This window comes from Benincasa hispida, chromosome 9 (genome assembly GCF_027475165.1).
Source record: "Benincasa hispida cultivar pf3 chromosome 9, pf3_genome.v1.1, whole genome shotgun sequence".
NCBI classification, from domain to species: domain Eukaryota; kingdom Viridiplantae; phylum Streptophyta; class Magnoliopsida; order Cucurbitales; family Cucurbitaceae; genus Benincasa; species Benincasa hispida.
The window spans coordinates 92,592,888-92,664,976 of NC_143486.1; the positions used below are offsets into that span (position 1 = coordinate 92,592,888).

At 36.1% G+C, this 72,089-nt stretch overlaps 2 protein-coding genes and 2 long non-coding RNA genes across 9 annotated transcripts; all 4 read right to left on the reverse strand.

Annotated features, from left to right (window-relative positions):
- Window positions 1–25,221: 25,221 nt before the first annotated feature.
- Window positions 25,222–32,086, reverse strand: LOC150034199 (uncharacterized). The gene is made up of 2 exons (XR_016531842.1): window positions 30,687–32,086; window positions 25,222–25,445 (listed from the first exon to the last, which is right to left on the reverse strand). It is a non-coding gene; the product is annotated as an uncharacterized LOC150034199 (long non-coding RNA).
- A 355-nt stretch (window positions 32,087–32,441) lies between these two features.
- Window positions 32,442–33,956, reverse strand: LOC120086475 (uncharacterized). The gene is made up of 3 exons (XR_005484230.2): window positions 33,544–33,956; window positions 33,334–33,439; window positions 32,442–32,665 (listed from the first exon to the last, which is right to left on the reverse strand). It is a non-coding gene; the product is annotated as an uncharacterized LOC120086475 (long non-coding RNA).
- A 3,718-nt stretch (window positions 33,957–37,674) lies between these two features.
- On the reverse strand, window positions 37,675–40,213 carry LOC120085571 (BRI1 kinase inhibitor 1-like). Its single transcript, XM_039041617.2, has one exon. It carries the CDS (start codon window positions 38,803–38,805, stop codon window positions 37,894–37,896), a length of 912 nt encoding a protein of 303 aa, XP_038897545.1. The 5' UTR covers window positions 38,806–40,213; the 3' UTR covers window positions 37,675–37,893.
- A 1,471-nt stretch (window positions 40,214–41,684) lies between these two features.
- On the reverse strand, window positions 41,685–46,557 carry LOC120085570 (Protein phosphatase 2C family protein). Of its 6 annotated transcripts, none has more exons than XR_016532128.1 (10): window positions 46,268–46,557; window positions 45,519–45,806; window positions 45,196–45,367; window positions 44,606–44,759; window positions 44,453–44,516; window positions 44,239–44,346; window positions 43,135–43,260; window positions 42,794–43,029; window positions 42,429–42,578; window positions 41,685–42,339 (listed from the first exon to the last, which is right to left on the reverse strand). XR_016532128.1 is itself a non-coding variant. In XM_039041614.2 (10 exons), the coding sequence occupies exons 2-10, from the start codon at window positions 45,714–45,716 to the stop codon at window positions 42,112–42,114; spliced, it is 1,485 nt and encodes a 494-aa protein (XP_038897542.1). In that variant the 5' UTR covers window positions 45,717–45,806; window positions 46,268–46,557; the 3' UTR covers window positions 41,685–42,111. The 6 variants fall into 6 exon arrangements, 5 of the variants coding, with proteins under 5 accessions (XP_038897542.1, XP_038897544.1, XP_038897543.1 ...); XM_039041614.2 differs by having other exon boundaries at window positions 41,685–42,335; window positions 42,429–42,631; XM_039041616.2 differs by having other exon boundaries at window positions 42,429–42,631.
- Window positions 46,558–72,089: the final 25,532 nt, after the last annotated feature.

Below are 72,089 nucleotides of genomic sequence, written 5' to 3' on the forward strand. Positions count from 1 at the left end.
GATTCGTTTCATTTGGGAGCTGGGAAATCAGCTACAGAAGAGAGAATTCACTCCTTCCCCAAAGTAGGGGCAAGTAGATAGATAGCTCCCTTAAGGGCTGATTCCAGAGCTTGAATGATGTGGCACCACACACCTTTTTTTGGCCAGAGAAGTGTTCATGAAAGAATCTCTTACCGAAGAGTTCCATGGGCACGTTTGGGTCACTCCGATCTTATAGTGACCAAAATACAACATTATACATTCAGTGCACAGTTATGCAAACAAAACTTAATTAACGGCATTCTATGAATAAGAAAATAATAAGGGAATGGGTGACATACTAGTTGAAGACAGTCTTCACACTTTGGAACTCAACGTAGAAAAACCCTCCACCCGATCAGTAGTGACAACAGCAGCACGAACAACCGTACGAACACGAATGTTGCGGGGACGAAACCACCAGAAAAGAGCCCTGGGTATTCTCGGAGTGAGAACCCAAAGCGTGGTCTTTGGTGAATTTGGTAGAGGAAGGAGGAAGCACGAATCGTGTAGGCGATAAGCAAGTGGGAAGGAAAAAGATGCTATCGCATAGCACACTGTTTATCGTTTAGGAGTCACTACACGATTGTGTAGGTTTTACTGAACGATCGTTTAGCAAAATCGGCACACTATACGATTGTTTAGAGAAGCTATCCGATCGTGTAGGAAATAGCGTGCGATCTTTTATGCGCGAGGTGGACGATCGTTTAGGCGCGAGGAAACTATCATATAGGCTCTCGATTCTTTTAGCGACCGTTTACAATACTACCAACGCGCTCTCACTTTTTCTTTTAGGCGATCTGAACGACGGGCGATGAACGAACGATTCAAAAATGAAAAATCTTTTCATTTTAATTCATCGGTTACAATAACCGACTCATTCCCACTAAATCATGCCCAAACATGAATTTTTTGGATTAATTATCATATAGTTAACCAATTAATTAATTAATTAATATAATCATATTATATTTTTACCCTATAGTTTGATATCACATATCTACTATAGTATTTTCTTCTCAACTTGATATAAATCATATTTATATCTAATTTCCTCCAAAATAATATATCCCATAAATTATATCATATATAATTAACAAGTTCGATTATATCATATATAATCGAACTTCCTCTTGTCAAATTGAACATTTTAAATTAACTCAAACACTGGTTTTCGACTTTATCCAAGCTACCCAGAAGACCTAATGGACTTGTGGCTCAAAGCTTCAACAGTTCGTGAATAGCTGACTAAACTCTTTAGCCACGAGATCCGCCATCCGTTTACTGTCAGGCATTCCACTAAAGACCAACAGCTGAACTCCTCTTACCACAAATATATTTCTGTGTCGATCGGATATAACCAATCATGAGTATGATGACCCTTCACAGATGCTCGTAAGTACAACTGGGCCAAATTACCATTTTTTTCCTGTAGTTACATCTTAATCCTTAAGTATCACTGATTTCTCTAATGAACAATACAACATAGTCCAACTATGTGTGAACACCTCTTGGGCCAAGAAAAGGTGTGTAACACCACATCGTTCAAGCCCCGGAATCAGCCCTTAAGGGAGTTATCTATCTACTTACCCCTGCCTTGGGGAAGGAATGAATTTCATTTTGTGTAGCTAAGTTCCCAGCTCCCAAATTAGACGAATCCCCAAAATGGTAGGTTTGAATCGGCGACCTGACCACTTGCACCCATACAAATCAAATGATCGCCCTCAATGGCAGGAGTTCCTAACTCACTCAGAATCGAGGTCATGTTACCTATGGTCATCATAGTGAAGTGAAGTCTCTGTCAGGAACGGTGTTATACAAAGAGACGTTAACACTTCGTGGTCAGGTCTTATACAAACTCTTTGTATAGGACGCCCCCGCTCGCATGTCCCCAATACGAATGATTAGGATCAGACCATCTGTGACAAGTCACAACACTTGTGATCATTCCAGAAAGCGAGCCACATCCGTAGCGTTACCAGGATAAGGTTTTCCTCCTATATCCATATACTACAGACCATTTTGGTTATCACTCAAGACACGATCCACTTGTATGTTACCAGTCACATACAGATAACCAGGGATTTTATGTTTATTGGTTTGTGGTAAAGCAAATAAAACAAGTAACCGAGCAAAAATACAAGATGTGAAGTAAATGTCATATATTAACAACACAAGCGTTCGTACAAACTATTTACAAACTACAGAACACGAGACGTTAAGGCATCAACCCCAACAGTTCACACATAGTTGGACTATGTTGTATTGTCCATTAGAGGTATTAGTGGTACTTAAGCAGTGAGATGTAACTACAGGGGAAAAACAGTAAATTAGTCTAACTATACTTACGAGTATCTATGAAAGGTCATAGTATTCATGATTGCTTATATCCGATGGACACAGAAATATATCTGTGGTATGAAGAGCTCAGCTGTTGGTCTTTAGTGGAATGCCTGGTAGTTAATGGATGGCTGATCTCATGACTAAAGAGTTTAGTCAACTATTCACGTGCCGTTGGAGCTCGAGCCAAAGGTCTATTAGGTCCCCTAAGTAGCTTGGATAAAGTCGAGAACTATTGTTTGGGTCTATTTAAAATGTCAAATTGACAAGAGTGAGTTCAATTATATTGATATAATTGAACTTGTTAATTATATATGATATAATTGGCTAAATGTATAAGATACATTATTTTGGAGAAAATTAGATATAAATATAGTTTATATCAAGTGGAGGAGAAATTACTATAGTAGATATGTGATATCAAACTTTAGGGTAAGCATATAATATGATTATATTCATTCATTATTAAATTGGTTGATTATGAGATAATTGGCCATATTATTCTCCTCAATCGTGCGTTAGTGGGAGCAGCTGCATTCGGTTATGGTAACCGATGAATAAAATGAAAATTGGTTTCATTTTGTAGAAGTTCGAAAATTCGCAATCGGTGTGAAAACATAATGATTGCCTAGCTTGAAAGCCTATACGATAGAGTCTCATTGTCTAAACGATCGCACACCAGCGCCTAAAGGATCGCACGCCTATCCCTAAACGATCGCTTAGCTTTTCTAAACGATCGCATAGCGTGCCACATTTTCTAAATGATCGTCTATCTTTTATTAAATGATCTCTTAGTAAAACCTACACACTTTATCTAAACAATAAGCATCTCTATTATACGATACCTGTCTTCATCTCTCCTACTTGCTTATCGCCTACACGATCTGTCTTTTATCCTACCTCTACCAAATTCACCAAAGACCACACTTTGTATTCTCATTCCGAGAATACCATGGGCTCCAACTAGTGGTGTTGTCCCCATTGTTTACTTGTTCCTGCTTGTTCAAGTTGTTGTCGTTCGTGTAGACGATCGTGTTACCGCAGTCGACTATTTTGCTAGGCGATAGAGTTCGTGTAGAGGTTCTTCCGCTGCTTTTTGAGTTCGATGTTTGAAGAGAGTCTTCAACTGGTATGAGAACTCTTTCTCTTGTGTTTTATTGTTCGAAACATGTTGTTAATTAGTGTTTATTTGCATAACTATCTATTAGAATGTATGTGTTATTTTTCGGTCACAATGAAATCGGAAAGATCCGAATGCACTCATGGATGCTCTTCGTTAGGAGTTCCTTCAATTGATATCAGAGCCAGGTTCTGATATTCCAATTTCATTGTTACAATGAATTACATGTACGTTCTTGGTGGGTGCATGTCTACTCTGTTTAATCGTTAAATTGTTGTGGATGTGCGGATTAATGGACGTTTTTTGGGATGTATGCCTTGGTTTGATTTAATTCTTTTACATTTTCAATTGTTTGTAAAGGCCCCTATGTTTTTTGGGCATTAATAATCGTTATCAAGTCTGTAATTCAAAGTCAGTTTGAGTCTTGAGTCATTCGTGAAGAAGATCGGAGCAAGAGTTGCAGTTCTTCGAGGTAGGAGACGATCAAAGGTTGATCGAGTCGTGTAGACGATAAGGTATGCAATCGCTGAGTATCGGTCATGTAAACGATGGGATGCTCACATATCGTTTAACATGCGCGTACACTAGATGATCATTTAGCTCAGCAAGCTTTATCGCTTAGTAACTGACTAAACAATCGCTTAGCAATGCACGATAAATCGTTTACCTTTTGTCGCTTTAAGCAATCGCCTAGACGATTGGCTTTGCAGCCCTTTGTCGTCTAAGCAATCGTTTAGCTTATGCGTCTATCGTCTAGTGCGGGCTGGGCGATCGTCTACCTTCGACGTTTACTACACGATGGAGTTCTCCTAGTGGTTCAAGACCCGGTTCGCTCGATGGAAAGTGTAATAGATAGGGCTATTTCATCCTGAGTTTTTATATGTCATATGGTATGTACATATAGTAAAGCCCACCTTAGGTTATGCATTGGTCATGCATCATCTCTTTATTGTAAATGTTATAATTTAGAGAAGCATGATTTAATTATGTAAGAGCATGTTCATGCATCATATAATATAAGAGTTATATTTATGTATGCATAAAAAACATTGACATGCATCATCTTTATATTATAATTGTTATAGTATAAGGGTGAATGGAAAGCATGTTTTGCTTGGTTATTACGCGTATATATAAAAGTGATGTATAGTAATAACCGAACATTGTATGAAGCATGACACATAGGTTACTTTATAAATGTTATAAATGCCTTGTTGTGCGCAATGGTTTTTTTAGTTGTTTCTTTTTAAAAGCTAAAGAGAAATTAGAACTAAAAGAAATAAGAAAGACATGCATGCTCACTTAGGTTTAATTCATGGTTTTAAAATATTTAAAACTTGGATCACATAGACCTAAGATCACAGTTCTAATATGATTAGCAACCCTAAGGCTTTAATCTTTTTCATTAGTTTAATAGGATTAAATTGACTAATAAAAGGTTAAAGCGTAGCAAATCTATCTATAAGGAACCTTTTGTCTAAGGCAGGTTCTGTCTAGGCTGGGGTATTTAATTTAACAGAAACGTAACACCCCTACCTAGGAACTTACCTGAAAAGGTAAATTAGATAGATTTGATGCATGCATGCAAGTTAAGGATAGTCCATTAAAGTGTTTAAATGTGACTACTTGAACTTGTTCATATTTCATAGACAAATGTTGTTTATGAGCGGGATTTAAAAAGACAACTTAGACTAAAATTCGTAGTCGGATTTTTTAGGTTAATGAACCCCTAGATAGAACATTCATTGGGAGGTACTTGGGGCACGAGATGTTTCACTTAAACCTTTCACGTTTCTTCTAAATAGTTCACACCGTGAGATCTACCCTCGGCCTCGAGGCACCTTTAGCGTGTCCCTATAACGGATGGTGTTTGGGTAGGTCAATATCAAGGTGGATGGAGAGAGTGTTCATAGTAAGTGGGAGTGAGAAGTGCGATAGCATATCCCTCGGTCTCCCTCGTTGGGTTGAATAAATTTACTGCGCATCGCCTCGAGGCACCCTGTGAGTGTCCCCCTAAAGGATGGCAGTTTTGTGCGTTTCCTTATTTGATCTCCTATAAGAGAATAAGGTAACTTAGTCTCTTCTTCTAATCTACTTTTTCCCTACAGTGGGCTCATTAGGGCGGGACTTTGGCACCGAAAGCGAGGGGTCACACTTATGCGAAATTGTTAAAGGTTAACAGTTCTTGACCGAAAAATCATGGCTGTTAGGTTCAGTTCCAAGAGTTGGTTTTGCCTAATGGTTGAGATTATCTCATCCCAGTGAAGGGGCATCTGATCACCCCATCAGTGACTTTTGTCCTGCCTCACTGGGATATCATTGCAAAATAGAAGTCTTTCACTTAGGGTACTTGAAACTATTTTGCAAAACTAATTGGTTAAATGTGGTTTAGCAAAATCTAATAAAGTTTTGTTCATATTTTCAGCAACAACTTTTCAAAATGGCAACAGCCATGTTAGCTTTGCTAAGCACCGAAAAATTAACTGGCGACAATTTTTTAAATGGAAACACATGATCATGACGATCCTAATCATCGAGGATCTCATGTTCGCTCTTATGGAGGTCTGTCATTCTATTCCAGCTCCAAATGCCGCTTGAAATGTTCGGGAGGCATACGAGCGATGGACACGGGCGAATGAGAAGGCCCGAGGCTACATCTTGGCAAGTCTTTCTGAAGTTTTCGCCAAAAAACATGAGCCTATAGTCTCAGCGCGTGAGATCATGGAGTCCCTGCGGGGAATGTTTGGACAACCGTCTGAACAGCTTATGCATGAGGCTGTTAATTATATATTCAACTCCAAAATGGAATAAGGCACCTCTGTTCGTGAACATGTGCTTAACATGATGGTCCACTTCAATGTGGCGGAGTTAAATGGGTCTACCATCGATGCGGGCACCCAGGTTAGCATAATCCTGCATTCATTTCCGAAGTGCTTCCTGCACTTTGTTAATAATGATTCTTAATAAAGTGAAATATAACCTTATAACTCTCCTCAATGAGTTGTAGACCTACCAATCTTTACTAAAAAGTAAGGAGAGGAAGAATGGTGAGGCAAATGTTGCTTCATCCTCCAAGACGTTCCATAGAGGTTTGACTTTAGAGACGAAGTCTGCACCTTCTACTTCTAACTAAGCAAAGGGGAAGAAGAAGAAGAAGGGTGGTACGGGAAAAAGGAAAGCGCCTGCTAACCCACCACCTATTTCCCCAAGGAGGTGTCCACCGGTTGAAAAGGGAAAGTGTTTCCACTGAAATCACGATGGACACTGGAAGAGGAACTGTCGTCGCTATCTGAAAGAGAGGAAGGTTTCCAAGGCTAAGGCCAAGGCAGATAAAGGTAAATAAGATTTCTTTGTACTTGAAACTTGTTTAGTGGAGAATGGTGATTCTGCCTGGATAATTGATTCGTGCGCCCCTAACCACGTTTGTTCTTCTTTTCAGGGGATTAGATCCTGGCGATAGCTGGAGGCTGGTGAGATGACGATGCGAGTAGGCACCGGGCACGTTATCTCAGCTATGGTAGTGGGAGGGCTGCAGTTAGCTTTAGAGAATAGGTTTCTAGTTTTGAATGATGTATATATTGTTCCCGAACTTAAGAGGAAACTTATTTCTGTAAATTGTTTATTGCAATTTAAATACATTATTTCTTACAATGTGTATAAAGCGTTAATTCATAAAGATGGTGTTATTATTTGTACAGCAAATCTGGAATCTAATTTATATGTGCTAAGGTCGTTAGGGTCTTGTACTTGCATTAATCACAAACCAATAAATCTCGTAGGGTCTTGTAGTTTGTAAACACCTGTATGAACAAACTCTATGTGATGTAATAATATGAGATATTTTATTCACTACTGTCTATGAAATATAAGATATTTTAGTTGCATTAACCATAAACCAATAAACTAAGATCCATGGTTGTCGAAGCAACTTAAGCATGTATATGGAGACATATAAGTGGATTGTGCTTTAAGTGACAATCTAAATAGTCTGTAGTATATGGATAAAGGAGGAAAACCTTATCCTGGTGACGCTACGAGTGTGACCTACTTTGTAGATATTACAAGTGTTGTAAAGTGCTACAAATGGTCTAATCCTGACCATTTATGTATTAGACATGTAGCGAGGATGCTCTATACAAAGGAGTTTGTATAAGACCGGACCACGAAATGTTTAGTCTTGTTATATAACGTCGTTCATGATACAGACTTTCATTTCACTAGGATGACCATAGGTAACATGATTTTAATCCTGAATGAGTTGGGAATTCCTGCATATAAGGGCGGTCCTTCGATTTGCATGGGTGCGAGTGGCCGGATCACTGACTCAAACCTACCACTTTGGGGATTCATTTGATTAGGGAGCTGGGAACTTAGCTACATAAGACAGAATTCACTCCTTCCCCGAAGTAGGGGTTAGTAGATAAATTGCTCCCTTAAGGGCTGATTCTGAGGCTTGAACAATGTGGCGCCACACCTTCTCTTGGCCCGAGAAGTGTTTACTCATAATAGGACTATGATGTATTGTTCATTAGAGGAATTAGTGGTACTTAAGAAGTTAGATGTAATTACAGGGGCAAAATGGTAAATTGGTCCAACTCTATTTACGAGCGATTTGTGAAGGGTCATCATACTATTGATTGGTTATATCCAATGGACATGTAAATATATCTATAACGCGAAGAGTGCATCTGTCGATCTTTAGTAGAGTGCCTGACAGTTAACAGATGGTGGATATCATGATTAAAGAGTTTAGTCAGTTATTCATGTACCGTTGGAGCTTCAAGCTACAGGTTCATAAGGTCCCCTTAGTAGCTCAATGGATTTATATTGAGAATCAGTTTTTGGGTTAGTTTAAAGTGTTCAAATTAACAAGAGGGAATTTAATTATATATGGGATATAATAGATTTCATGTAGTAGATACATTAATTGGAAGAATTAATATAAATGTAATTTATATTAAATCAATAAAAGAGAAAAAGAACTATGGTTATATATTGCATGAGATGTGATATTAAAACTATAGGTTATGGATATATTATTTATTTATAATTAAATCAATTATGAGATAATTGGTTTTGATTTTTTCTCCTAATAACAAACATAGTGGGAAGTTGTGATCAGTTATGGTAACTGATGGATAAAATGAAAATCAGTTTCATTTTTCAATAATCGAACGATAAGTGAACGCGCATAATGAAAAAGCTATATGATAGCTTGAAAGAGTAAACGATTGTATATCAAGATTTTCTATACGATAGTCATTCGTTCTAAATGATCGAGTACTCAGTCTACACGATAGACTCTAGTCTTCTCCCACTTACTCGATCATCTACATGATCATTCAATTCCTTCTTCCCTCTACCAAATCCATACAGAGTTCACAACTCCTGGATTCTCACGTTGAGAATACCAAAGTAGTCTTGGTGGTGTCTGCTTGCTATTCAAGGGTCGACTGTTACTCGTTCCTGTTCGAGGATATTACTGTGTTGTTGAGCGTTCGTGCAGTTAAACGTTCGTGTTGTTTGATCGAGGGATACGAGAAGAAAAGTTCTTCAAGGGTATGTCTACTTGATCTTTAGTGTTTTTTTATGAAGCATGTTGTAATTTAAAGTTTATGCATAACTGTTGCTGTTTGATATAAATGTGTATGTTCCATCACAATGGGGTTTGGAACGATCTTGCTTCCGCTCACTGGATCTCTTAAGAGATCCTTCAATTGGTATCAGAGCCAAGTTGTTCTGATATTCCAAATTCCATTGATGCATTGAATTATATTTGTAGTCTTTGTGGGTTTTATGATGTCTGCAATGCCATTAAACGTTAGATGTAGTTATGGAAGTGGATTAATGGATGTTTCAGGATGAGTGCCTCTGTTTGTTAAAGCTTTCTTTACATTTCAAGACAATTTGTAAGGGCCCCTGTGTTTTTGGGCATAATGTCTTTGTTATCGGGTATGTATTCAAAGTGTTTTGAGTCTGTAAGAGTTGGTCGCATGTAGAAAAGCTCATCGAGGAAGAAGGCCAAGAGTTGGTCGCATCGTGTAGCCCATGCTAAACGATCGTTTAGATTTGGCTATGCGATCATGTAGAAAAGCTCTACTTGATCGTGTAGTATTTACTAAATGATCGCATGGCTAATGTTATGTGATCGAGTAAAGAATTTACTCGGTCGTGTGGCGTTGGCTACTCGATCGTGTAGATGCTAAGGTAAACGATCGTTGAGTATATAATACTCGATGCATGGTAGGCGCACGCACTAAATGATTGAGTAAGCTAGCATGCTTATTGCATAGTCACTGGCTACTCGATCACTTGGTATACGATACTTGACGCTTGCTCCACGATCGTTTAGACGATCATGCTTCATCTCATAGTTTTCGTCTACTTGATCGTTTAGGCATGCATTACACAATGTGTGTTGAGCGATCGTGTGGCCTTCATGCTTCATCACATAGTCAGATCCATGCTACATGATTGTTTATACTCATTCAGCGTTACTCGACGATCACTAGGAGCTGCTATACGATGAAAGAGTGAGGCTTCACCAGGCGGTTCAAGACCCGATTCGCCTATTTGAATCGGTTGCTCGTTGGTTTCTTGTAATAGCTAACTTTTCTTTTCTGGTTTTTTAGGCTAATTATCCCAATCCATTGATTTTTTTTATTAATGTACATGTGATGTATATTTAAGTATATGTCATAAAGTATGCCATATAGTTTTAAAACCCACTATAGGTTATGCATTTTATTCATGCATCATCTTTATATTATAAGAGTTATAATATAGTAGTTTGCATGATTAAATTACTTTAAAGCATGCTCATGCATCATATAATATAAGAGTTATAACATATGCATGCATTAAGCATATCCATACATCATCTTTATATTATAAGTGTTATAGTATAAGGGTGTATGAAAGCATGTATGCTTGGTTCATTACAAGTTATATAAGAGTTATATATAGTAATGAACAAACGTTGCATGAAGCATAACACTTAAGTTAATTTATAAAAGTTCTAAATGTCTCTAGCTTAGCAATGTGGATGGTTTTAGTTGTTTCATTTTAAAAGTGTTATAATAGAAATTAGAACTAAAATCAATAAGAAAGACATGCATGCAAACTTAGATTTAATCATGTTTCAAAATTTGATTGAGATAGACCTAAGATCATGGTTCTAATGAGATTAGAAACGTAAGTTTAATCTTTTAATCAGTTTAAAGGATTAAATTGACTAATAAAAGATGAAATATGTACTAAATCTATCTATAAGGGACCTTTTGTCTAAGGCGGGTTCTGTCTAGGCTGGGGTATTTAAGCTGACGAAAACGGAACACTCCTACCTAGGAACCTACCTGGGAAGGTGAATTCGATAGATTTGCAGCATGTATGCAAATTTGATGATAGTCTGTTAAAGTGTTTAATAAAACTTGATTCGAACTTATTTAATTATCAAAAGTAAGAGTTGTTTTTTAGCAAATTAAACTCTCACTTAGATAAAATTAGTAGTTGGATTGTCTAAGTTAATGAAATCCTAGATAGAACATTCAGTGGGAGGTACTTGGGGTATATCATACTTCACTTAAACCTCAACATGTGTCTCCTTAAAAGTTCACACCGTGAGATCTATCATCGGCCTCGTGGCACCAGAGTGTCTCCCTAAAGGATAGTGTTTGGGTAGGTCAATACCAAGGTGAATGGAGAGAATGTTCATAGTAAGTGGGAGACGGGACGTGTGACAACATATCCCATGATCTCTCTCATTAGGTTGGGTAACATTTTTGTGCATCGCCTCGAGGCACCCTGGGAGTGTCCCCCTAAAGGATGGCAGTATTTGCACAACTCTTTATCTGATCTCCTGAAAAGGATAAGGTTTCTTTAGTCCCTTGTCCTAATCTTCCTTTTCCCTATAGTGGACGCATTAGGGTGGGACTCTAAGGCCTAAAATGAGGGGTTACACTTACACGGAATTGTTAATTGTTAACAAATTATAAATCGAAGAATTGTGACTGTTAAAGTCAGTTACAAAAGTTGTTTCTGTTTAATGGTTGAGAATATTTCATCCCATTGAAATGGCAATTGATCACCCCAACGGTGACTTTTGTCCTGCCTCGCTGGGGCATCATTGTAAAATAGATGTCTTTTTCACTTATGGTACAATAAAACTATTTTGCTAAAACATAAAATTGGTGCTAAAAATGGTAATGCAAGTAGACTTATTAAGTTTATTCTTGTTTTCAGCAACTTTTAAATTATGGCAACCATTACTTTAGCTCTATTAACCGCCGACAAACTAACTAGTGACAACTACGCTAGTTGGAAGAACTCAATACTCACAATACGTATCATCTATGACCTCTGATTCGTCCTTACGGAGGAGTGTCCTCCCATTCCACTTTCTACTATTGCTCGAAACGTTTGAGACGCATTTGAGCTATGGACAAAAGCGAACGAGAAGGTCAAGCATACATCTTGACCAGCCTAAATGACGTCTTGGCTAAGAAACATGAACCCATGATCACTGCATGTGAGATCATGGAGTCCCTGAAGGGAATGTTCAGACAACCATCTAAGCAGTTCAAGCAGATGCTCTAAAGTGCATCTTCAACTCCAAAATGAAGGAGGGTACATCTGTTCGAGAACATGTTCTGAACATGATGGTTCACTTTAATATGGTGGAGATGAACGGGGCTCGCATAGATGAGGGCAACCAGGTTAGCATAATTCTACAAACGTTGCCAGAAAGCTTCATGTACTTCGTAAGCAACATTGTTCTGAACAAGGTTGATTACACCCTTACAACTCTCTTCAACGAGTTGTAGACGTTCCAATCCTTGTTGAAAAGCAAGGAGAAGATAGTTGGTGAGGTAAATGTTGTTTCATCATCTAAACAGTTCTACCGAGGTTCGACCTTAAGAACTAAGTCTGCACCTTCTTCTTCCGGCACTAATAAGTGGAAGAAAAAGAAGGGTAGTAAGGGGAAAGGGAAGGCACCGATTAATCCACAACCTGCCGCTCAGTGGGGTAAACGACCACCTCCGGTTGAAAAAGGAAAATGTTTCCACTGCAACCAGGATGGGCATTGAAAGTGGAACTACCTGCGTTGGTTAAAGAAGAGAAAGAAGACAAAGGCCAAGGCCAAACAAGGTAAATGTGATTTACTGGTTTTGGAAACTTGTTTAATGGAGAATGATGAATTTTCCTAGATTATAGACTCTAGGACCACTGACCATGTTTGTTCTTCTTTTCAAGGGATTAGATCCTAGCGAAAGCTTGAGATTGGTGAGATGACGATGCGATTAGGCACCGGGCACGTCATCTCAGTTGTGGCAGTGGGAGGCCTTCGGTTGATTTTACAAATTAGGTTTATCATTTTAAATGATGTGTATGTAGTTCCCGAGTTCAAGAGGAACTTAATTTCTATAAAGTCCTTGCTTGAATGTAAATACACTCTTAATTTTTCAGTTAATAAAGTGTTTATTTTGAAAGATGGTGTTGAGATATGTTCGGGTTTACTAGAAAATAATTTGTATGTGCTAAGACCGTTAGCAACAAATTTCCTCCATAACACAGAGATGTTTAAAACAGTTGTAACTCAAAATAAACAACTTAAAGTTTCTCCTAAAGAAAATACCGAACTTTGGCACCTTCGATTAGGGTACATCAATCTCAATAGGATTGAGAGATTGGTGAAGAATGGACTTTTAAATGAGTTAGAAGAAAATTCTTTACTTGTGTACGAGTCATGCCTTGAAGGCAAGATGACCAAAAGACCTTTTACTGGAAAAGGTTATCGAGCCAAAGAGCCTCTAGAGTTAGTTCATTCAGACCTTTGTGGTTCGATGAATGTGCGAGCTAGAGAAGGCTACGAGTATTTCATCACTTTTACTAATGATTACTCGAGATATGGGTATGTTTATTTAATGCAACATAAGTCAGAATCCTTTGAAAAGTTCAAAGAGTTCAAGGCTGAAATTGAAAACACATTAGATAAACAAATTAAGACACTTCGATCTGATCGGGTTGGAGAGTTTATGGATTCTAAGTTCTAGAATTATTTGATAGAACATGGTGTATTAGAGAGGAGAAACAAAAACCTGTTAGACATGATTCCTTCCAAGAGCATTGCCAAAACACCTACGGAGTTGTGGAACGGGCGTAAAGCTAGTTTGCGTCACTTCCGCATCTGGGGTTTTCCAGCACATGTGCTTGAGGCTAATTCCAAAAAACTGGAACCACATTTGAGGCTGTGCCTATTTGTAGGCTACCTCGAAAAGGACACGAGGGGGTTACTTTTTATGATCCTAAGGAAAACAAGATGTTTGTGTCAATAAATGCTACCTTCTTTGAAGAGGATCGTATTAGGGAGCATAGTCCCATAAGTAAAATTGTGTTGAGTGAACTTTCCAAAGAAGCTACTGAAACTTCAACAAGAGTTGTTGATGGGAGTTCATCTATTAGGTCAAATCCACCTCAAGAGTTGAGGGAACCTCAACGTAGTGAGAGGGTTCCGAACCCACCTGTTCGCTATATGGGTTTAACTTAAATCCTAGCTATAGCCGATGGTGAGGTTGAGGATCCGTTGTCTTACAAGAAGGCAATGGAGGATGTTGACAGAGATGAATGGGTAAAAGCCATGGATCTCGAGATGCTATGTACTTCAACATAGTATGGGATCTTATAGATCAACCTGATGAGGTTACACCTATAGGTTATAAATGGATCTACAAGAGGAAACAGGGTGCTGGTTTGAAGGTGAAAACCTTCAAGGCTAGACTTGTGGCAAAGAGTTATACCCAGGTGGAGGGAGTTGACTATGAGGAGACTTTCTTGCCTGTTGCCATGCGTCTATCCACATCCTCTTGTACATTGCCTCATATTATGACTATGAGATATTGCAAATAGATGTCAAGACTGCCTTTTTGAATGGTAATCTTGAGGAGACCATTTATGTGGTGCAACCTGAGGGATTCATAGCCTAATTCAGGAGCAAAAGGTTTCCAAGCTGAATCGGTCCATTTATGGACTGAAAAAGGCATCTCGATCTTGGAACATAAGATTTGATACTGCGATCAAATATTATGGCTTTGATCAAAACGTTGAAGAGCCTTGTGTTGGGGTTGATGCCCTAAATCTCGTAAGGTCCTGTAGTTTGTAAACATCTGTATGAACAAACTCTATGTGATGTAGTAATATGAGATATTTTATTCACTACTGTCTATGAAATATAAGATATTTTAGTTGCATTAACCACAAACCAATAAACTAAATTCCCTGGTTGTCGAAGTAACTTAAGCATGTATGTGGAGACATACAAGTGGATCATGCTTTAACTGACAACCTAAATAGTCTGTAGTATATGGATAAAGGAGGGAAACCTTATCCTGGTGACACTACGAGTGTGACCCATTTTGTAGATGTTACAAGTGTTGTAAAGTGCTACAAATGGTCTGATCCTGACCATTCATGTATTAGATATGCGAGCAGGGATGCTCTATACAAAGGAGTTTGTATAAAATTGAATCACGAAATGTTTACTCTTTTTATATAACGTTGTTCATGACAGAGACATTCATTTCACTAGGATGACCATAGGTAACATGTCCTTAATCCTGATTGAGTTGGGAACTCTTGCCTATGAGGGCAGTCCTTTGATTTGCATGGGTGCGAGTGGCCAGATTGTCGACTCATACCTACCACTTTGAGGATTTGTCTGATTGAGAAGTTGTGAATACAGCTACACAAGACGAAATTCACTCCTTCCTCGAAGCAAGGGTAAGTAGATAAATTGCTCCTTTAAGAGCAGATTCCAGGGCTTGAACAATGTGGTGTCACACCTTCTCTTGGCCCGAGAAGTGTTTACTCATAGTAGGACTATGATGTATTTTTCATTAGAAGAATCAGTGGTACTAAAGGAGTCAGATGTAATCATAAGGGAAAAAAGATAAATTGGCCCAATTGTATTTACGAGCGATTTGTGAAGGGTCATCGTATTATTGATTGGTTATATCCAATGGACACAAAAATATATCTGTAGCGCGAAGAGTGCAACTGTCGATCTTTAGTGGAGTGTCCAGCAGTTAATGGATGGTGGATTTTGTGATTAAAGAGTTTAGTAATTTATTCATGTACCGTTGGAACTTCAAGCTACAAATCCATAAGGTCCCTTGGTAGCTCAATGGATTCATGATGAGAATCAATTTTTGGGTTAGTTTAAAGTGTTCAAATTAACAAGAGGAAATTTAATTATATATGATATTATTAAATTGATTCAATTATATAAGATATAATCGATTTAATGTAGTAGATACACTAATTGAAGGAATTAATATAAATGTAATTTATATTAAATCAAGAAAAGAGAAAAAGAACTATGGTTTATATATTGCATGAGATGTCATATTAAAACTATAGGTTATGAATATATTATTAATTTATAATTAAACCAATTATGAGATAATTGGTTTCGATTTTTTCTCCTAATAACCAACTTAGTGGGAAGTTGTGATCAGTTATGGTAACTGATGGATAAAATAAAAATCGGTTTCATTTTTCAATAATCGAACGATAAGTGAACACGCATAAAGAAAAAGCTATACGATAGCTTGAGAGGGTAAACGATCGTGAGTCGAGATTTTCTATACGACAAGTGCTCGCTTTTAAACAATCGAGTACCCAGTCTACACGATCATTCAATTCCTTTTTCCCTCCACCAAACCCATACAAAGCCCACAACTCCTGGATTCTCACACCGAGAATACCAAGGTAGCCTCCTGGTGGTGTCTGCTTGCTGTTCGAGGGTCGAGTGTTACTCATTGCTGTTCGAGTATATTGAGGTGTTGTTGAGCATTCGTGCTATTGATTGTTCATGCTGTTTGATCGAGGAATACGAGAAGAAATGTTCTCCAAGGGTATGTTTACTTGATCTTTAGTATTATTTTTATGAAGCATGCTGTAATTTAAAGTTTATGCATAACTATTGTTGTTTGATTATAAATTTGTATGTTCTGTCACAATGGGGTTTGGAACGATCTTGCTTCCGCTTACTGGTTCTCTTTGTAAAGAGATCCTTCACCTTGTGTCTACAAGAAAATCATCAACAAAATGATAGCATTGTCTCAAGCATCGTACATTGACAAGATGTTGATCAAGTACTCGATACAGAACTCCAAAAGGGGTCTTTTGCCTTTTCTTCATGGAGTTACATTGTCTAAGGAGCAATGTCCTAAGACACCTCAAAAGGTTGAGGAAATGAGACGGGTCCCTTATGCATCTGTTGTTAGCAGTTTGATGTACGCGATGTTATTTACTAGATCTGACATCTGCTATGCTGTGGGGATAGTCAGTAGATATCAATCTAATCCAAGACAGGGTCACTAGACTGTCGTCAAGAACATACTCAAGAATCTTCCGAGAACGAGAGACTATATGCTTGTGTATGGTTCTAAGGATTTGATCCTTACGGGATACACCGACTCTTGTTTTCAGACTGATAAGGATTCTCAGAAATCCACTTCAGGATTAGTGTTTACTCTTAATGGAGGAGCTGTAGTGTGGCGAAACACTAAGTAGGGGTACAACGCTGAATCCACCATAAAGGTCGAATATGTAGCGGCTTGTAAAGCTGCTAAGAAGGCCGTCTGGCTCAGAACGTTTCTGACTAATCTGGAAGATGTTCCAGACATGTCTCGGCCCATCACCCTTTATTGTGATAATAGTGGTGCTGTGACGAATTTCAGAGAGCCTCAGAGTCACAAGCACTACAAGCATATAGAGCGAAAATACCATCTCATTAGAGAGATTGTGCATTAAGGGGACATGATTTTCACGAAGATAGCTTCAGAGCACAATATTAATGATCCCTTTATGAAGGCTTTTACGACTATAGTGTTTGAAGGTCACCTACAGAGCATGGGTCTATGGGACCGTTCGCAGTTGGACTAGGGAAAGTGGGAGATGTTTTTACTGGGCCTTTGTGCCCTAGTTTATTGTTTTGTACTTGTAATTTTCTTGTACACCCCACTAGCTTTAAGAGAAGTGGGAGATTGTTGGGTTGCTTCCCTAAATCTCGTAGGGTTCTGTAGTTTGTAAACACCTGTATGAATAAACTCTATGTGATGTAATAATATGAGATATTTTATTCACTGCTGTCTATAAAATATGAGATATTTTAGTTGCATTAACCACAAACCAATAAAATAAGATCCCTAGTTGTCAAAGCAACTTAAGCATGTATGTGGAGACATATAAGTGGATCGTGCTTTAAGTGACAACCTAAATAGTCTGTAGTATATGGATAAAAGAGAGAAACCTTATCCTGGTGACACTACGAGTGTGGCTCACTTTGTAGATATTACAAGTGTTGTAAAGTGCTACAAATGGTCTGATCCTGACCATTCATGTATTAGACATGCGAGCGAGGATGCTCTATATAAAGGAGTTTGTATAAGACCGGACCATGAAACGTTTAGTCTTGTTATATAACGTCATTCATAATAGAGACTTTCATTTCACTAGGATGACCATAGGTAACATGACCTTAATTCTGAGTGAGTTGGGAACTCCTACCTATGAAGGCAGTCCTTTGATTTGCATGGGTGTGTGTGTGTGGCTAGATCGCCAACTCAAACCTACCACTTTGGGGATTCGTTTGATTGGGGAGCTGGGAACTCAGCTACACAAGACGGAACTCACTCTTTCCCCGAAGCAGAAGTAAGTAGATAAATTGTTCCCTTAAGGGTTAATTCCTAGGCTTGAACAATGTGGCGCCACACCTTCTCTTGGCCCAAGAAGTGTTTACTCATATTAGGACTATGATGTATTGTTCATTAGAGAAATTAGTGGTACTTAAGGAGTTAGATGTAATTACAAGGGCAAAACAATAAATTGGCCCAACTGTATTTACGAGCGATTTGTGGAGGGTCATCGTACTATTGATTGGTTATATCCAGTGGACACGGAAATATATCTTTAGTGCAAAGAGTACAGTTGTCGTTCTTTAGTGGAGTGCCCGGTAATTAACGGATGGCGGATATCGTGATTAAAGAGTTTAGTCAATTATTTATGTATCGTTGGAGCTTCAAGCTACAGGTCCGTAAGGTCCCTTTGGTAGCTCAATGGATTGATGTTGAGAATCAGTTTTTTGGGTTAATTTAAAGTGTTCAAATTAACAAGAGTGAATATAATTATATTGATTCAATCATATGGGATATAATTGATTTCATGTATTAGATACATTAATTGGAGGAATTAATATAAATTTGATTTATATTAAATGAATAAAGGAGAAAAATAACGATGATTTATATATTGCATGAGATGTGATATTAAACTATAGGTTATGGATATATTATTTATTTATATTAAATCAACTATGAGATAATTGGTTTCAATTTTTTCTCCTAATAACCAAATTAGTGGGAAGTTGTGATCAGTTATGGTAACTGATGGTGAATGTGCATAATGAAAAAGCTATACAATAGCTTGAGAGAGTAAACAATCATGTATCGAGATTTTCTATACGATAGTCACTCGCTTCTAAACGATCGAGTACCCAGTCTACACGATATACTCCAGTTTTCTCCCATTTACTCGATCGTCTACACGATCATTCAACTCCTCCTTCCCTCTACCAAATCCATACAGAGCCCACAAATCCTGGATTCTCACACCGAGAATACCAAGGTAGCCTCGTGGTGGTGTTTGCTTGCTATTCGAGGGTCGAGTGTTACTCGTTGTTGTTCGAAGATATTATTGTGCTATTGAGCGTTCGTGTTGTTGAACGTTCGTGCTATTTGATCGAGGGATACAAGAAGAAAAGTTCTTCAAGGGTATGTTCACTCGATCTTTAGTGTTATTTTTATGAAACATGTTATAACTTAAACTTTATGCATAACTATTGTTGTTTGATTGTAAATGTGTATGTTCTGTCATAATGAGGTTTGGGACGATCTTGCTTCCGCTCACTAGTTCTCTTTATAAAGAGATCCTTCATCTAGGAAATCTACATCAAGATCAGTGTTCACTCTTAATGGAAGAGCAGCTGACTCCACTAGGGAGGCCGAGTATATAGCAGTTTGTGAAGCTGTTAAGGAAGCTGTTTAGCTAAAAAATTCTTGACGAATCTGGAAGTTTTTTCAGACAGGTGAAAGCCCATCACACTTTATTGCGATAATAATGGTGTTGTAGCTAATTCTAGAGAGCCTAGGAGTCACAAGCTTCAGAGCACAATGTTACTGATCCGTTTACAAAGGCCTTCACGACTAAGGTTTTTGAGGGTCACCTACAGAGTATGGGTCTATGGGACATGTCACATTTAGACTAGGGCAAGTGGGAGATTTTGTATTGGGCGGTATGTGCCCTAGTTTATTATTTTGTGTACTTTGTATTATAGATTGATTTTTACACTGTACACCTCACTAGTTTCATGTCATGGGGGAGATTATTGGGGTTAATGCCCCAAATCTCATAGGGTCCTTGACAACTTGTAGAAATAGAAGTTATTAATACTGTTTTATTTAGACATTGCGGCAAAAAGAAAAGAAAGTTGCGTCGATAGTATACAAATTGGCTAAGAAATGCGAAAATTATAAAATGTCTAAATACACCCACTAATACCATTGCGATGGTAGAATAGAATGTTTCAGTTTCTGTTTTACAAGAAATTAGTCACTGCATGCGTTCATGGCTCAAAAGCAAAATAAACAACGGATCTACGTCACATTACACCCATCAATCGAGAACGAAGAGATGATCAACGCAATGATGGCGCATGCGACAATCGATCAAGAGCTCTAGCGATCAACGTTATTTCAATTGCATGTGGTAATAAAAAACAACACCGCATGCGACGATAGATCGAAGATGTGAAGAACAACGCATTTGCAGAAGATTCTGACAATTGTACAGCTTTCAGTTGTGCATTTCTGACGGGTTGATTGCGTAACAGAAGGAATTTCTCATTCTACCATTTCAGGAATTACCATAACTATATAGTAGGGGCTACAGAGTCAAAGAGCCAAGCTTCACCTATAAATAACTTCTTCAAATTCCCTGAAAGATACACATGAATACATAGAGACGTGCATATACTGATTCTGAGAGAGAGACTAGTCTAAAGCGACTTACAGAGTAGATTCGGGAGAACCAAGGGACAAAGCCGAGAGGTGAGTCTCCGAGTAGAGAATTCTTCCAATATCCGTAGTTGAAGCTCTATGCCAAGGTCAATTCTACCAGGAAAACAAGCCTGAGAGGGAAGCTTTTCTCTCCACCACTCCCACACGCCGGCAAGCACTATCTCCGATCGAGATCTGTGTCAAGACGTTGATACTCTTTCTGTATTTTTTTTCTAATCTCTATTTCATTATCTGTATTCATCTTCTCTAATCTTTCATTCACAACATGTATCGAACGCTTAATTTTAGAATTAAATGTTATGATAGTCACCATTGTCATCTCTCTGTCTCTTTCCGTACATCCATAACCCATTTTCTCCATTATGTGTTCTTAATCCCATGGGTAAATAGCAATAATTAAGCGAGTGAGTTAATTGGTGTTAAGGAAATAATTAAGTTTAGCTAAAGCATGCTCGACGGCATCTTCACCTGTGAGAGCAGAAGTGAAGATGTTATTCCACCTATCGAGAAAAGGTTGGAAGAATGCGTTAACTAAAGTGAGAAGTACTTCCAGAGATGGCAACAACCTTGCTTTCATCACGTTCATCCCTATTTCACCATCAAGATATGGGAACGTGGCCGATCACTGAGAGGTGTACGGCAAGAGAAAGTGGAACCATAGTTACGTCCTTAACATGATTGACAAACTTGCGATGTTTTTACTCTTACTCTTTCTCTTTCTACTTGATTCATAAAGACTTGCCATCGCATACATCGATTCTTTGTACAACTTCACAGTCAGTTCTCGACCTCAGTATCATGTTTCATGTATCTTGTATCGTGTATCATATTAGTTTAGGATTTATTTTATTAACGCATTTTTACTTTCACCATAATTTACATTTCTGTATAAATAAACATTCTTTATTCATTATTAAAAACCGGTCGCATGTATCACATAAGTAACGCATTAACGAAAACAATCCATGTGTTCGACCTCAGATCATTCTGAGAAACTTGCGTTGGAATTATACTTGGTTTCAGCGCAAGGAAACTTGTGACACACACTACTCCATTGCATACTACGAGCATATCATTAACAACGCATATATTTAGACGTAGTATCACATAAAAATTCTCTTTATCACAAAGAACTTGAGCGCATATTTAGCATATCATTCATTTCACTTACAAGCCATGCGTTAGAGTAGATAAAGAGATTAAATTTATCCTTACAAGTTTATGGCAACATGAACTTGAATCATTTTCATCATCAGTAGTGTGTATAAGCGATACATAACATAACACAGCATAACAGTCCATTCGTATCCTTACAGTCCTATCGTTTGTAATTATAATGTACAAACTTTTTATTTATGTAATAAAATATTTGATGTTTTATTTCAAAATTAATTGCATTAATCACAAACCAATAAACTAACATCTGAGGTTATCGTGTAGCTTAACATGTATGTAAAGACGTGCGAGTGGATCATATTTAAGTGATAACCTAAAGGTCTATAGTAGATGGATAAGATTGGATACCTTATCCAAGTGACAGTACGAGTATGACCCGCATTGTAGTGTTACAATTGTTATAAAGTGCTACAAATGATTTAATCCTGATCATTCATATGGAAACATGTGAGTGGGATATTCTATACAAAGGAGTTTGTATAAGACCGGACTACAAAATGTTTAGTCTCATTATATAACACTATTCATTATATAGACTTAAATTTCACTAGGATGACCATAGATAACATGACCTGAATCCTGAGTGAGTTGTGAACTCCTACCTATGAGGGTGGTCCTTTGATTTGTATGGGTGAGAGTGGCCAGATCGTTGACTCAAAAAAACCTACCATTTTGGGGATTTGTTTGATTAGGGAACTTGAAACACAACTACAGAAAAGGAATTCACTCCTTCCCCAATGTCGGGGTAAGTAGATAAATTGCTCCCTGAAGTGCTGATTCTGGGGCTTGAACAATGTGGTGTCATACCTTCTCCTGGCTCAGAGGGATTTACTCATAGTTGGATTATGATTTATTGTTCATTAGAGGGATCAGTGATACTTAAGGAGTTAGATATAACTACAAGGGCAAAACGATAATTTTGACTCAACTGTACTTACGAGCAATTTGTGAAGGTTCATCATCTGTTATTGGTTATATCCAATAGACACAGAAATATATCTGTAATTCGAAGAGTGCAGCTGTCGATATTTAATGAAGTGCCCGACAGTTAACGGATGGTGAATAATTTAATTAAAGTGTTTAATTAATTATTCACGTGTCGTTGAAGCTTCAAGCTACAGGTTCATGAGGTCCCCTCGGTAGTTCAATAGAACTAAATGAGAATCAGTTTTTGGATTAATGTGAATTGTTCAAACTAATTGAGGGAATTAATTATATATGATATAATTAAGTTAAATTAATTATATATGATATAATTAAGTTAAATTAATTATATATGACATAATTAAGTAAGTTAATTGTATATGATATAATTGTTATAATGTATTTGGTATATTATAATATAAAGTTTATTTGAGAGGAAATCAATATTTAAATTTGATTCAAATATTAATTATATGATTTGGATTTATATAGTTAAATTTAATATAAACGTGATTTATATTAAAAGCCATTAGTGGGAAAAGAATTGAAACTATAAGCTATATTGTATTTGATACAATATAGAAATTATAAGTTATATGTTATATGTAATATAACATATAGTTATATGTATAATAAAATTAGTTATTATATATATATAATTATATTATATTAAATTAAATTAAATTTGTTTATTTAATTTGAATTAATGCGAAGGAAATAACTTCCCTTCCCTTTTTTTCTCTCCACCCACGTTTAATGTGGGTGGTTGACAAAAGTTCAATTTCTTCTTCTTCTTGATCCTGCAAAAAGAATGATTGAGTTCTGTGACCTCTCTGCAAGAAAGAAAAAAAATTATCTTCCTCTCAATCTTCCTCTTTCACACTAAATCCAAAATAACCAGAGTCCACACCTCTTAGGTTTTCTGCCAAAGAATACCGAGGTCTCCAACTCGCGGCGTCCAATTGGCCAATTTTGGTTTCTGATCGTGAATTTCATAGATAAGGGATTTGTGAAGATTGTCTTCAAAGGTAAGGATTACTGCAACCTTTTATTTTATTTTATTTTTTTACAAGCATGTTGTATATTTTTCCTTTAAATACACAATCTTTTCTTCTTCTCTGAAAAATTGTGATTTTTTAAAGAATTGGGATTTGGGAGATCCGCTTTCGCATAAGGATCCTTTCATTGTGGTTCCTTTATCCATCTTCATATGGGGGTTTATTGTAAGAGTGTATTAACATGCAGTGGAAGATACAAGGATCAATAAGCATTCAAATTTACTAATTTTGGCAGAAACTAAAGCATGCTCATCTAATATAAGAGGGTTTGTAGTCATACCTTTGTAGAACTCTTCAAGATCTTGATCAACAGTAGTTGTCTTCTCCAAAACACACCGTGAACCACCTCAAGATCTTCCCCACTAACCTCTTAGAGCTTTAGAACGACTTGTGGGACTCAAGAACGGCTTGAAGCAACGGAAACAAGGGAGAAGCTCACTATATCACACTGTTTGAAGAACTTTTCTTCAACCCGTAATTTTCTCTAAAATTTCTTTAAAATACATGCCTCAAATTCACTCTAATCTTCATTATTTATTGCAGGTGAACATGCAAAGAGGAATACTGCATGAGTTGCAGCTCATGCTTGGTGTAAATGTGAAGGGAAGTGGTGTATGTGTGAGCAAGTGGAAGATGGATAATGGAAAAATCTGTTTTTCCATTTTGTGCATGTTTTGTAGTTTTTCAATTTTTCCAAAAATCAAATAATTTCATTAAGTTAAATTTTATTTCAAAACTGAAAAAATTATTAATTTTATAAAATTAATTTCATAAATTAATTTTCTAATAGAATTAATAAATAATCATTTAAATAATTCTAATTTATTTAATATCAAATATTAAATTAATTTTTATATGATTCATCTTCATATATTTAAATCATATATAAATATAAATTCTCCTATTTCGTGTAATTCTAATTTGAACGTTTCAAATTAACATATCAAGTTATTCTAAAGCTTATCCATTTACAAGCTAGTAGGGGGACCTCGCAGACCTATGGATCATAGGCTCTAACGATTCAAGATTAATTGACTAAACTCATTAGACCAAATTAACCCCCATTCATTAACTAATGCGTCACTCCACTATAGCCCATAGTTGAACTTCCTTCACTATAGATATATTATGTCCACTTTATATAACCATAATTAGTAAGTCGATTCTTCACAGGTTGTTTATAATCACAACTAGGTTAAGATAACCGTTTTACCCCTGTGAATACGTCTTGTTCCTTAAGTTCCCACTGAGCCTCTAATGATCAATTTTTATTCATAACACCTATGAATCCAAACTTTTCTCTATCATGAGAAGGCGGAGTGTAACAACCCCACCTCCTAGGACTACTAAAAAGGGGATCGTTACTACATGCATGCATAAATATTCACATTGAGGAAAATAAAGTAAAAAAAAAAATAGAATAATCATGATTTTGAACTGCTTTAAGTATATAAGAAAATATTCTGCCATTATCTCAAGATCTTAAATCGTTTAACTCGAGCACCCTTTTTAACATGAAATAAATTATATAAGAAGAATTATAATGAAATCATAAATGTAATAAAAAAACAAAACATGAGAAAATATAAAGGGTCAACTGTGGAAGCGAAATCTGGTTCCTTTGGCACTATCACGGATTCCTCTTGTCAGTCGCCCAAATATCCTTGCCCTTACCTGAAAAAAATAAAGATAAATGTTGAGTATAAAATACTCAGTAAGTGATCCCATTATCGGGATCAGACTATGCATCTACGAGCAAAGAAAGTTACCGCGTGGCTCATACAGCTACAACATTTTTTTATGATAAAAAGAAAACCAAAAGACGTACTATCTTGCCTTGAAACGCATGTCTAGCGGCCTATAGGCACATCGTCAAACATGAAAATAACATGAACGTGAACCCGTCGACTCATGCATGTCTAGCGGCCAGTAGGCACACCATCAAATATGGAAATAACATGAACGTAAACCTGTCGGCTCACGCATGTCTAGCGGCCGGTAGGCACACCGTCAAACATGAAACATGAAAAAAAGTAACATGAACGTAAACCTATCGGCTCATGCATGTCTAGCGGGTCATAGGAGCACCGTCAAACATGGAAAAATAACATGAATGTGAACTTGTCGGCTCACGCATGTCTAGCGGCCCTTAGGCACACCGTCAAACATGAAACTATACCCGTAGGTCATCTGAAATAAAACATGCGTCAAGGCGAGACAGTAAACCGCTCTACTGATCTATTCATGCATCACATACATAATATCAGTACTGATTAGAAATTCGAACATGCTCATAATACTTATAACTGTCATGTAACAAGTAAAACATAATGACAAAAATCATGTTCAAGAGTCCACTAAATAACTTTATAGGTCTAGTCTAGGCCGTCTGGCACGAAGACACTGGTAATAGTACCACTTACCTCAACTTGGTCTCAAAAGTCTACACAAATAACTCCTTAATAGCCCTTGGTTAAACTCAAATTAACACTAAGACATTAACCACAAGTTTAGTTTAGCAAATATGGCCTAGGAAGTGAGTCAAAGATTAAATAAATCCTCGGGGTCCAAGTCCAAAGGATAACCAACCAACTTACACAAAACTTACCCAATTCAAAAAAATTTCCGTCGAAAAGAATGGTCTCTTCCTTGATAGCAACGCCCCAAAATCTTCCAAAATCCTAATCCTGTGAGCCGACATAAAGGGTAATAACCAAAATTGTTTCCAATACAAAGTGACACTCCAAAATCTAAAAAACTCAATCCTTGCCCAAAATAAACCAACTGTTACCCAACTCAAGATTGCAAGAATAGGTAGTGGCGGTCAAATGCGTCGACTTGTAGCTGGGCGCGGCGGCAGAAACGGAGCTGAACGGTTGGGCGTGGTGGCAAAAGTGGTCAACCTGATGGTCCAGACACCGGTGAGGTAGCGACGAACGAACGGCAGGTTCTTTCGCTGCGACGAGGACGGCGTTGGCGATCGACGCGGCGATGGGATGCGGCGATGGCAGAGGGACGCGACAATGGCGGTGCTGACGGCTAGGGTTTGGGTAAAAAGAAAAAATGGGAAGAAGAAGGGGGGTCGCATGGGGCCTTGAGGAGAGAGAGAAAGAAAATCTATTTTCTTTTTATTTTTATTTTTTTTTTATCCTTTCCCACAAGTATAAATATAAAAGCTTAAATCTTTTCCTTTTCCCTTTAAAAAAAAAAAAAAAAAAAAAAAAACAAATTCCCTTAATCGTTTTTCAAAATATATATACTTGTATATATTTTTCTTTTGAAAACTCCAATAAATAAATTTAATTATCTCCATAGATAATCAAATCTCCAAATGCAAGCCAAAATAGAACTCAATTAATTCTAAATAATTAAATTATATTTTAGCTTAGCCAAATACATAAATCTCATATAATTTATCCAAGTAGCCAACATAAAAATAAATAAATAAAGCTTAATTACAAAATAAATCAGGATGTTACATTCTACCCCCCTTAAGAAACTTTCGTCCTTAAAAGTTCTAATCCTGAAAAAGCTCGGGATAATGAGCCCTCATGTCGTCCTCGCGCTCTCATGTTGCTTCCTCGAACTGATGATTCTGCCAAAGGACCTTCACCAAAGTTATCTCCTTGTTGCGCAAAACTTTCACTTCCCTGGCCAGGATTCGAATGGGCTTCTCTTGTAGCTCAGGTTCTCATTTAAATGCAAAGGTTTATAATCCACAACATGAGATGAGTCTGCTACATACTTCCTCAACATGGAAACATGAAAAACATTGTGAACTGCAGAAAGGGATGGGGCAAGGCTAGCCGGTAGGTTATAGGGCCAACCCGCTCTAGGATCTCAAATGGCCCAATGAACCGAGTGTTCAACTTACCTCTCCTGCCAAACCTCAACACCCCTTTCATAGGTGCCACTTTCAAAAACACCTTGTCACCTACCTCAAACTCTAGATCCTTACGCCTAACATCAGCGTAACTCTTCTGCCTACTTTGAGTCGTCAACATTCGGGCCCTAATCTTTTGTATTGCTTCGTTTGTGGTTTGTACTAACTTAGGTACTAGTAATTTCCGCTCACCAATCTCATCCCAGCATATGAGTGACCTACAACTCTTCCCATAAAGGGCCTCAAACGGTGACATGCCAATGGTTACCTGATAACTATTATTATAGGTAAACTCTATCAAATGCAGGTGAGAGTCCCAACTCCCTGCGAACTCTAGCGCACAAGCACGTAACATATCCTCCAGTGTCTGGTTTAAACGCTCAGTTTGACCGTCAATTTATGGGTGAAAAGTCGTCTGAAATCCAAAAGAGTACCCAATGCTGCCTGAAGGCTCTTCCAAAAGCTAGAGGTAAATCGAGGGTTCCTATCAGACACGATGGACATTGCTACCCCGTGCAATCTTACCATTTCTTTCATATACAACTGAGCCCACCTATTCACTGAATATGTAGGCTTCCCTGGAATGAAATAGCTTGGTGAGTCTGTGCACTATAACCCAAATTACTGTAAAACCCTTCGCGGTTTGCGGCAAACCCACAATGAAGTCCATCAAGACATTCTCCCACTTCCATTCTGGTACGCTCGAAGGTTGCAACAAGCCTGCTGGCTTTTGTCTTGGGGCCTTTACCTGCTGACACACCAAGCACTTACTGACAAATTCTGCTATGTCCACTTTTATGTTATTCCACCAGTAACAACGTTTTAGGTTCTGATATATTTTGGTACAGCAAGAATGTATTGAAAATGGGGAGTTATGAGCCTCCCATAACAGATCGTTCTTGAGGTCACTATCTGCTGGTACACATAAGTGTCTTCGAAAAGTAAGACCATTATTTGTGGACAAGGAGAACTCACCACCCTGTCATGTCTTCACCTGTTGCGCTACTTCAACCAAGTTAGGATCATTGCGTTGAGCAACAATGATCCTCTGCCTTAAACTTGGTTGTATCAACAGTTGTGCTAACTGCGCAGAGACCTCTTCTACCACCATTGCTATCTCGGCCCGCTCAAGGTCCTTACATAATCGGGTCTGTGTGATGATAAGGGCTACTAAATGGGCTACCTTCCTACTTAGAGCATCTGCCACCATATTTGCCTTTCCTGGGTGGTACAGAATCTCACAATCATAGTCCTTCACTAACTCCAACCACCTACACTACCTCATGTTTAACTCCTTGAAGAAGTATTTTAAACTCTTGTGGTCGGTGAAAATCTATATCTTCTCGCTATACAAGTAGTGCCTCCAGATTTTTAAAGCAAAGACCATAGCTGTCAACTCCAAATCATGTGTGGGATAGTTCAATTCATGGTTCTTTAACTAGCGAGAGGCATAAGCAACTACCTTGCCTTGCTGTATCAACACGCACCCCAACCCTCTCTTGGAGGCATCACTGTAAATAACGATACCACCCGTTCCATCCAATACGGTGAGAACTGGGGCAGTAACCAACCTTTACTTGAGATCTTGGAAACTATCCTCACAAACCTTACTCCAAATAAAGGAAGCTCTTTTTCTAGTCAACTGGGTCAGAGGGGTGGCTATACAAGAAAAGTCCTTCATAAAACGACGATAATAGCCCGCCAACCCCAAGAAACTGCGTACCTCTCCGACTGTGGTAGGACGAGACCAACTCGTGACTGCCTCGATCTTTGTGGGGTCAATAGATACACCTTCCTTGGACACCACATGCCCTAGAAAGGACACCTGCTTTAACCAGAAGTTGTACTTAGAAAACTTAGCATATAACTTTTGCGCCCTCAAGGTCTCTAGAACCTTTCGTAAATGTTCCTCGTGTTTTGCCTCTATCTTGGAATAAACCAAAATGTCATATATGAAGACTATCACAAAGGTGTCAAGAAATTTCTTAAACACCCTATTCATCAGGTCCATGAATACTGCATGAGCATTCGTCAACCCAAATGACATCACGATGAACTCATAATGCCCATACCTCGAACAAAAAGCTATCTTTGGAATATCACTGTCCTTTATCCTCAATTGATGATACCCCAACCGAAGATCAATCTTAGAAAACACTGTAGCTCCCTGAAACTGGTCAAATAAGTCATCAATCCTGGGAAGTGGATACTTGTTTTTGATAGTCACCTTGTTTAATTCCCTATATTCAATACAAACCGTAATGACCCATCTTTCTTTTTCACAAACAGCACTGGCGCACCCCAAGGGGACACACTGGGGCGTATGAAACCCTTATCCAACAACTCTTGCAACTAAACCTTAAGTTCCTTCAATTCTGTTGGCGCCATTTTATACAGAGCTTTCGAGATAGGATTTGTGCCTGGCTCCAACTCGATAGCAAAGTCATTTGTGCCTGGCTCCAACTCGATAGCAAAGTCTATCTCCCGATGTAGCGGCAGACCTAGGAGTTCCTTTGGAAAGACATCCGGGTAGTCACATACCACTGGCTCCAAAGTCAAGAAGACCTCAGGCTCTCTAGTGTTAACGACACTAGCCAAGATACCCCAGGTACCCTAGTTAAGCAACCTCTAGGCTTTCATGGCAGAAATCACTTTGGGCAGGACCATGGTCCCCGCCTCTTTAAATTTAAAGTTGGCTCCCATGGGAGAGTTAAAGATCACCTTTTTGCGAGAGCAATCTATACTAGCATGATTAGCAACTAGCCAATCCATGCCCAAAATCACATCAAAATCCCGCATGTCCAAGACTATTAAAGTCACATCCAGGGTATGACTCACTACTTCAATCTGATATGCTTTTATCTTCTCCTTTGCTAACATAATTTCTCCAGACGGAGTGGAAACCGACAACACATAGTACAAAGGCTCTAGTTCTAACGTGGCATGCTTAACAAATAACGACAATATGAACGAATGGGATGAACCAAAATCAAACAATACCAGCGCAAAATGTCCCAAGATTGGGAGCGTACCTGTCACAACAGTGCCTGCTTTCTCGACCTACTATCGAGTGGTAGAGTAAACACGACCTTGTTGATGCTGAGGCCTACCCGAACTCCTCTGTTCATGGCCTATAAACTGGTTTCCATAACCAAACGTGCTTCTAGTAGGACATCTATCTATCGAGTGCCCTTCCTACTTGCAATGAAAACAAACCCCGGTGCCTGCTAAACATCGACCCTAGTGGCGTCTTCCACACGAGCTACACACCGATCGAATCCTTTCCACCATATCTGCCTCGGCAGCCTACTGCTTAAAATGTCGATGCGATTTGTCTGAGCTTTGAATCTTCTGATGGGGGTGAGGCTCGAAAGCCTTCTGATCTGCCTTCCTCTTTTGACTTGAGGAAGGTCCCGCCCCAAATGCCTGTGAATACTCGTCTCTTGACTGTGGGTCCACCTCAACTGCAAAGTGAAGTGCCTCAACATGAGTGGTTGGTTTGAATGCTCGCATGATACCTCATATACTGTATTCTAGGCCTTGAACGAAACTTTCTGCCCTCATAGCTTCCGTGGCGACCAACTCCGAGGCGAAACGGGACAATGTGTCAAACTCCTGGTCATACTTCTCCACTGGCCTGTGTCCCTGCCTCAACTCTAAGAACTCCTTCTGCTTATTTTACCTCAGGTTGGCAGAGAAATACTTCGAGTAAAAGCACTCCTTGAACTGCTCCCATGTCATTGGTTCCCCTCTTACACCCAATATCCTTTCTGCCAACTTCCACCAGATCTGTGCTTTGTCGGTAAGCATGAAAATGGCACACTGCACCTTCTGATCTTTTGGGCATTTCATATAACGAAAGATCGTTCCAATCGTGGATATCCATAACTCTGCATTGGTAGGGTCTTTTAATGACCCATTAAAGGTGTTAGGGTTGTACTTCCTGAAATCTCATAAATGCTTGGTTTCCACCAAAAGACCTGACATGCTTTGGTTTTGGATCATGTTCTGAGTCTGGACTTACGGCATCTGATCTTGTGGTGGTGGTGTCTGATGGAACTGGGCAAACTAGGCCAGTCGTTCATCCAACATATCCTTCACCTTACTCAACACAGCTGATGTAACTGCTTCCCCAATAGCAACTGCCCAATCGGTAACCTCTGATGGAACGACTGAGGTGGCCTGCGTCTATGGTGGTGTGGCTGTGTGCTGAGCTCTACTTCGTGTCTGGGTTCGTTGCCACCCTAACCCTGAAGGGTACCTAGGTGGCAAGGAATCCTCTAGTACCGGAAGGTTCTGAACTTGTGCATCTTGAACTTGTGGATCCTCATCATGAGGATCTTGATCTTGAACTGACGAATTCTACTCTTCGGGAACGCGCCCCCTTCTGGTAACCCTATGACTGCCTCTTCCCCTAACACGAACCATTTTCCTGACAGTTGTTTGCAACCACCCCTTAGCTACTTTTCTTACTAGCAAAAAAAATACATCAAATGCAATCATAAATGCTACTAACTCGGGTGCATATTATCCTAAATACTTTTCATAAAGGACATACCTAGCGACGACGAAGAATCTGTTATAGGCCAAAAGGAACAACCTGAACTTACATAGTAAGTCAATCTACATAACCCCAAAACATGGGCTCTGATTACCAACTGTAACAACCCCACCTCCTAGTACTACTAAAAAGGGGATTGTTACTACATGCATGCATAAATATTCGCATTGAGGAAAATAAAGTAAAAATAAAATAGAATAATCATGATTTTGAACTGCTTTAAGTATATAAGAAAATGTTTTGTCATTATCTCAAGATCTTAAATCGTTCAACCCGGGCAGCCTTTCTAACATGAAATAAATTATATAAAAAAATTATAATGAAATATAAATGTAATAAAAAAAACAAAACATGAAAAAATATAAAGGGTCAAATGCGAAAGCGAAATCTGGTTCCTATGGCACTGTCATGGATTCCTCTTGTCAGTCGCCCGAGTATCCTTGCCCTTACCTGAAAAAAATAAAGATAAAGGTTGAGTATAAAATATTAGTAAGTGATCCCATTACCGGGATCAGACTATGAATCCACGAGCAAAGAAAGATAGCATGTGAAACGCATGTCTAACGGCCCATAGGCACACCGTCAAACATGAAATAACATGAACATGAACCCGTCGACTCACGCATGTCTAGCGGTCTAGCGGCCTGTAGGCACGTCGTCAAACATGGAAATAATATGAATGTAAACCTGTCGACTCACGCATGTCTAGCGGCCCGTAGGCTCGCCGTCAAACATGAAAATAACATAAACGTAAACCTGTCGGCTCACGCATGTCTAGCGGCCCGTAGGCATGTCGTCAAACATGAAACATGAAAAAAAGTAACATGAATGTAAACCTATCGGCTCACGCATATCTAGCGGCCCGTAGGCACACCGTCAAACATGAAACTAGACCCGTAGGTCATCTAAAATAAAATATGCGTCAAGACGAGACAAGACGAGACAGTAAACCGCTCTACTGGTCTATTCATGCATCACATACATAATATTAATATTAAGAAATTCGAACATGCTCATAATACTTATAACGGTCATGCAACAAGTAAAATATAATGAGTCCACTAAATAACTTTATAGGTCTAGTCTAGGCCACCGGCACCAGTAATAATACCACTTACCTCAACTTGGTCTCAAAAGTCTCCACAAATCTTCCAAAAATTTTCCATCAAAAAGAATGGTCTCTTCCTTGATAGAGAGGCCCCAAAATCTTCCAAAATTCTAATCCTGAAAGCCGACACAAAGGGTAATAACCAAAATTGTTTCTAACACAAAGTGACACTCCAAAATCTAAAAAACTCAATCCTTGCCCAAAATAAACCAACTCTTACCCAACTCAAGATTGCAAGAATAGGCAGTGTCAGTCGAATGTGTCGACTTGTGGCTGGGCGCAGCGGCAGAAACAGAGCTGAACAGCTCGGTGCGGCGGCAGAAGTGGAGCTGAACGGCTGGGCGTGGCGGCTCATGGTCCAGACACCGGCGAGGCAGCGGTGGATGAACGGCGGGCTCTTTCGCTGCGACGGGGATGGCACTGGCGATCGACGCGGCGATGTGGCACTGGCGAAGGGACACGACGATGACGACGCTGGCGATGAGATGTGGCACTGGCGACCGACAATGGTGGCTCTGGCGGCTAGGGTTTGGGTAAAGAAAAAAAAAGGAAGAAAAAGGAGGAGGGTCGCACAGGGCCTTGAGAAGAGAGAGAGAGAAAATCTATTTTCTTTTTCTTATTCTTTTTCTTTTTAACCTTTCCCACAAGTATAAATATAGAAACTTAAACCTTTTCCTTTTCCCTTTAAAAAAAAAACTAATTCCCTTAATCCCTTTTCAAAATATATATATTTATATATATTTTTCGTTTAAAAACTCCAACAAACAAATTTAATTATCTCCATAGATAATCAAATCTCCAAATGCAAGCCAAAATAGAACTCAATTAATTCCAAATAATTAAATTATATTTTAGCTTAGCCAAATACATAAATCTCATATAATTTATCCTAGTAGCCAACATAAAAAAAAAATAAAGCTTGATTACAAAATAAATCAGGATGTTACTCGAGGCCTTGATTGTTCAAGACCTGGAATTAGTACTTAAGAAAACAACCTATCTGCTAACCCTAAATCAGATAGGAGTGAATTCCATATTGCAGGGCTATGTCCCTAACTATTCATCTGGCCTTGTCCCCAAAATGGGAGGCTTATTGAGTAGTGTTGTTAGACTACTTTCACTGTTTGTTGATCAAAGGATAATCCCGAACAAACAGAAGTTCATAGCTAGCTCAGGATTAAGATCGGGTTAACCTAGGTTACTTAATAGATGAAATAGTCAGTTTTAACAGTAAACGGTCGTTATAAAGAAAAGTGACTATTTTCATGGTTTAGTCTATATGCAAACTCATTTCATAGGATGCCCCACTCACATGTCTCAACATGAACGATCTGTGGATCACATCGTTTATGGTACTTTACAATTCTTTCTAACAACTACAAAGTGGGCCGCATCCAATAGTGTTACCAGGATTAGATACCCAATTTCATCCATATACTTATTATACCATTTAGGCTATATACTATTAATTTATTATTATTGATAAATAGAATGTTTAACACGAATTGCGAGTTCTAGGACATTCCCAATATTTATAACACATAACCCTCCATCTTCATCTCTTATTCTTCTTCAGTCATGGCTGCCACAGATCTGTATAGGCGGCTGGATCTTGGTATAAGGCACAAATGAAGGGAGCAAACCACGAATAGAGAAATAATCAACGAGTAGACGACTAGCGGCTTACTTTTGCAATCCACGATTGGCGATGGAAGTTGATGATGATGTAAAATGGTTGATGAAAGAGGACGAACAGTCAATTTTGATAGGTGAATGACTAATGAATGAGGCCGAATGACGCGCGACGAACTAGCGAACGACGGTCGAATCCGCCAGGCAGACTAGCGAACAGCGGTAGCGGAGGGGTGTGAAATTGCCGAAAGGAGAAAAGAGAGTGAGGAGGAAGAAAGGGGAATTAGAGGAGTCAATGATTTTTCTTTTCTAAAAAGAAACATTAATGGGCGTGAAGCCTAAGGCTTATGCATGGAGGAGAGAGAATCGCAATTATGCCGAAACCCCTTATTTAATTTCTAGATTTTAAGGCTATGCATAATTCTTTTCAAGTTTAAACCATATTATACTATAAATTTTCGTGCTTATTTACTTTTCAGCCCTGCACTTTTAGATATCAAATTTTAATTTTAAACTTTACACAAAATGAAATTTTGATAATTGTTGATTCGTTCATCTGAGGATACAATTTCAATTTAATCCCTATAGTTTGAATAGTATTTCAATTTGATCCATGTACATTTGAAAGTTTTAATCATGGGTTGGTCTAGTGGTAAATAAAGAACACATGACATTGATAAAGGGCTAAGAAGTCATGTAGAGTCGAGTGGGTTTAGTTCACTACCTAGAGTTTAGTATCCTAGAAGTTACTGATACCCAAATGTTGTAGGGTCAAGCGGGTTTAGTTCCTGAACTTTAGTTGGTAATGACTTAGTTCTTATTGTGAAACATTTTTATTATGATTTATTGCAATTTCTTACACATGTAGATTGATAAATTGATCATAATCAATTTTTTTTAATAAACTATAAAGACTAAGTCATTATATAGTAAAAAAAAAATTGAAGAGATTTTTCATGATAAAGACTGAATAGTTAAAAATTTCAAAATGCATGAACTAAATTGTTATTTATTAGATTTTAGAAACTAAATTATAACAAAATTTAAATGTAAAGATACTAAATTGTAAATCACTAAAATTCAAGAATTAAATTATTACTTTTAAGAAAGTTTAAAGAGCAAATGTGTTTTTTAAATGAATAACCACAATAACTTTTCTCTTAGGATAATTGTAATGAGTAACACTTTTAGACCTAATAATTAAGTGCATAGCAACATATTTAAATAATTACAAATATAGCAAACTCTAGTGATAGATTTCTATCAAAGATAAATTTTAACACTAATAAACTCTAAGATCTAGATCTAAATTTTGCTATATTTACAAATATTTTAACCTAAATTACTATATTTGCAATTATCTTCGCTTTTAATCTATAATTGTAAAGTCATTCATACATTGTACCAAAAAAAGCCAAGCTCAAACAGAGAGAGGTATGGCCAATCTTCCGATTTTTTGAATCTCTACTGCTCATAATGCTAAGAGTCACCATCGTTGTTAGGATTAACCAATTTCAAATTAGATCAATCAAAAAACAAAAAGCAAAAAGCGAAGAGACTTGCTTGTGTAAAAATTTGTCTAACTTCCGAAAAAGCAACCCTAATCTTCTCTGTTCAAAAGGGTTTTGTAAGCTTTTTGCAATCCTTCACATGATTGCTGAGCCGCTTTAATCATGAACCCCAATTTCCTCAGTCGCATCCCCAAAAATGGGCCTCGATTGCTTGCTAATGCCGTCGCACAGGCGGCTGAAAGCACTCTGCCACCGCCCACTCGTGCACTCTTGACATAAATTCAAAGCCCCTTTTTATGTTTTGGATCTCTCTTTATTATATCTATCTCTCTTTATGCACTTTTATCTGTTTCTGCATTTGCATTTTCTCTATGATTGTTGAAAAGACTGAGATCCCTTTTCTTGTGGGACTACTGATTGATTACTAAGATGGCCAATAAGGCAGCTATATCTCCTCATCATCATCATCATCATTCTCTGGATTTTTTTGATGGTTTAGTTAGGGTTCAAAGTGTCAAAGTTGATTAGAGTTTTGAGTGGGCTTTTGAATTATTGTTATCTCTTTCTATTATGGTACTTTTGGTTTTAGGAGGGGGGGTGGGGGGGGGGGGGGTACTCTTTTTTGAATTCTGTGGCTATGGTTTTGTTGGACTCATTTGCATAACCCATTCCATTCTGTCCCTACTCTGAAATCTGATTCAAGCTCTTTTTCCACAAACCCGCAATTTTGCTTGAGATCAGTCTCTTTTCTCGTGGGGTTGGCCCGGCTCTGAATTAAAGTTCTTATGAGCTTTTTCGTTTGCTTTTGTGAAGTTCTTATGAAGCTTCACTTTCACTTTTAATCAGCAACTCAGTGATTGGAATTCATAATGTTAAGAGTAAGATGATGATGATGATAATGATGAGAGATAGAGGTGGGGAAAGGGTTCTGTGGTATGTCAATTCTAGGACAAGTTTGGACATGGAAATGCCAATTTCTAGCCTCAACTTTATGGGAAATTTTGAACTTTTTTCAATTGAGTTTCTGAAATATTCGTTGTGTTAAGGTTTAATTAAATAGAGAAACCTATCTGTCTTTGATGTATGAAATTTTTCATAGAATTGTTAGCAAAGCGACTGAAAAAAAAAAACTGTTTTGTAATTGTTTTTCTTCATTTTTTGATTCATTGAATTCTTTGTATTAATAACACATGAAAAGGCATAGTCTATGCGCAAGCTAAGGAGGTTATTAAAATTATAATAATTCACAATCAAGAATCGTGTATAAGAACAATTAATCATTGGGCTTTTTACATTAAATACCAACTTCATTTCTCTGAGCTTTTGGAAGCAATGCAAAGCAGTTGAAATGATTGACACCTGTGTGTGTGTGTGTGTGGATATTTTACAGGAATCCGAATTTGCTAGCCAATAAGATACTCTTAATATCAGCTCTTGACATTGGTTTTATCTTCTTTAGCAATGGAATTCTTACAGTGAGCAATGGCAGCTTGAATTGCAGACTGCAACTCTTCCATGGTGCTATCACTTGTAGAAGAAGTCATAGATGGAGTTGCAACGAGAAGGCCGCTATTTGTTGGGGATGTTCTCATGGATGCTGGTGCTGAGAATTCTCCTCTTCTTCCTCTCAATTCTTGCTTGTTTCGCGGATTCAAATTACCCGAAAAGGAATAAGCTTGACGACGAATGTGTAAGTTCTCTTTCCTCCATCTGAAGAACAACAATGGCCTTACCACTCTTGCATATCGTTTTAGAACCTGACTAACATCAAATCCCAGCTTCCTCTTGTGCTTTGCTTTATCATCTTGTTCGGTAATGTCGCACCCTTTTCGCCATTTCGCAAATCCAAATAATGAGAAAGGCTTGGATTTGGTTCTCCCACCTGTTTCAGTTGGTTCAGTTTCCTGATGCTTGATGCTGCTGGTGCTGGTGCTACAACTTGAGCTGTCTTTGAGGGGCTCTTCATTGTCCCAAATCTCTTTGATTGGGATGGTGAAGCTGTCCATGGAATTGGTGGAGGAGCGAGGTGAAGAAGGAAGGTGGGAGAGGAGATGAAGGGGAAGCAAGTGGCCATGGAAGAAGATATCATCTGCAGGAGATAAGTCAATGGCAAAGGAAGGAGGAGTGGGTTTGGTTTTGTCAGAAGAGGAAGAATGGAGAGAAATTGTGAAGGAGAATTCATGTGAAGGAGAAGAAGAAGCTGAGGGAGGAAGAAGGGAAGTTGATGATGAGTCTTGAATTGGTTGTTGGCTTTCTTTTTCTTCAACCTTAAACTTCTCTGTTTCTTGCTTGTACTCTGCAACTTTCTCTGCTGTCTTGCGTTTCTGATTGGAGTTCATAATTGAGATTCTCAGATTCTCTTTCCTAACACTTTTGATTCTAAGGATGCAACTCTACTTCTGGAGTAAGATAAGGTGATTATGAAGTAGTGGAGAGATAGTAAGATAGAGAGAGAGAGAGAGAAGGATCTTGTCTCTTGACTGCCTGGAGCTGAGAATGGAATGTCTTTTGTGGAAATAGCAAGCCATTGAATTTAGGTTTGGTTTAAGTACATTTTCTCTTCATATACAAAAATGTGGGCCACTTTTCAATCCAACAGCTATTAAGGTACTAAGTACTTTGATCATAGGGATCCCTTGAGAAATAGCTGATTGTGTGGCTTTATTATATCTTCAATAAATGAGAAAAATAAAATACTTTTATTGAGTATAAGACATCAATTACCATTTGACATATCGATTGTTCAATCTCTTATCTTCACAATTATTGAACTCGAGAATAAAATAAATGATAATAATAATAACAAAACACCCTCTCTCTCTCTGTTTGAGATGATAGGCTTTTTCAGAAAATAGAAACTCAATTGTTGTAAAAATGAAAAGCCATTTTGAGATAATATTTTTATTTGGGAAAGTGGCCAATATGACAAATTAGATTGAAAATGACAAATGGAGGATATGTAATGTCAGTCAATCAATTTGAAATTATGAGTGTAATGTCTTTTAACTTTCTAAGTTGTCCTTTTAATTCAGCAATCAAAACTGTCTTAAGTTGGTCACTAACACCATAGCAATTACCTAACAATCATGAAAAAAGTCACTTCTTTTGACCTTTTCTTCTGCTCCAGAAATATTAATTCAAGCAATTAAGACCTTAATTTCTTATCTTATAAAAATATAAAGCCATCATATTACTTTATTATTATTATTATTATTATTATTAAAACTTCTCCATTGACTTCAACATTATTTAAGTAATTAGACATTAGTGGTGTTTCGAATTTTCTTCCTTTTTTATAAATTTATAAATAAAATATATTTAATCATATTATATTAAATATTTAAAAAGGAGAAAATCCAAGCACAACATAATATTTGATTGTGCGAAGTATGGGAAAGACACTTTTCACAGCTAATCAATCCAGACATTTCTGTTCTCTAATTATTTATTATATTTTCATTTATTTTAGAGAAAAAAAATTGATGTAATTAGACTGATGAAGAAAATTTTGTCGTGATTGGAAAAAATTATTAACTTGTTAAGATTTAGAAAATGATGTATATGAACTGTTACAGCACGTGCCCCTCCTAAACTACATAATTTGAATTAACCGACAGAGTTATGTTTTATTACCAATTTTCCATCCACTTCAGATTAAATCCTCTATTTTATCAATTGACCCTATTTTTCGATTTCATTCAACATATTGCAAAATAATACACCTTGTTCGTAGTTTCAAAAAAAAAAAAAAAATCCATTTCCAGAGTAAGATTCGACAACACACGTGATAAGGAAAAAAAAAAATAGGAAAAAATTTTAGAATATGAGGGGAAAAGGAAGATAAGAATTTCAAGCAGTTTGGTAGAATGGTAGACCCACACACACGTGTGAAGAGGTGGTCCAATCCTATACAGAAGGAGCAGAGAGTTACTTTTGAGGTATTTTGAATTAGCTGAGGTCAACAACAAAATCATAGAGAAATAATGTAAGAGCCATCCATATTTCATATCTCAATATCTCTCGAAATATTTTTTTTTATATATCTATGAGCATTCAAACTAGTTTACATATACCTGGACTTTTACAAGACAACCTATCTGATCGTATAACATTTGGGTGCTTAGGAAATCCGTAGGATATTAAATCCTAGGTAGTGACCACCATGGATTAATGACCTCTTAGCCTAACAAGGTTTATACCCTCTATTTACCATTATGCCAACCCATAATGGTTAAATCTTTGAAAATACTAGAGAAAGAAAGAATTGGATGCGAAGTGTTTGAACCTCTCTTCGCTTAAGCCTTGCAGAAAATTATTGTTTTGTCAAAGGAAAACACTGTTTCATGGATGAGAGAGGAGCTATCGGCCAAGTTAGCCAAGGAAAGGAAAGGATTTGATTAAGATAAGTATCTAAAGGATCTGTGGGTGTGAGTGAATGGAGAAGATGAGTGGATACGAGTATCTCAAATCATCACAAGGGAAATGAAAGGAAAAGAAAAGAAAAGCACAGGACTTGTGAAAATGGGTCCTTAGAATCTTTGTCACGACTTGGATTTACAGATTATAATGAACCTTTCAATTTTCTACCTACATGATAATTGAATCTTAAGGTCAAAGTTCCTACAAATCTGTTTTTGAGATCAAAATATGCAAATCTCTTATGTTTCTCTCACTTCATCAGATCCATAAAACGACTTGCCTCGACTCGACACGGCTCGTTATAATAGAGGGGGTAATGGAGGAATAGTCAAAGAAAGAAAAAGAAACTTTTAGATTTCTCACGTCTCTACGCTCAAAAGGAATAAAATCTAAAACACAAAACAATAACAAGTCCCTATTAGCTAGCTTGCAGTTCACGTGTGGGTTGGCTTCTACTGCCAAATACAACCAAAACAGTGTCTACTTCTTGCCTTGTGGCTTGTGACCACAACACGCACTAACCTTGGGGCGTCTAGATCTACAGCTTCGCTATCCTATCCCACAATAAGTGAAGAAGACAATCAGTAAGATGGAGGAGAAGTGCACAGAGAAGCCAGATTCAAGTTTACAGATCGGTTCAAAAAGTTGGCAAAATAAAGACTGGTCAAAAAGTAGGAGACGTCAATATCTAAATAACCAAATTTGAATCAACTTCTTGAATCCATTCAGGTAAGAATAACAGAAAACCATAAAAGAGATCAATTGGTACACACAAACTAAAGCAATGAGTATTTAAGGATTTTCTTTTCCTCGGAAAAAAGGGCCTGCCAATACTTTCTATTAATACGGTTCATCATCTTGAACGTGTCAGAGAATGTAATCAAATGTATATGAACAATTCGTCTAGACAGCTGTGTTGCAAGGGATTTCCTCCTAACCAACAGTGAGCTAAAAATATCTAATTGAATTCCCCTATATATTAAATTACAATGACGAATATGTTCATTCAGTGGCATTGTAAGTTGGAAGGACAAGCAGATAATGGGATGAATGGAGAAACTAAAATGATTTACCTTCACTCTTCAGTGTCATATGCAGGCGACTTTATCGAAAGCTTTCCACCAATATGTGAGGCAAGCATGTCAATCATAAACCGATGTCAGAAAACAGTATCCAAAAGCAATCAACTCTAACTGGCATCTCCAGCCTTGAAGAGAGTAGTAACACTAGAGAGCTATATTTCCCAATGGAATTGTCGTGGAATCCAAAAAGTGATCCAAATTCTCAATGAAAGCAATGAGAATTGAGGAAAACCTCCAAGAGGGGTCCATTTCCGAGATTGAGGTCAACTCTGAACAATTTCTAAGACTGGCCATTTCCATCAACTCTGCTCGGTGCACCCACAATGAAGTGTAACTGAAGAGTAGGCTAGTCACTTCCGCTGCTGTGTCTATCTGTGCAGAAGCATGAGAATAATATTTAAGCAATTTAAGGTTAAATCTGTATAAAACAATTTGAAAAGACGAACACAGGATTCACAGACCTCCAGATGGTCTTTTCCCTTCCATAGCCTCTTTCTTCTCTGTGCAACTTAAGCATAGAAAAGGTCCATCCCAAGCACGTAATTTTCCTCTGTTAGATGAGCCGGCATATATGGAGACACCCTCCCGTGGTTGGATTTCAATTTGGCATACTGCACATACAAACAGCTTAAACATGTTGCAGATAGGATACTTGGCATCTAACCTGCATTTCAGAAGTTGGAAGCCAAGAGAATATTTATCATAAGACAAGTACAATTTAACACCGCTACTAGAAAAGCGACAATAAACCAGAATTGCCCATCTGAGTTGATCAACAAAATGTTAATTAAATTAATTCAACTTTCTCTGCTGTTAAAGCACAAACCTTTCTGCCAGCATAGCCGATCCTTCCTCAAATAATTCCTCGACAACATCCGGCTCATTATATTCCCTCTCAAAATGAGAAGATGATTCAGAAGACTTTTTGCGGAACATTGATTTAAACATTCCTTTTACCTGCTTCTTCGGTGGTGGCAAAGCAGTAGATGGTTTCTCCCTTGGTAATATGTCAATCACAATACATGTAGTATCATCTCGAAGACCCTTTGACTGTACTGCTTCCTGTAAAGAAAGACGTTCAATTAGTACAAAATCATCATAACATAATAAAGTTATTGTAGCAGTATAAAACAAGGACTAAGAGAATCAATTTGTAATCATCCATACTTTCACAATCTGTGCGGCAGCAGTTTCTACTGGCATCCCCCGACAACAATCATAGGCAGTTTCAGCTGATAAAGCGTCCCAAACACCATCACTTGAAATAATAACCCTACCACCAGCAGAAGATAGCTGCAAGATTAAATAAGAGCATGAATTTACTTGACAAAAGAATGACATTTCAGATGCAGATTAAACAAATATGTTGCGGTTCAATTAAACATCAAAAAAGAAAACCCAGAAAGCAACTGGTTCCCCAACAAGATCTTATACACCAAGTGGTGATGAACTAAAAAACATAAATTCATAGCTGAAAGTAAGACCAGAAGTTCAAGATTCTGGCCTCTCCTCCTTTCAATATGCCCTTATCCACCAAAGACAATGTATACATTTACCCTGTCTCTTTCGCCCTTCCTATTTATAAACTCTCTCCTTCAACGGTTACATTGGCCACTTACTCGCTCATACACAGCTGAGTAACCACCAAAAACTAATAGTACCTTCTCATCTTTAACCAACTCTTCTGTCTAAACCACTTCAAACAGATTGTATTTGTTTCCTCTGACATCTCCTGCTACACAACACAACTCTCTTAAATATATAGTTCATCTGCAGTAAAATTGGGCCACATATTACCTAGCTCGGTTAGCAAGATAAGGTTTCCATAACCGTATAACATATTAATTTAATATTTAACAAAGATCAAAGCAAGAGTATAAGATTTTTCCATAATCGCCAATGAAACCAACAATCCAGTAAAATAAAGCTCCAATCTTTTCCTCATATAAGAATATAATACATCTTGCATTTATGGATATCAAAGGACGTTGAAGATCTAAAACAAGGTTCACATGCAGATCACATGCCAAAACATGGGGAAAGAAACAATAGTAAAAATTAATGAGTCACCTACTGTGCCCAAGCATCTGTCAAACAGAAGCAATTATAATCACTTGAAAAAAATTGTTTCGATGAGCAACAGCCTTATGCTAAATTTCAAAAGAAAAATTACTACATAGAAAGAGGATTATTTTGTAGCAAGCAAGGATAAGTACAACTTTTCAATATATAACACCTAGAGAAAATAAACATCATCCAACAGAAAGCTACCTTAACTTGCTTCACATAGGGAACAGGCACTATAAACTCGCCAACATCCATATCACCAATTGATCGTGATAGACACAAGCCACCAGGCCAGCATCTCAACGGACCAATCTAAAAAAAACAAAGGACATGCAAGTTAAGCATACAAAATTCAGTCTTGGAACACTTAGTAGAAAAGGCAAGACTAGCTTATAAAAAGTCAGTCAAACTAACATACCTCTGCACCACCACCAGTATTCAGCCGACCCACCTCACCACCACTAGCAATTATACGTTCTCTCCTATTCAAAAGCATTCAAGAATCTTAAGCACAATAATAATAGATAAAGTGGGTCGTACAAAGTCATGTTGCAATAAAAGAACCACATACTCTTCTTCGTTGCATTCTAGTCTATGATCTGCAGATAAGTAGTAAATGCCACCTTCAGCTGATTCTAAAGTGCACCGGGAATCACCGACAGAAGCAACAGTGAGAACCCATCCCTCAATGATCATGAAGGTGACGGTGGTTCCTGATGTTTGTGCTGAAATAACAAGAAGTAACAAGGCATCAATATCATAAGGTTTTTAAAATGTCCATAACAGAATTGCAACTTCTGGGTAGGGAACTTATAAGAGAAGTTGTGAGAAAGGAAAGGCTGCAGACGTGCAGCCCATAGACTAATGGTGATCAAGTAGAATGGGTCATGTCAAATACTTTCGAGACTAATTCTGGGCAAACCAGAATCAGAAAGTTATATCTATTTCCTTTTTCCTCCAAATTAAGTAGCTAATTTGCACTCTTGAAAGCAAGATATGGTAGATACAAGTTTCCGCGACCCTTTCATCATCATACAAAGTAAAATGAACTCCATTCCACAATCTTCCCTTTCTAAGGTGAGTGAATGTGGATTACACCTAGAGGTTGGTAACCAAGAACAACTAAGATCAGAAATTTAGTTTATATGGAGATAGTCTAACCTTTCTCTTGAAAATCTTTGTCCGTCTTCACAAAACCTGCAACCAAGGCCCTTGGCAATGCTGCAATCCATTCATCTCTGTTGAGATCTGATGGAATAGCAGCTAAAACATTGTTCAACAAATTCTCCTTAGCATAAATAGCTGCAGCAGATCCATTATGTCCATCAAAAAGCTGCAAACATGAGAATTCAATTTTTAACTTTAATCTAATGCAGCAAAATTTCACATTCTTATGGACGGAGATTATATACAGCATAGATGTTAAAAGTAAACCACCGATCGAATAGAGTACATCAACATTTTCCAGCAAATAAAGAACCTACCCCAAAAACCGAATACGTTGAGACTCCATCTCCGACCACTCTCTCGCATTCCGTCTTTAGTAATGTAAAATCCTCCCCTTTCTTACTCTGACTCGCCTGACCATGTATGATTTCCGGTCTCTCAATCTTCTCAATCGCCAATTCACGCTTCAGGAGCACGGAAAGCGGGACTGTATGATGTTCACTCCTCGTGGACATTGTATTTCGCGTCCTCAAAATTGCAAAACAGCCTTCCGCAGAAAATATGCAGCGTCCAACTCTAAATCGTCATATCTACTCGAACAAATCCTGCAAAATAGATCATCAAAAACGCACGAACCAAACACTTTACATGCATATACAGCAACATTGCATAAATTAAAACCAAAAACAAATTTCGTACAAGAAATTACACATCCAATCATACGCTTCAAGGACGCAAATCACACCATCATTACTGCATACCTTTCGAGATCTCCAAGTGGAAGAGAAAAAATTCCACAAAAATAACAACATTTCACATACGAATCAAATAACAATTTACCCCGAATTCAACATCGGAAAAAACATAAGCCTCTAGTTCATTGATCCGGAACAGAATATTTAGAAGAAAAAAAAACGCAATGAGAACAGAAATAGATTCGATGCAGATCACAGGGAGCGAAACACGACCATCATACCCTACTAACATTCCAAAATCCTCGAAAGGGGGAAACGGCCAAACCAAAAACAAAAACACGAAAAGGGAAAAAAATAGAAAGAGCATTTACAGGCAAGAGGAGACGAAAACTCAGGCGATTGATTGATGACAACTACACCAAAATTGGGGAAAATTCCATCAATCGAATTGATTTCTTCGATCGAGAAACGCGGATCCCGGCATCCTGCAAAAATTCCATTGCTCTTCAGCGCGCGCGAGAGAGAGAAAGAAAGAGGGAGAGGGAGAGAAATGTAAATGGAAAAATAAAAAATAAAAAAGCGTAAATGAGGGAGTTTTGTGGGTGTCCTTTTTGTGTGTTTTACAGGTGACATGGCAAATGAAAAAAAAATAAGTAGAAACAAAATTAAAAATAAATAAATAGAAATATAATTCGTTAATTTGGCGCCCCGAGCCGGTTCGAAGCCGACATAGCTGTCTTTGGCGCTTGCGGCGCCTTGAAAACCGTTGATTCAGCATTTTCCCCTCTATTGACTTGTTGACTTCCAATTAATTAAAAAAAAAATAAAAATAAGAAGAAAATAACATGCCGGTCACGTTTCCGGTCTGGGCCTGCTCCTCTTGGGCCCACTATTTTAATGGGCCCTACTATATCTATTTTTCCACATTCGATCCGGTCCACTTCCAACCCGTCTCCACCCCCTTTCATTTCTCCTTTGCCAAGTGTCACCTTTTTACCAACTCCATAAGTCTGCATAATTTCCATCCTTTCTTTTTCTTTTTCTTTTTCTTTTTCTTTATTATTGATAACCATGTGGAAATTGAATTATTTGTATTACCTCGTGCCTTTGAAAATTATCACATCGTTTTCTCTAAGTTACAGTTTGGCAAAATACTCTGTACGAGTTCAACGAGCAATCACATAATCGTCGAGTAAAGATGTTTTCAAGCAAATAGTAGAGTTGTAAACTCCATGAAATTATGAACTTACAACGTCCACGATATAAAAAGTTAATAAAGTACAAAATTGATGTTTTTTAGTGGTAGAACCTACAAACTCCTTGAATCAAACAAGGAGTGGAGTTCACAATTCATCACCACTCAACTTTTAGTCTCCCAAATCTTTGGGACAAAAAACCTAGAGTAACAAATAACAACTAGTTTTTTATTTTGAGAATATACATATCAACTATAGAAGATACAATATATTAAGGGTTGTCGCAGGCACGGTCCAAAAGTCCAAGGACACTGGAAGGCGACATGGGGAAATACACATTCCAAAAGGAAAAAAAATCAAAGTCTCAAGTTTGTTGAGAACAAAAACGAATTGCACAACAAAACTATCTTTTATTGATAATGCTGCTAAGCTTAAATAGTAGCTAAACTACATCCACGAAAATAAAGGAGAAAAAATAGCAACTCACTCTTGCTACAAGTCAGCAAAGTGGAAACAGAAAGCTAAAAATAGAAAACTGTTATAACAAAAAACCTTTCATTCCCTCCCTTAAACTAAATGCTTAGAAGCAATTAGTTTTCCTCTGAAAATTCACATACTCCCAGCAACCTTCGAAGCTTCTGAAAAACTTCTAACTTTAAGGGTTTGGTCATAATGTCTGCCACTTGATCTTGGCTTCCACAATGAACCAATTCAGCTACATTATCTTTTGTAAGATTTCTTAGAAAATGAAACCTCATATCAATATGCTTGCTTCGACCGTGCATAACTGGATTTTTTGACAACTTGATGGTTGAACTATTGTCACACAATATGGTAATGCAACTTTCATCTGGATGGCCCAACTCCTTCAAAATTTTCCTCACCCAAACTCCTTGACAAGCACAAATTGCAGCAGCTACAAACTCAGCTTCTGTAGTTGATAAGGTCACAATAGGTTGTTTTTTTGAACACCACGAAACAGCACCTGAACTCATTAAAAATACATACCCAGATGTACTTTTTCGATCTTCCAAATCTCCAACATAGTCACTATCTGTATATGCCAACAATCCAGCATTTCCTCATTTTATGTAATGAATTCCATAGTTCACAGTCCCTTTTAAGTACCGAAGTATTCTTTTAGCTGCTTGAAGATGATCTTCCATTGATTTTACCATGTACCTACTTATAAGGCAAGTAGCAAACATCATATCGGGTCTTGTGGCAGTAAGATACATTAAACTTTCCACCAATTGTTTGTAATATGTATCATCAACAGGGACCCCATTTCCAGCTTTACTCAATTTGGAACCAGGAACAATTGGGTTGTTCACAGAGTTACTTTCCAGCATGCCAAACCTTTTCAAAACCTCCAATGCATATTTTCTTTGACATATAAAAATTCCAGAAGACTGTTATAACACCTCAATCCCAAGAAAGAATCGCATTTTTCCCAAATCGGTCATATCAAATTCACACAACATGGAATTTTTAAAATCAATCATCATAGTTTCATCATCACCAGTAAAAATTAAATCATCAATATACACACTTACAATGATAATTTTTCCTTCCAAACTTCTCTTGGTGAATAATGTTTGTTCGCTATCGCACCTTTGAAATCCTTCATTGATGAAATGTGTTTCAATTCGACTAAACCAAGCACGTGGAGCTTGTTTTAATCCATATAAAGCTTTGTGCAATTTGTAAACTAAGTGCTCATTACCCTTCTTTTGATACCCTTTTGGTTGCTCTACATAAACATCTTCAGTTAACTCACCATGGAGAAAAGCTGACTTAACATCAAGCTGAAAAATATTCCAATCCTTTTGTGCAGCTAGAGCAATAACCATTCTTACTGTATCCATCCTTGCCACTGGTGCAAAAACTTCTGTGTAGTCTACTCCATATTGTTGAGAGTAGCCTTTAGCAACCAATCGAGCCTTGTACTTATCAATTTTTTCGTGCTCATTGTATTTGGTTTTGTAGACCCACTTTACTCCAATCCTTTTATCTCCAATTGGTTGTTCAACAAGTGTCCACGTTTTGTTCTTCTCAATGGATCTGATTTCATTGTCCATGGCCAGCCTCCAATTTCCATCTTGTATAGCATCTTCAAAATACAATGGATCAGTTGATATCCCTAGTGCCATATGAGCTTCATCCTCTGAAAGACCTTCTCCACTAATATAATCATCCATCCATGTAGGAAGACGCCTCTCACGAGATTCCCTTAAACTCCTCACATTTTGTCCACCATCACCAAAAATGTGATCCTCCTCCCTAACTCCATCTTCTCTATCACTATCAAGTTCATTTTCACTCACATTTTCTTCCTCATCTGCATCATCACCATCACCCAAATCTAAGTGTACTACTACTATTTGTTTTGCATCCCAATCCCATTATTTTTCTTCCTAAAAAATTACATCTCTACTCACAAAAACCTTTCCACCGACCGGATCATATAGTCTGTAACCTTTTGACTCTCACTAACTCCCAATAACACACAAGAAATGCTTTTATTGTCTAATTTGGTTCTTTTTGCATCTTGAACATGTGCATGTGCTACACATCAAAAAACCCGAAAATGATCTACTGAGGGTTTTATCCCACTTCAAGCCTCCTCTGGTGTGATATCTTTGACCACCAAGGTAGGACATCTATTTAAGACATAGATGGTCCAATTTACTGCTTTTGGCCAAAAGGTTTTGGGTATATTTTTCTCCGATAGCATTGAACGAACCATGTTCATTATCGTTCTGTTTTTCCTTTCCGCTACACCATTCTGTTGCCAAGTATAGACGGTCGTTAATTGCCTTTTGATCCCATTTTGTTTGCAAAAATCATTGAACTCAACTGAATTAAATTCTCCTCCTCTATCGGTGCGTAAACACTTAATAGGCAACTCAGCTTCTTTCTCAACCAAGGACTTAAAGTATTTGAAAGAGTTAAAAGATTCTGACTTTTCTACCAAAAAATATACCCATGCTTTCCTGCTATAATCATCAATAAACAATAGAATGTACCTTTTGTTGCTATTAGATGTAGGGGTGATTGGGCCACAAATATCTGCATGAATAAGTTCCAGCTTTTGTGTTGCTCTCCAAGTGCTCCTCTTTAGAAAAGGATCTCGATGTTGTTTCCCTTTGATACAATCAGTGCATGTAGCATTTGAGGCACTAAATTGAGGAAGCCCATATACCATGTTTTTGCACTGTAGAGTTCTCAAACCTTTGTAACTCAAATGTCCATATCGTTGATGCCAAAGATGAGATAAACTTTCAGCTTCAGCTTTTGTTTGAAGGCACTGATCAACTTGTGTTTGAGAAGAAGTTTAGGTTAGCAAAATAAACATCCTGTTGTTGCTCATTTTTGTTTGAATAATTAAGCCTTTCTTTGGATGAAATATTTTGCATTCCCCTCCCTTGATCAAAATAGTCAAACCTTTTTCTTGCAATTGTCATATGCTCAAGAGATTGTTACTCAATTCTGGAATGTAGTATACCTCAGTAACAACATGATTAACTCCATTCAGAAACAACTTCACATTTCCTTTGCCCATCACATCCATTTTAGTGTTGTTTCCTAACTTCACTGAATGTCGAAAATCTTCATTGAGTTCACTAAACATGGATCGATCACCACACATATGATTAGAACACCCGGAATCAAGAAACCATGTATCTTCTCTTTTAACTCCATGCAATTCCTCATAGGACATTAGAAGCATTTCTTCTTCTTCATCAATTTCGGCATAGTTTGCTTCTTTATTTTCAGGACACTCATATTGGTAATGCTCAAGTTTTTTGCATCGGTAACACTGCACATTTGCTTTGTTGAAATTTGCTCGACCCCTTCCTCTTCCTCTTCCTCTTCCTCTGTAGCTGCCTCGACCTCGACCTCTTCCTTCATCATTCGTCACCTTCAAGGCTTGCTCCTCTCTGCTTCGTCGCTGAAACTTTTGTTCATGTACTATCAAAGAACTTTGCAACTCATAAATAGTGAGAGTATCAATATCCTTTGACTTTTCAATAGAACAAACGATATAGTTAAACTTTTCTGTTAAAGAGCGTAGAATTTTTTCGACCACTTTCACATCTTGCATATCTTCTCCATAAATCCGCATCTTATTTGCCACCGTCATGACTCTGGAGAAGTATTCTGTCACTTCTTCACAAGACTTCATCTCAAGAATTTCAAAGTCTCTACGAAGAGCTTGTAGATGAGACCTCTTGACCCTTGCATTGCCTTCAAACTTTTTCTTCATTGCATTCCATATTTCTTTAGAAGTGTTCTTCTTGAGAATGGTTTCTAAAACTGTACGATCAATGGCTTGAAAGAGATAATTCTTTACTTTCAAGTCTTTCAGCTTCATCTCATCATTTTTCTTTCGCTGGGCTTCTGTTTGTAACAATTCGCTAGCTGGTTCAACATATCCAGGTTCGACCAACTCCCAGTATTTCTTGGATCGAAGGAAGTTTTCCATCAACATGCTCCAATGATCATAATGACCATCGAAACGTGGAATTACCGGCTGTACAAAACTTCCTTCATTCTTATTTTCTTCCGTAGTCATTTTGCTGCAAAGTTTGAAAGACTGCTGCTTTGAAAAATCAAAACCACCTTGGCTCTGATACCAGAATGTTGAGAACAAAAAAGAATTGCACAACAAAACTATCTTTTATTGATAATGCTGCTAAGCTTAAATAGTAGCTAAACTACATCCACGAAAATAAAGGAGAAAAAATAGCAGCCCACTCTTACTACAATTCAGCAAAGTAGAAACAGAAAGCTAAAAATAGAAAACTGTTATAACAAAAAACCTTTCAAAGTTCTGGGCCAACTAGTCAAGTCAATAGATATATACAAATCGAGAAATAACCAAGTCGTGCTCAATCTGGGTTCTTGCAACCTAAAGCATCACAAACTATCATGACATTGCTAGAGTTACACATAACCACAGGCATAGGGCATTATAAATAGGGTAATTGCAATTGATATCATTTTTAGGAATAATAACCAAGTGTATAACATCATTTTAAAAAAAATTGCAAATATTTCTATCATTGTAGACTCTTACCAGTGGTATGGTCTATCACTGATAGACTCCTACCAATAATATGGTCTATCACTGATAGACTATTTAAATTTGACCATATTTGTAATTTTTTTTACATTATGTTATATTTGCTAATACCTTGAATCTAATGTCTATATTTGCAACTGTCCCTTATAAATATCTCCATTAAACGGCCCCAAAGGAAAAGGTAAAAGAGTAAGTAGACAATGAGAGTATTGACCTTTCTTTTGTGTCTTTGGTTGAACTATACACTTCTTATACTAACTTAGATATCAAAATGTGGTAGACTGGGTATCACACTAGTACAAAGAACTTTCTTGCATATATGTTTAGAAAGTGTGACCATACCAAGAAAAGTGGGTCAATAGTCAACTAGTCAAGCCCATAAAAGTCCCACGACAATGACAAACAAGTGCAAGTTTTCTGCACTACCACATTCTTTTAAAATAAAACAATAAGGTATTTTGTATGGTAGTACATCAAAATATTGGGTTATGGAATAATGAGCTTCAATATTCATCAAGACGTATAAATTAATTTAACAACTTTGGTAGCATTCTCGAAGGTATTTAAGGGATGTACTTTTGGTAATTCATTTTGTATTATACCTAACTTATTTAGTTTGAATTAGATGGCATGATGAACTTTATGTTTCCTAAAATTTTTAAATTTATTGACGTTTGGACTCTTACAATATTTATTTATTACAACAATTATTACTTGACAAATTTAAAATGATATAATAAAAAGATAATGACCATAATATTCTTGATGGCTGTTTTAGAAGACAAAAGCATCTGTTCCATTTTTGGTTTAAAGATGAGTAGATTCCGTTAATAAATTTAATACGTAATTAATTAATGAGTTACATGTTTTTTAAATAAAAGTGTTTTTTTTATTAAATTATATAAATATGTCTCTAAACTTTGTATTTTGTGTCAAAAATATCCCTTAACTCTCAAAAGTTTAAAAAATACCATTAAACTTTCAAAAAGAGTTCAAAAATACATTTGTCGTTGAGAACTATTAAAGTTGTGTTTCCAAAATACTGCTAAATTTTCAAAAGCTTCAATAATACTCTTAATTGAAAAAAAGTTCAAAAATAACTTCACCGTTAGTATATGAACAGAAATCGTTAATATGCCATTACAAAAATAACTTTAGATTTTTTTAAAAAAGATAAAAAAATAAAAATAAAAACTTATAAATGCTCTTATCGTTAATATGATGATCAATTTGAAATTTGCTTAAGTTCAAAAGAACCAATTATAAGACAAATTATATACGTATCCTCATTTTTTTATATAGATACTCTCATTTCTCTATTAATTTTCCAATTCTAACTTATTATACCAATTTTCTCATCAACCAAAATAAAAAAACCAAAATTTTAAGTTAAATCATAAAATCTCATAAATTCCAAAATCAAAATCTCCCAAACATACAAGAATGATAAATAGTTGAATAAAAAATATATTTGGTTATTAACACACACTCAACTATTAACATACAACTTTGTTAAAACATTAAATCCTAAAATCCCTTGGTGCTTCCTTTATTCTCTTTCTTTTCATCATAGTTCATATACCTTAACTGAAGTGTGCAGTTGTATTTATTTATTTATCTTGATAAGAAAATGTCAAACAATTAACAAAAAAATGGAGTAAGAGGGTATTGAATAACGGAGGGGGAGAAAAAAGATGAAAAATAGAGAAGTAAGACGGTATTAACGGTTTCTATTCATATAACTATTGGGGTTGATGTCTTAGATCTCATGGTTGTGTAGTGCATTTGTACAAACATTCTATTATCTAATAAAATAAGGGGTATTTTATTCGACATTTAATTGCATTAACCAAAAAACCAATAAACTAAGATCTAATGTTATCTATTGTAACTTAAACATATATGTGGCAACATAAAGATGGATCATGTTTAAGTGATAACCTGAATGGTTTGTAGTGGATGGATAAGTCTGAATACTTTATCCTAGTGATACTATGAATATGATATGCTTATAGTTGTAACAATTGTTGTAAAGTGCTACAAATAATCTGATCCTGATCATTTATGTGGAGACATGTGAGGGGGGTATTCTATACAAATAGTTTGTATAAGACCGAGCCACGAAATAAATAGTCTTTCTATATAACACCGTTGCTAGAAGAAACTTACATTTCACTAAGATGGTCATAGTTGACTTGACTTGAATTCTGAGTGAATTGTGAACTCTTGCCTATGAAGGTGGTTCTTTGATATACATGGATGAGAGTGACCAGTTTCACTAAATCAATATGCCTACCATTTAGGAGATTCGTCTGATTAGGGAGCTGGAAACGTAGCTACACAAGAAGGAATTCACTCTTTCCCTAGTGTTAGGGTAAGTAGAGAAATTACACAATTAAGGGTTGATTTCGGAGCTTGAACAATGTGGTGTCACACCCTCTCCTGATCTGAGATGGGTTTGGCTATAGTTGGACTATAACTCATTGTTCATTAGAGGGATCAATGGTACTTAAGGTGTTAGATATAACTACAGAGACAAATTGGTAATTTTGGTCCAATTGTACTTACGAGCAATTTGTGAAGGGTCAACTGATGCGTTGTAAATGTGATGGAATAATGGTGTATAATTGCGATGATGGTTTATGCGTTGCACATGCAAGTTTTCCTAGTAAAACCCAAGTATAAATCTCATTAGGTTTCCTGGTAAGTCCAGGGTCGAACATAGAGACTACAGAGTTACTATGCGACGGTAAATTTTGATTCCTTTGCGGTGACAAAAACAAATAAGTGGTTGATGTGTTGTTTGAGTATATTTCCTATGCGGCGGATTTAAGTAAAGAGTTGATAAAATCGAGAATACAATGAGTATGTAATGAATGGGTTGAGAAGGGATTTAGCTAACACTTCCTAAGATTGCGCTCAAGTTATGTGATCATGCTACACACACACAATAGCATGTCATCTCTCAATGCAACGCCATAGTTCTTATTTCTATGACGCATGCGATGTATACGATAATGTCTATAGGACTTATGTCTAAGCCTTTGTTATTATCTATGCGATGATGAATGATACACACATACATAAGATGGCCGCATACTATCATATTATATTTCTAGGGTGCATGCGATGCATAATAGCAATCAGAACTTATGTCTAAGTTTCTATCTCTTGCTTATGCGGTTCTAATCTGACTCTCTCAAACCTAGATTCTAACCTGACTCTCTCAAATCTAGGTTCTTTCTTTAGACTACTCTCTCAAATATCTCTAAAGAGTAACTGACGCATACATAAGACAAGATGATCGCATAAAGTGAAGATCTTTGGTCATGCTAGCTAAGTACCTCTCAACCCATTTCGGAAATTTAGCTACTCATGCAAAATGTGATGAGATTGAACAGATGTTGAGATGAGAATTCCATTTTATAAATAAAGTCAGAATACAAAACAACAATGGAAAGTAGGGATAAGAAGTCCGGTAGCAATGTCTTGCTTCTCGAGGCTTTTACACTGTCTTTTTACTCTACTTTGTCTAAAAGAATATCCTTGCTTTCGCAAGTGTCGGCCCTCTCTTCTTTTATAGTGCTTCCCGGTAGTCTTTCGAGCTAACCCGGAATGATCTCTCGGCGTCTTCTTCTCTTTGCTCGCCTCCGCCTTCTAAGTATAAGAACAACTACAGACTAACAGCTATTTATTTGTCTAATCTATCTTCTATGTATATGGCGAACTATGTCGAACTTCTTTAATGATAGTGGCCTTCGGTATTTATAGAACTCAAGGTGAAGAATATTTTCTCTCTAATGCTTGCAATGATGGGAGGTCATTAAATCTTCTGTCTGATGCGCCGATTAATGGTCACCAAAAAGTTGAATGTAATTGCTACAGCGTGTCGTTAACGGTTTGTCAACTAAATTTGGATCCGACCGTCATCATCTTTCCGTACCATAAGGATTTATTAAGCTTTTACCTTGATGTGTCGTCTTTATGCGGCCACCTTCTTGAGCAAATTCTCGCAAGCACATACAATTGCATGGCTTTGCGGTCGCAATCTTTTAATGTGCGCGGTCGCCGAATTCCTTGGATCGCAATTTTCTTTGCACCAACGCATTTTTCCTGTACAAATTAAGTAAATTAGTTGTTTTTATGCGATGGGCGCATGCGATCGCAATATTCTTAGTTTAACGCTTTTGGACATGATTTTGTATATTTTTATCGTCGCATACCCACATTTTTTTACATCTTTGCGCTGTAATAACGTGCATTTCTGTTCGTTATCATCAACACGTTGTTGATTGGTTATATCCAATAGACACAAAAATATATATATAATGCGAAAAGTGTAATCGTCGGTCTTTAGTGGAGTGACCAGTAGTTAATAGAAATTGATTAATTTATTTTTTTGATTAATTTGAACGATTCAAATTAATAAGAAATTAATATAATGTAAGTGATCACTATAATATAAAGTTCAAAATTATATGAATGAGATTCATATAAATACTATAGGTTAAATGAGAGTAATAAACTATAGGATATATTATATATGATATAATGTAAACTATAGATTATATGTCATATTAGATATAATATATGGTTTAATATTTCGTATATAGATGTATTAAATTAGTTATTATGTATACATATATAATTAATGAATTAATTAAACTATATATATAAGTTTCCTTCAGTTCTGTAGCAACGCTATTATGAACAGGCTTGACTACGACCTGACAACCTTGCTCAATGAGCTATAAACATATCAATCCTTGATGAAAGTCAAGGAACAGAAGGGTGAAGCAAATGTTTCCTCGTCCTCCAAGAAGTTTTATAGAGGTTCGACCTCAAGGGAAAAATGTGCACCTTCTTCTTCTGATACCAAAAAGTAGAAGAAAAAGAAGGGAGGTCAGAAGAAAGCTAACCCCGTTATTGCCTAAAAAGACAAAAAGACCAAGGTTGCAAAGGAAATTTGTTTCCATTGCAACCAGAAGGCATACTAGAAGAGGAATTTTCCCAAGTATTTGGTAGAAAAGAAGAAGGCCAAACAAGGTAAATACGATTTACTCGTATTGAAACTTATTTAATGGAGAATAATGATTCTGCCCGGGCGCCGCTAATCATGTCTATTCTTCATTTCATGGAATTAATTCCTAGCGGCAACTAGAGATTGGGAATTGATGATGCGGGTTGGAATTGGGCACATTGTCTCGATTGTGGTAGTGGGAGGACTTCGTTTAATTTTACAAAAATCTTATTTATTGTTTGACAATGTATATGTAGTTCCTGGTTTGAAAAGAAACTTGATTTTTGTAAAATGCTTACTTGAACCAAATTATTCTCTTAATTTTCATGTAAATAAAGTGTTTATTTACAAGAATTGTGCTCTTGTTTGTTCATCTAAGCTCGAAGATAACCTTTATATGTTAAGGTCGTTAGCATCTAAGGCCTTCCTTAATATTGAAATGTTCAAAACTATTATAACTCAAAATAAAAGACAAAAAGTTTATCCTAAAGAAAATGTCTAACTTTAGCACCTAAGATTAAGTTTATTGGATTTAGGAACATGCAAGCGGAAGCAATTAGGATTTAAAGAACTCTAATTATGTTAATTTAAGGATTAAGCATGCTTGTTCAAAACTGAAAAATAGAGTTTTAAGAGCAAACCTTGATGTAGCTCAAAATTAAAGCAATCCTTTGGTTGTTTTTTATCACGAACACTTATGGACCACCGTTAGAGTCTTTCCTACTATTCCCATACCTTAAAATGGATTGTTGGATCCAAATTTGTGATGAATTTGAAGGAGAAAAAGGAATTTGAAAGAGTTTGAGGAAGTTTTGGTGTTGTGTACTTTGAGAGAAACATCCAGCTTCACAAGCTAACCAAGAAGCTCAAATCTCAGCAAACTTTCTTCTATTATATCCTGTAATTACATTATGTTCCTTAAATCCCACTGATTCTTTAATGAACAATTGGTTTGTGGTCCAACCACTAAATCGAATCTCACTCGAGCAAATGAGAGGGAAGGGCTCCTTGTTCAAGACACAAAGTCTGAAGGAATCGAATCCTGAGCAAAAGCGTGTGAACGCCTTACATTTTTGGTTTTGGTTAAAAAAAAAAACAAAATACAGTAGCAAGCATAATAAAACAAAGGATAAACATATTTAATTTAGCATGCTTTTAAAGAAAAGAGAAAAGAAGGAAGAACAATTTCTTACCTTCGTAGGTCTCTTTATCTTCACGAAAATCACAGGCTTTTTCTCTGCAACATATTTCCAACGAATAATCAACACCACTGTAAGAGAGACCTCGATATTCTCTTGAAATCCAAGTATAGAAGTGTGGCCTCTAACCCTTGAAGGAGGAATAGGAATAGAGAATGGTGGAGAGGAGAAATTGTTGAGAGAATTTGGGAGAATTTAGAGGCTACGGTAAACTATAGGTTATGTGTTATATTAGATATAACATATGGTTTAATATATATATATATATATATAAATTAAAATTGATTTTAATTTAAAAACAGTTATTGGAGAGGATTTATTGGATAATCACCCCTCCCTCTCTGTCTCGTTATAACATGGGTGTGTGAGAGTGGTAGATATAATTCTATTCATCTTTTTCCTCTCACTCACAAAGAAAATTCATTGGAAAAAAAAATCATACTCTCAAAAGAAAATCTTCCCTTCCAAAATTAATTACTGAAGCCCACACAACTCTCAATTGATTCTCAACCTCGAGAATATCAAGGATTCCTCGTGGTAATGCCCAGAATTTGGGGTTTACGTTGCTCTGTTTGTCAATTCGAAGTGAAATTCGATTTGTTCGTGACTTGGAGGGGAAAAGTGAAGAACTTGGTCTTCAAGGGTAAGTGGATCCTTTAATCCCTTCTTCCTCTCTAAATTGTTAGAAAAGCATGCTTAATTAGGTCTGTTTATATTAGTTTTTGTCTTCTGTTTGATCATTGTTTTATAAAATTTAAAATTGGGGCACGATCCTTCTGTTGTGGGTAGTCACCTACTTTTTCAACAACAATAAGGGTATTTTTTTAATTTTTTTTTCTAAAGTTCAGGGTATTTTTTAAACTTTTAAAAGTTCAGAAATATTTTTTATACAAAATACTAATGATTTTTATCCAAAACTAACGGTAAAGATATTTTTAAAAAAACTCATTTTGAAAGTTTAAGGGTATTTTTTACACAAATAAGAAAATTTAGGGGTGTTTTATATAATTTAGCTTTTTTTTAAAAAAAAAATTGAATTGTAGAATTTCAATTTTTCAATTTTAAACTTAGATTCAAATTAATTTTTATAATTCTAATCTTTTCAATATATCTTTTTGTGGTTTCAAGACTTTAATATAGTTGTCAAAGTGAGTTTAGTTCAACAACAATAGACATGACCTTCCTCTTTACAAATTGAAGGTTAAATTCTTTATCTCGTAGTTGTTGTACTAAAAAGAACTTCAATATAGTTACTGTGATTGTAAATATTTATTATTTCTCATAAAACGAGTTAAATTTTAAATTGGTTCTTATAATTTTAGTATAGTTAGAGGTGTTCAAATCACCCGACAACCCGAACAATCCGGACTATCCAATCCAAATTGTAAGAGTTGGATTGGGTTCGGGTTACACTTTTAAAATATTCAAGTTGACCCAAACCAACCTGAATTTCTAATATTATATTTATAACGTATAAATATTATAACTCATATATAATTTTATAATGTTTGTATGAAGTTTATAATAGATATCTAGGATTTTGATATTTAACATTTGAGTTTTATGAAATTTTAGTTATTAATATGTCTTGTACACAAATTTAAGTATCTTAAGTTAACAAAAAAAGAGAAATTTTCACCGGTAGAAAAAAAATGTCAAACTATTTTCAAAAAATAATAAAAGAAATACTGATATATACTGATATACTTCTATCAGCGTCTATCGTTGATAGACTTCTATCATTTTCTATCACTGATAGATACTAATAGACTTTCTATCAACCTCTATCAAATAAAATTACAATTTTGCTATTTTGTGTATTAGTTTTCTTTATTTTTCTATTTTTGAAAACCCACACAAAAATGTAATAAAAAAGAAAAGAAAAAAATAAATAACTTGACAACTCAATCCAACCCAACCCAAACTTTTAAGGTTGGGTTGGAGACCCAGGTTATTTGGGTAGCCCACCAGACCAATCCGAATTTTCGATTTGGTCCAAAAAAATCTCCCAACCTACATACACGGTACACCTCTAAGTATAGTCTCACAAATCATTCATAAAATTATATTTACATACGGTTAGAATTCACTAATTTTCTCTTTTTTTTTACACTATACAAATCATAGTACAGGAGATTAAGAAAGTCAACCAAATTAGAAAACACGATTAAATACAATGTAAATCAATCAAGAGACCGAGTAAATTCAAATTAAGCATAATTCATCGAACTAAAAAAAGGTGGGATTTTTAAGGTCCCATTTTATAACTATTTCATATTTTGTTTTTAATTTTTGAATGTTAAGCCTATTTCTCCCCATTTTTTACAACTATTTGCATCTTTTTAAAGTATAACTGTAGAATTTTTAGTCAAATTCTAAAAGCAAAAACAAAATTTTAAAAGCTACCTTTTTAGTTTTCAATTTTGGCTTAATTTTTCAAACCATTGGTAAAAAATAGATGACAAACAAAGAAAATTGAGGTGAAAGTAGTGTCTATGGCCTATGGACTTAATTTTCAAAAGCAAAAACTCAAAAACTAAATGGTTACCGAACAAGGTCTAAATTTTTAGTTTTAGATCTCGTGTGTTAGTTAGATACCACCAATCAAATAGACAAGTAAATTCTATATTTTGTAGGTTAAAAATCACTTTTTAGTCCTTAAAACATTTATAAAAGTAACAATTTAGTTTCTGAACTTTGGTTTATAACGATTTAGTCTTTGAACTTTCAATTTCCTTTATTTATGCAAGAGATATCATTAAATTTTAACATTTGATTCTAAAATAAGGACTGAATTATTGCAATTTTTAAAGTACAATGACTAAATTGTTACATATTAGAATTCAAGGACTATGTTACTAAATTGAAAATTCAAAGAATAAATTGTAACTTTCATGAAATTTTAGGGACAAAAAAAGTCTTTTTTAACCTATTTTGTATTGTTTAGGCACCTACGGGCTCGTTTGATAACGTTAATGTTTCATGTTTCTTGTTTCCTATTTCCCATTCCAATGTTCCTTGTTTCTTATTTTTTTAGAACAAGAAACAGGAATATGTTTAATAACTATTCATATTTCTCGTTTCTTTAAAAAAAAAAAAAGAGAAATAGAAATTTGTTTGATAACATTTCTTGTGTTCTTGTTTCTAGTTGTTTCTTTTTTCTTTTTTTTTTTATAATAATATAATATAAAAAAAGAATATATGTCATACACTAAACATCGAAAAAGATATTATCAAAAGTTTATGTCATCTAATACAAGTCTAGGTGAAAACTAAATATAATAACAAATTGTATCATATTCTCCATATGTTGTCCAAATTTGATCGACATTGTCATCTCTAACTCGAGTCATTTGTTTTAATTGATGTCAAGTCATATCCAACTTAATTATGTTATTATGTAAATGTCGTGTTGTAAAATATTAAAGTTAAGTTAAATGAATGTCTTAGTCAACAAAATTTATACAAAGTCTACTCAATTTCAAATATACTAAAATATTAAAATTAAGATAATATATGAACATGCATATTGCAAAATTTAATAATAAAAAATTGAAATATATATATATATATATATAAATAGTATACATATTGAAAATTAAAGTAACATATAAATCTAAATATTGGAGAATTTTAAAATTCAAAATTAAAATAAAATATAGATATAATATATTTTTTGTGGACATACAAAACTATAAATAGGCCAAAGATGCATTTTGTTAAATAAAAGAAACAGTTTAATATAAGACAAAAACAAAACATGGGAAACTTTCTCAAAATTTGTCCATTTTTTTAGGAACATTCTTCAAATTTTAGAAACAAGAAATGAAAACGGTTATCTAACAAGCCCGTTTCTTGAAAAATGAGAAACAAAAATAGAAAACAGGAAACGGAAACGAGAACGTTATCAAATAGACCCTATATATCTTCTTCTCCAATTTAAATATAGGAGTCACTAAAATACCTTCTTCTATTTTGCTGATATAATTTTATCAATTTTCACTTTAAAATTTTTCATATTTATTGCAATATGAAAACATATAGCATTATTCAATACAAACAATTTACAAAGTCTAGCTAAATTAACTTAATCAATTTTCTTAGAAGACAAAATTTATTTTTTGGTTCCTAAATTTTAGATTTAGTTTTCATTTGATCCTTAAGTTCCAAAATGTCATCTTTTTAGTTTTTATATTTTGAGTTTTGATTTTGTTGGGTGAAAATTTAACTTTCAAAACAATGAGGGGGTTCAACTTTGTTGGTTGGAGAATCCCACATTGGAGAATTTGGTGTTGAAAGTATTTTTTATATACTCCAACCTTGTGTTTTAAGTTTTGGCCCCAAGGGGTACCCATATTTTGGAGGGAGTGAAGAGATACACCAATGTGGATTTGGTGGACATCTCATGCTGCCATCACCCAATCGGGGTAGAGTGTGTGTGATTATTTTTAATAAAAAAAATATTATTTTATTTTTTATTATTATTATTATTATTATTATTATTATTTTAAAACAGTCCGTTGATTATTTTTAAAACGGTTCATTTCGATGCTGAAGGCCTATAAAAGGTGAGGCCTTCAGCAGTTCGTGATAAACAAAATTCATTTTTCTAAATTCCCACTTCATTTTCCTCTCCTCCATCTTAACTTTTCGAGCAGTGAATTTAGAAAGGGTGTACGTTCCAATCGGTAACGATGCATTTCCAATCAGTTTTCATTTGGCTATTTTATCCTAGGGACGACGTGGCAATTTTTAGACCTGCTTGCACATTTGGGCAGAGTCGCGAAACTTCTTAAAGAGAGCGAGCTCTGCAACTCAGCCTATAACGAGATTCTGTTCTGCAGTTTTTGCTCTTCGCTTGACCATCGTGCCTTGGCGGCTTACAGTTCGTCGTTTTGAGGGCCCTACTATTTCCAAGAATTTTAAGATGTTTCCACATCTTCAATGGCCCTCAATAGCAACAATGAGATATCTGACCTCAACCGTCTATTTTGGTTCGAAGGAGCGAACTTCAAATGGTGGAAGCAAAAGATGTTGTTCTTCCTCACCGTCAAGAAAGTTGTTGAAGCTTGTACCAGCGCTAAGCCGATCGTCCCTTTAGAAGAACCAATTGAACAACAGGTAAAAAAAACTGCTGACTGGGAGGAGAAAGACTTTCTATGTAAGAATTTCATTTTAAATGGTTTGACTGATGATCTGTATGACTACTACAATACATTGAAGACAGTAAAGGAGGTCTAGGATGCCCTGCAAAAGAAGTATGAAAATGAGGAGGCAAAAAAAATGCGGTCAGTCGTTATCTCAAGTTCCAGATGATGGATGACAAATCCATAGAGACCCAATCCCATGAACTCCAGAAGATAGCTCACGAGATAATTACTGAAGGTATACCTCTAGACAAACAATTCCAAGTTGTTGTTATTATTGATAAACTGCCCACCTTGTGGAAAGATTTTAAACACTTTGAGGTATAAGACAAAGGAGTTCTCCTTGGAGAGTCTTATAACCCGGCTAAGGATCGAGGAGGAAGCCCGGAAGCAGGACCAGAGGGAGGAGGTGAAAGCAGTGTCTAGGAAACCTGCCTCTGTGGTAAAACCTGACAAAAAACCTAAGGGGACAAAGAGGAAAGGTCAGAACCGTTGCTCTAGCAACCAGAACCAACAAAAAAAATAGAAGCCCCCTTCAGGAGAAACGGTATAGTTCCTCTGCTTTAATTGTAATGAATTTGGACACGTGACTAGGAACTGTAGGAACAGGCGTCATCTTGCTAGTCAAGCGAACCTGACAGAAGAACCATTAATTGCCATGATCACAGAACTAAATGTGATCGGTGGTTATGAAGGATGGTGGATAGACACTGGCGTGACGCGCCATGTTTGTCACGACCTTAGTCTATTTAAAACTTATACTGAAACTAAGGATAAGACTTTTTTATTGGGAGAACACCACTCCACGAAAATTGCTGGAACCGGCGAGGTGGAACTGAAGTTTACCTCTGGGAAGACCCTTACGTTGAAGGATATTCTACACACTCTGGAGATACGAAATAATTTGGTTTGGGGTTATCTCCTAAACAAAGCCGAGTTTACTTAAACTATAGGGACAGACCTATATACCCTTACCAAAAATAATGTATTTGTAGGGAAAGGGTATGCAACTGAGGGAATGTTCAAATTAAATCTAGACCTTAATAAAATGAAATCTTTTGTGTATATGCTGTGTTCTATGAATATTTGGCATGCTAGACTCTGTCATGTGAATAAGAATTTAATTAGTAACATGATTAGGCTAGAAATGATACTTAAGTTATCCATGATGATTTTGATAAATGCGAGTATTGTAGTCAGGCTAAAATTACTAAAACTCTACATAAATTTGTACTTAGGAATTCTGAACCTCTAGATTTGATTCATTCTGATGTCTGTGAATTTGATGGCATATTGACTAGGAACAGTAAAAGATATTTCATTACTTTTATTGACGACTGTTCTGATTTTACTTTTGTATACCTGTTGAAAAACAAAAGTGATGTTTTTTATGCCTTCAAACTTTTTGTTTCTGAAATAGAGAATCAGTTTAATAGAAAAATTAAAAGACTTCGTAGTGATATGGGAACCAAGTATGACTCGGACAGTTTTAATGAATCCTTTAACTCACATGGACACAAAAAGACTATATCTTATTCTCCTGAAATGAACGGAAAAGTTGAAAGGGAAAATAGAACTTTAGCTGAGCTAGTAGTTGTTATTTTACTTAGTTAGGGAGTCGCGTCTTATTGGTGGGGTGAAATCATCCTTACCGTATGTTATGTCCTGAATAGAATCCTGAAATCTAAAAATAAACCTTCACCTTACGAAATTCTCAAGAATAAGAAACCAAACTTATCCTACTTTAAAACATGGGGTTATCTAGCCTTTATAAGGATTCCTGACCCAAAAAGAAGAAAGTTGGCTGGTAGAGCTTACGAGTTTGTCTTTATAGGTTATGCCTTAAATAGTAAAGCCTATAGGTTCTATGATCTAGTGAACCAAGTGATCATTGAGTCAAATAATGCTGACTTCTTTGAAGATAGGTTTCCTTTTAAATCAAAGAATAGTGGAACTCTGGTTCAAATGGTATAACCCTAGTTAGAAATCCTAATCCTAGAGAGGAAACTGACCCATAACCTAGAAGAAGCAAAGAGCTAGAACCACCAAAAATTTTGGAAATGACTTCATGACCTACAATGTAGAAGAAGACCCTAAAGGATTAAGAGTTGCCCCGTCCTCAGTAGATGCCAACCTATGGCAAGAAGCCATAAATGATGAGATGGACTCACTTAAGTCAAATAGGACTTGACACTTAGTAGATCTACCCCAGGATGTAAGGCAATAGGATGCAAATGGATCTTAAGGAGGAAACTTAGACCTCATGGGACCGTCGACAAATTTAAAGCCAAGTTAGTAGTGAAGGGCTTTAGAGAGAAAACATAGATTTCTTTGACACCTTATCCCCTGTCACTAGAATTACCTCTATCCGTGTCCTTTCTCTCTCGTTGCCCTTTATAACATCGTAGTACATCAGATGAATGTAAAAACTGCTTTCCTAAATGGTGAACTTGAAGAAGAGATTTACATGGAACAACTTGAGGGTTTTGTTGTCCATGGTCAAGAAAACAAGGTGTGTAAATTAGACAAATCTCTCTATAAACTAAAACAACCTCCTAAACAATGACATGAAAAATTTGACAACCTTATCCTATCTAAAGGTTTCAAGGTCAATGAAAGTGACAAATGCATCTACCATCAGTTTGATAATAACCTATGCACTATATTGTGTCTATATGTAGATGATTTATTGATTTTTGGGTCGAGCTTGCACGACATAAATGATGTAAAATCAATATTGAGTGCGAATTTCGACATGAAAGACTTAGAAGAAGCTAATGTAGTCTTAGGCATAAAAGTAAATATGTCTGAAAAGGGAATTTCTTTAGATCAATCTCAGTATATAGAAAAGATTCTAAAGAAATATAATTACTTTGAGTGGAAACCAGCTTGTACTTCTTATGACCCTAGTGTCAAGTTGTTCAAGAACACTGGTGATAGTGTTAATCAATCTGAGTATGCAAGCATCATAGGCAGTCTTAGATACGTTGCCGACTGCACTAGGCTTGACATAGCTTATGTTGTAGGACTACTTTGCAGGTTTACAAGCAGACCTAGTAAAGAACATTGAAATGTTATAGAAAGGGTCATGAGATACTTAAAGAAAACTCAAAACCTAGGAATACATTATCAAAAGTTTTCCGCTGTCTTGGAAGGGTTCAGCGATGCTGATTGGAACTCTCTTTCGATGATTCAAATGCTACAAGTGGCTATATATTTAATATAATTGATGGAGCTGTCTATTGGAAGTTCAAAAAATAGACTATTTTAGCCCAATCTACGATGGAGTCAGAAATGATAGCACTAACGACAACTAGTAAAGAAGCGGATTGGCTTAGAAGTCTGCTATCAGAGATTCCCTTATGGGAAAAGTCGATACCAACCATATTGATCCATTGTGATAGTACTGCAACAATCGCAAAAGTTCAGAACCGTTACTACAATGGAAAGAGACGTCAAATACGTCGTAAGCACAGTACCATTAGAGAGTTTCTCACTACTGGTGCAGTTAGAGTGGATCACATACGAACTGATGAAACGCAGATCTTTTGACGAAAGAACTGGCCAGAGAAAAGATTTTTAGAACCTCAGAAAGGATGAGACTCATGCCTACGAAAGATGAATCACCGTGAGAAAAACCTAACCTGTAGACTGGAGATCCCTAGAAACAGGTTCAACAGGTAATAACTAATCATGAGTGATATATAATGAATCATGTTAAACCAAACACAAAGTTTCATTCCTATGACTTAAATTCTGAGCATGATATCTTGAAGCGTAAGAAAGGTTGAACTCAGTTCTTAATGAGATCTAGACTTGATGACAAGTGTGGTACCCAGCTACAGGAGTACCCTTGATAGACTCACCTGTGTGAATGTGGAAGTGAGGGCCGCTTCCTATGGAGTTTTTAGGCAAACTTTCTAGAGCATTTACTAAACCGGGATTCACGTACTAGGCCTTAAAAGCACGGGTTTTCGTACTACACCTTAATGACACTCTGTGTGAGATGCTGTTAGAGATAGAGTTCAAAACCAAGGGTTACTCTAGTATATTCTGAATCATCTACACTATGTAAAGGTTCAAGTCGTAAAACACCTTTGCTTATGCATAGTGTTATATAGATTGAAACTGCTCGATGAAAATATTTTCTCTCTTTTTTTTGTTTAAATTTCCAAGTGCAGGATTGTTGGGTGAAAATTTAACTTTCAAAACAAAGAGGAAACCAACTTTGTTGGTTGGAGAATCCTACATTGGAAAATTTGGTGTTGGAAGTCTCCTTTATGTACTCCAACCTTGTGTTTTGGGTTTGAGCCCTAAGGGGTACCCATGTTTTGGAGGGAGTGAAAAGATAGACCAATATGGATTCGGTGGACATCCCGCGCCGCGGCCATCCAGTCGAGCGTGGCGTGTGTTTGTGATTAGTTTTAATAAAAAATACTATTTTTTTATTATTATTTTTAAAACGGTCCGTTGATTATTTTTAAAACGGTTCGTTTCGATGCTGAAGGCCTATAAAAGGCGAAGTCTTCAACAGTTCGTGATAGACGAAATTCATTTTCTAAATTCCCACTTTATTTTCCTCTACTCCTCTATCTTAGCTTTCTGAGCAGTGAGTTTAGAAAGGGTGTACGTTCCGATCGAATAGTGCATTTCCGATCGGTTTTCATTTGGTTGTTTTATCCTGGGGACGACGTGGCAATTTTCAGACCTACTTGTACACTTGGGCAGAGCCGCGAAACTTCTTAAAGAGAGAGAGCTCCGCGAATCAGCCTATAACGAGTTTCTGTTTTGCAGGTTTTGCTCTTTGCTTGATCGTTGTACCTTGACGGCTTATAGTTCGTCATTCTGAGGGCCCTACCATTTCCAACAGATTTCAATTTAGTATCTAGATTTCAAAATATTACAATTTTAAAAGTGTAAATTTTGAAACATAGAGATTAGATTGAAACAAAATTTAAGGTAAAATTTTGATATTATGAAATTTATATACTAAATTGAAACAAAAGTAAAAAAAAAAAAAAAAATTAAAGAAGTACAACATTTTGAAATGGAAAATATATATATATATATATATATATATATATATATTATCTTTTTAAATTTATAGAGAAAATAGAGGTAGCGTGTTAGAATCATTTTAAACCGATACTAAAACACAGCGCATAGAGGAGGGAAAATGGAGCCTAAGGGAGCACCGTCAATGCGTAGTTTGGGTGAAATTGTTAGAAATTTGAAATATAATGAATTTCAAAGTCCCTGTGGCTGTGGCCCCACTGTGAGCGTCAGCTTTGGGCTGCGAAATTAGCGGCGCCGTTAATTGGAAGTTAATTGGGAAAGAAACGAAAACCGCGTGAAGAAGTGAACCAACCACCACCAAGTCAAACTAACTTTTTTTTTAAAAAAAAATAATAAATTTTTTTTTTTAAATTCATTGATTGATTGCCATAAACGTTTAAAATGTCAATCTCCACAATAATGTCCGTCGAAAGATCCTTTCCAATGTTGATGTCTATAAATATTTCACCATTTATTAGGGCTTTTTTACATTGACTTTGAAAATAAACATATTTCTTTTAAAAAAGAAAAAATATTTATTTAAACACTTGACAAAATTACTTAAAATGAAAATACTTTGGAGCGTTTGAGATAAAGAGTTGATTATTATACTCCTAAGTTATCATAGTTGGGTTTTAATAGTTTGCGTTTGGAGTGTAGATTCTCTTAATTTGGGTTATTTAATTTGAGAAGGAAATAATAAACACCGTATCAAATAATAAAAAAAAAAATGATGAATGTAAAATAGTAAAAATGGTAGCAAATGAGAGTTTTGAAATAGTGTTTACGGTAGGAATTTGAGATTTTGAAATAATGTTTACTATAGCTAATTGAGGGTTTTGAAATAGTATTTACTGTAATAAGGATGGTTATTATAATCTTATGATAATCTTTGTCCTAAACGTTCCCTTTATTTTTAGTTACAATCTCTGAAAATGTTTTTATATACATGTTCGATTGATTTACTATATACCAAAAATATTTTTATTCGTACGATTATTAAAAATTATGAACTAATAATTTTTAAATAAATTAATATAAATGATGACTATTATTAGAGATGGATGTTGGAGGTGGTTGTTTGTGAATTTGGTTACTCGAAATTTTAGAACATTTTGGTAATTTTATGTATTATATAAGTTATGGAGAGATTAACCAATGATACTCAAACATCAGTTTTTAAAAGTTGATTTCAAGTGAAACTAACTTACTTCATATACTAATTTCTTTCAAAAACTATTTTGAATGGTTGTCAAACATTCAAACTTTTCCTAAAATGATTTTTTTTCCAACATTAAACATTTGAAAAGTTAAACCAAACACTCTTAATCTATATATGTACTTTAATACTATATATAAAATGGCTTATGGGAGTAAAAATCTTTACATCTCCAATTTACCTCTTTTCTTTTTAACATTCCTATTTTGTCCTTTGTTATAATGTTACAATTATATTGGGTCAAATTGGGTAACATGCAAAGTGATGCATTCTTTCGTGTAGAGAGTGATCTATACCCCATATATGGAATATCATGATCTAACATGAGAAATAATGTGATTGCTTGTTCAAACATATTTCTCCCGTTACTCATAGATATTGAACAAATATCACATGACTGCTCCCATTACATCTATTCAAATAGAAGTGATTACATGAATATATGATATATCCTTTTGTGAAAAGGTGTAGTCTAGATCTAAACCATAGATATTGAACATCACGATCTAACAGTTTAAATATGTTCGAACATCATCACAAAGTGTTGTATTCTTTCATGAGAACATTATATGAAGCATCATAATATAATAATGAAGATGTGTTTGAATGAACAATCACGTCATTTGTCATTTGAAATTCATAAATGTGTATTTTAATTTTTTTTAAATAGTTGCAATTATTCAAATCAAACAATATAAAAAACATTAATTAGAATTTTCTAAAATTTTTCCTATATACTAAAAATAAAACTATAAATTTCACATGCATCGCACATGTAATGAACTAGTGAGTTAAAATATTTATTATTTATATTACATTTATAGTAGTAACATTTTATTGTTTTTGTTCTATTTGATTGATATTTACAATATAATCGAAATGCCGACGAGGATAATTTTCTTGAATCCATCTCGAATGTATAAATATATGAAAAGAAAAAGAAAGAAAGATAGAAGTGTGGACATGTAATGGTATTTGATTACATTAGCCACTAGAAGTGGAAGGCTCAGCCGAGCAGCAACAGCTTTACTGCTTACAGATGGGATTGAGCCTTGTTGTTGTGTTGGGCCAGTGCACGACAACGCCAAAAACTCTAAAATCCCCATCTCATGTCGCTGTCTTGTTTTAAATAAATACACTATTATTATTTATTATTATCATATATGATTTTCCCACAGCTGTTAACAACCCAACTCCCTCCAAACGCTCTTGTTTTCTTTCTTGTCTATCCCCTTAATTCAACCAAATCCCTCTACTACTTCACACACACACACACACGACATATCAACTCTGTTCCTCTGCTCTTCCCTACGAAACTTCCTCTCACCTCTCGGACCATCTGACTTGACAATTAACTAAACCCATTCATTACTCAATGTAATCGATTGCTATTCACTCTCAATGCGATTCAAATCTCTAGTCTCTTGATCGAGAGAATATAACTTAACGAGTTAGGTTTCGAATTACTACTCAAATTAATATATGTAATTATTTAATCCTAAAATTTTGAGAATCTCACCTCTATGACCAATCTGACTTGACATTGGTTGTAATCGATTGCTATTCACTCTCAATGCGATTCAAATCTCTAGTCTCTTGATCGAGAGAATATAACTTAACGAGTTAGGTTTCGAATTACTACTCAAATTAATATATGTAATTATTTAATCCAAAATTTTGAGAATTGTTATGATAAATACTCTATTAATTGGTTGAGACGTGAAATCTAGAAAGTCACCTAGTGTGTTGTTATTTATCATATTTGGCATGAGTGTAACCTTTGTGTCCATGAAGCTATCCTGTGTCATCTCAAGGTGATTAGTCAGGTTGTGCGGCCTGAGATTTTTTTTTTATTGTTTATAGTGGCTTTAGGCTTGAGAAATTATCAAAAGTAATTTTTTAAGTTTCCATATTACAAAACTAGCATTTTTTTAAAAACTCATTAGAATAGTTTTTCCATACATCTAGCCAAATTATATACTGAAATATGCTAATTTTGTATGTTACCTTCCGAAATCGTATACCAAATCTTAGATCTTTTCAAATTTTCTCTAAATTTGATTATCTTTACTAAATGTTATATCAAATTATTACGTAATTTTTCAAATCTTTAGCATAATTTATGTTTTCACACTTTTATGAATTTCTAAAATTCCAAATAGGTTTTCCAAATATAAAATAGATTTTCCGAATTGATTTAAAATATGATTGCATTGTCATTTTTAAATTTTGAAAAAAAAAATCAAATTTTGCGAAAAATTAGATAAG

Coding starts and splice junctions, on each gene's coding strand:
- LOC120085571 (XM_039041617.2), bottom strand. CDS start 38,805: ATGAACTCCAATCAGAAACGCAAGACAGCAGAGAAAGTTGCAGAGTAC.
- LOC120085570 (XM_039041614.2), bottom strand. CDS start 45,716: ATGTCCACGAGGAGTGAACATCATACAGTCCCGCTTTCCGTGCTCCTG. Junction 44,517..44,605: donor CTAGAATGCAACGAAGAAGA/GTATGTGGTTCT, acceptor GCTTTTGAATAG/GAGAGAACGTATAATTGCTA. Junction 43,030..43,134: donor CTGCCGCACAGATTGTGAAA/GTATGGATGATT, acceptor CTTTCTTTACAG/GAAGCAGTACAGTCAAAGGG.